This window comes from Clavelina lepadiformis, chromosome 1 (genome assembly GCF_947623445.1).
Source record: "Clavelina lepadiformis chromosome 1, kaClaLepa1.1, whole genome shotgun sequence".
Taxonomy (NCBI): domain Eukaryota; kingdom Metazoa; phylum Chordata; class Ascidiacea; order Aplousobranchia; family Clavelinidae; genus Clavelina; species Clavelina lepadiformis.
Genome location: NC_135240.1, coordinates 1444320 through 1516408, shown reverse-complemented (window position 1 = coordinate 1516408; position 72089 = coordinate 1444320). Strand labels below are relative to the sequence as shown.

The following is a 72089-nucleotide window of genomic DNA, read 5'->3' as shown; positions in this document are numbered from 1 at the left end:
ATGTATTAGTGAAAAAAAAGAAATGAAGTGTATTCCTTTATATGCATAGGCTTTGTGGTGCAGTATTGTGTGAGATATGGCAACGAACTATGTGTATTTTATAGCAATTAAATGTCAATGTTTATCGAGATAGTATGTGTAAATAGGATTTATTCATGTAAATATTTTGTATTTCATGTAAATCATGTAAATTCAATCCCGAAGCGTGGATTTCCCACCTTGAACATAAATTTTCCCTTTATCAAATCACTTCAAAAACTAATCGTCACTTGTCAGCGGTAGAGGCAATTCCGGCGACAGACCTCGGGCTACTTTGTTTACCTTCTGCGTAGGCTCATACCTGTTACGACATAATAATTAATCAATGAAATCTTGAAAAACTTTGATAAACGTGAGGACTGAGGATCATTTAGAGTTTTTGTTGGTTTATCTGACACTTCATGTTCTATCTTCCAAAGATTTAATGCGCGAATTAATGAGTGCAGTAGGTCAAGAGAATCTTACTCCAACAGTTAATTAACGAATTCGTGCTAAATTTCTTAAGTGGTCACCACCAGACGTCGCACTTTCTTACCCACTACAGCCACAAATACAACAAATTCAAGTGTCTAAACCACCTCATTACCCACGATCTAACGCTAACAATGGAACAAAGAGTTCCGGACAAACAAATACTAATTTCACAAATCATAAATTCACCAAACCAACGCGATTAATTTAACTAAACATGGCAACAACGATCACCACACACAAACATTGGCCAGTTTCACAAATAATACAGCAAGTGGTAATTTATGACACAGTGATAATTTATCATATTCATCACCCACCTTTCAGAAACCAGGCCATCAACGCAGCAATTACCCTTGCGCAAAATCATTCGCGGGCAACAAAAAACATTCGCCGATCTACGCTAGATTAACCCGGTTAGCCCCGTCGATAGCACCTACTTCCAAAAGAGACTGTCCCTTGTTAACTGTTTATGATCACGCCAATTGAATTCTTTTTTATGTAGATAGCGCTGCAGCAACTTCTCTTTCATCGGCTAGTTTAGCTCACATATCAAACCGCAAACCGCAAATGATTGTTTATGCTTCAGTTAAGTCATTGTATAAAATCACATTTATCATGAGTTTTATTTGATGAGTTCAATAGTTGTGAGAAATGTAAATAATGAGAACGATGGTTTGATTTATTGCTTTTGATTGAGTGAGGTCATACCCAGCTTTTGTTTCGTTAAAGCACTTGGAAATTTCCATCCAATTTAATTTCTCGAATTCGTTTCAAGGACCCTGACTCTCTGTGGGAAGCCTTTCCGCTTGACTAAATAGCTCTCAATGTTCCAAAGTTTATTAGTTTATAATTATAATTAATTATAATAGGCCTACCATTTGTCCTCTTTTAGGAGGAATTGATCTTTTTTAGTTAGTTATTTCGAGTTAGTTGTTTATACTTTCGACAAAACTTATAGCAGAGAAGTTGTATTTATTTCCAAATAATTTATAAACTTCTTGATTGATGCACGCATTGGACACGTAAAGCATGTGGAGTGACAGGAAATAATATCATTAAAACCATAGTTTCACTGTGAAGTCGTAATTAAATTTTAACTTACCGGCAGCTTCGAAGCACCTGCCACATTAGAGATGTCGATCTATAAACCAAAAAATGCAAAATTACCACGATTGATTTTAAGAGATTTTTCAGAGAATTTACCTGCTGCAGAACAACACGAGGCTCAACTATTTTATCCCGGACCGCATTTTGTTGGCCACCGTCTTTGTTTCGGCGAATTTGTAATGACTCGTCTTCTTCAGCAAAGGTGCTTCTTTCAGCTGACAAACTTTCTTCTGATGAAACGTCAGCAGCTGGTTCTACTCGTTCAGAATATGGGCTTCTATCATCTGACAAACCTTTTTCTATAAATGAAACCTCAACAGCTGATGCGATTCTTTCAGCAGACGGGCTTCTTTGAGCTGATGCGCCTTTTGTTTCGGTGCGACCAGCCAAACTGCACGACTGCGAATAAAAAACATAATTCAATTTTTTACTGACAACCATTTGCCGGAAGGAAGCGTGTGTTCACAACAAACTTGCCATCGACAAGAAATTGTTTCGCTGCCAAGAATAGAATTTATTCGCGAGTCAGACTTGTAATGCACACAAAAAGCTTAAAACTTTTATACTTATTGCGAGGAATCCAACAGAATTCTTTAAACCATTTAAGTTGATTTGAACAACTTACACTTATTTCTTTCATAACTTCATAGGCTTCTTCAGCCTTCAGCTTCTTCAGGTTAGGTGTAATTTAGTTGCAGTTACGTTTGCACAACTACGTTAATCACAATCACAATCATGTTCGTATCCAGCAGAAACATTTGCTGCCGTTTTGTTTGATTGAAATTGATAGATAGAGCTCAAAGACATGTAGAGTATAATGCTTTTCCCTTATACGATAACACTTTTCATTCCGACGAAATGACTGGGCGTGACAAGTTTGGGACATATTCATTTGTTTCTTACATGATAATAGGTTCTATTACATGTCATTACGTCACATAGAGGTCGGGTTTACTTTAGAAAAATGCTTATTGTTGCGGGAAAGCTAAAACAACGACAAGTACCAAGTAAGAAATGCAAGTCTTGTGCAAACGCAGGTTGACCATCCAGGGCATCCGGCAATGGGCGCCATTGCCTAACTTGGTGCAGTTGAGACGAAAGTTTATTTGCAAATATTATCGCAAATGTAAACAGGGGTTGGTGAAGCCGAAGCCGCAACGCGTCGCTTTGGACTGCAGACCAGACTGCAGACCACGTCATAACATCTTGTTAGACATACCGCCATAATTGTGGGAACCGTAGTCTGACAACAATGAATGAAAACCTGGTCAGCTGGCTATCCAACACCTGCCCTACAATATGATGTATTTTGCTCACTCTCTCAAGAAATCATCTACTCGACACGAAGAAGAAGAAGAACAAAGAAAGGAGCAAAGTTGAGCGAAAAGTTTATTCATAATGGGGTACAGGAAAACGTACTGATCTAAAACGTTATCAACTTTAAGGTGGTGAGTTTAGAACTGAAGAAATTCGATAAATACCCTTGCTAAATTTGCCATTTGCTAAATAGGGTTAACATATTGCTACTGAGTTTAACCTTTTTCTAAATAGGGTTAGCAAATGGCTGCTGATTGTAACCATTTGCTAAATAGGGTTAACAAATGCCTACTGAGTGCAACCATTTTATAAATGAGGTTAGGGTTAGTTATAATTAGCACGGGTACAAACGTAAAAACATGTCGTTCCAAATGTTTTATCTGACTGTACCTTATCAGCTTGTGGTGTGAGTCAATATGCCACAACGCTAGCGGTGATCTTACACTAGAATATACACACGTCGTTGTATACATTTTACTTTTCGCCGTTCCACTCCAGTGGGATCAACCTTTTTCACAGATTTTCTCAAACGACCACGTTGCACACAAACACCTTGACTCTTTAAGGCCGTATAAGTTATAACCTTTGTGATCAGAAAGGTATAGTGCTCCGATGAGAACAGAAATCAAGTACACACATGTAATAAACATAAAACAATTTACAGCATATAGCATAGTTGCAGTGAAAACTTACCAACTCAAGTTTTAAAATAACTGAAAAGCAACTTCACGGCTTGCCGCAAAATAACCCTACGAAAAAGCATGTGAATAACCAAAGATAACTTCATAACTCGAAAAAATTTAATCGGTTTGTAATAAATATATCGATTAATGTAACATAAAATTGTGTACTACATAGAATTCTCATCTATGGAATCAGTGAATCATAACAATGCGTGACGTAATCAACTGCTTCCGCTGTGCGTGCATTTTGATTTATTCAGTCTTTTTGGCTTTTACGTTCAACGCCACAACATTTTTTTGTGCTGTTGCTGTCACAATGTTCTATCTTGATGTATTCGTTCCAAGAGGCTTCAAATATAATCACATTATACAGTAGTCATTCCTGTGTCATTATTGATGTAGTCTATCAAAGTTCACTGTTAAGATATACACAAGTAAACAGACTTTTTAAGGAAGTGGGCAAACCTTACAGGTTAAGTTTTGCAGTCAGACTAGCCTATACTACAACCCTGCACTCTTGCAATTGTTAATTACTTTCCATTCAGGTCTTGAATTCTGACTGCAAACTGAAATAAAACCTCATTTCTATTCACAATCCATTGCATACGGAATGGGTGATTGATTCACCGTGCATATCAAAACATGGAAAGAGACATGGATGTAATGGCCGCAAAACTGCTCGGCGCAGCTGGTATGTTTTATAACATAAGAGGTAGTAACAGTAACAATAAACAGCCAAAATCATACATAAAAAACTTAATCAGTGATATCACAAAAACCCTAATCTCAAACAACTTCTGTAATTAAAAAGGTTACTTTCTAGAAGTAAAACTCTTCTAAAAAATCGAGCAAATTTAACCACAAAATATGTAGCTTACAATATAGGCTCTTGAGTCTTGACAAGCAGCATGCTATTATTAAAAATCAAAGCGTGCCTTAGTCTATTCTAGACACCGTATATTAAGTTTTAAAATAAATTGGGGTGTCTATTATGTGCTAAAGAAGTGATAACATTTTATTGCCTAAAAATCGGTTTTCTGAAAATGACATGCTGATTTTTTACATTCTGAGAATGGACTATTTCACTGTAATTTTTTCAACTTCATTGATTCATGTGAAAAACATTATTCAACAAACATATTATATTAAAGTTTAACAAAACAACCATTAACCTACATGCAGATAAGTTAGCTATAAAAGTTAGGCTGCAAAACCTGAATATTTTTGGCGAACGTGGTTTTTCTTCCATTGTTAAAATATTAACAACAAAATATGTGTACTTAAAATAATTTTTTTATGTATTCATAATATATTATTATACCAGTTATACCTGCAACTTTCAAATAAAATAAATACCATATACTATTCACCCGAAACTTTGGGTGCTCAACCAGTTCCATTATTTTTGTCAGAAGAGTGATTGTTCTTGAAACTAGGCCTAATGGACGAACAGAGTGAAGTACAATTTTCTGGATGAAACAACAACTTTCTCCTCGTCATCTCAAAGCTGTCCGTCCTAGTCACAACAACTAGTCGTTTGTGAAAGATTTTATTGGACACAAAATAATAGATTCGAAAAGTTTGAAAAGGAAAATATTTGAAAGAAGCATGTACAATGACGTCACAGGAGGTCTCGGGGCAGTCGGTTGCTTGAGGATAGATTTCTATGGAAGCAAAGACATTTCATTGCGTAAGCCGCGTTTTGGCTCACAGCTGTGTTAGACATCATTAAAAGCTTAAAACGGACAAGGGTCCCCAGGACTTAGCAGGGCAGACTTAGCAGGGCAAGCTGGTGACTGGAACAAACTTTCTGATAAGACCTGAATTTATCCTTGAGCATTACGGCGCTTCGATTCTGGAATCGATATTGGTCGCGAATCATCGCCCAACATCCCTTGCCGTACCTTCGGACTCCTTTGATCAAGTTCTCCTCTTCCCAGTCCGTCCAGGGCTGAACAAAATTTTGAGAAAATTTTATTTCTATGCTGCTTCGTTTAAGATTATAAAATTTCCACAAAAAAACTTATTGCTCACTTTCCTCGTGCGAGTCTTCGACCGGCTCGAAGCGAACAGAGGAGTCGGCTCTTCTTCGTCCCACTTCAGGACTTCCCCAGATCCATCCCATATTCGTCGTTTTCTCACTTAAAACATAGGTGGTTAATAATTCCAATTGTTGATTCATTGCATGTCATTTTACTTTAGGGGCACTGGCAGCGATTCAATATTCGTACCGAGCTTCACCAGTGGTCCAGGACCCATGGGCTGGATATGTATTCTACTAACACTGGTCATGTGCGAAATAAATGTAATTGTTTATTCGCTCGACTGGCTACCACATGCTAGGACTTACCCTTCTTCCCCAATTTGACAGGACTTAAAGTTTTTCCCCTATTTACCGGACTCATGTCAGCTTCATTGTCAACGAGCACGGTCTCCTTGGGGTCGGAATTATTTGGCAAACTGTTGCCACTTTCACCAAGATCTTGAAACATTTTTTTGACCAACTCAAACTTTGAGTTATTCTCAGCACAATATCTCAGTTACATTGACACTAACAAATGGCAATTCCTTACCGGGTCGATTGTCTTCATTTACGCTTGTATTTTCCTCTAGAAATTTGTCGTTCCTGGGCAATAGACATCTTACATCACATCTTTTTTCTTATTAATGCATTTAATTAGATACGCACTTTACTGAAAAATGTCAATTTGTCAATTTTATAGGAAATAGATAGAACAAGAAATCGACATACTTGTTGATATCCTTCAAGCAAATTACGGGAGTGCCTAAATAACAATTAGAGAACATTGTGATTCAAGTAAATTGACAAGTTTTGAAAAGAAATCTGACTCACTTGACGTAGAAGAAAAGGCATCAGTGCCGCGGGATAAAGTGATTGATGAGCTGGATTGTTCCAATCTATCGTCAAAATAGATGGAAATAACATCGCATTAATGGGGTTAAGAAAATAATTTTTACCGAAACTTATGAATACGCAAAAAATGGATAAATAAAAACTTGAGTTTAATTTAGAATTAATGTCATAGCTCACACATCATAACCTGCACCTTTCAGATGAATTTGACTGCTTTCCTGCACAGAAAGGAACACATGACACAGAATATACTGTATAACGATTAGGCAGGAAAATACTTCACTGGCAATAACATATTCATTGGTTCCAGGCCGATTCAACCCAAAAAATTATTAAACTAAGAATGAATTTAGGACGACCTAACCAACGACCGTGGGTTGAAATGTCCTAATCATCACCAAACATACCTGATACTGCTAATTTGTTGTTATTTGTTATTCTTACTTGACTTGACTCGAGTCTGGTTGAAATTCAAGACGGCAAAAAATTTTACTTTCAATATTTTACATTTGTAGGTAAAAAATATTTTGTTACATATTTAGGTAGCAAAATATCTAAATAAGTTTAGGTAACAAATAAGTAATCAGATATTTTTCTAAGAAATTACTCTTTTCCAAAAAAGTATCAACCAGATTAATTTCGAAACAGCCATGACGCTTTGATAACCGGTTTAACGTAAGGAATAGTATGACGTCAGGAAAATCTTCAAGTCTTGAGTCACAACTTGATTAGACTCGATGACATTCAAGTCGTAAAAAAGACTTGGTCACAGTACACTTCCACATCAGTTACACGCGTGATAATAATAATAATTATTATAATCATTGTATTGAGTGAATTGATGTCAAGCAAAAGCCACATCAACACCAAATTAAAAAAGTGCCAACTGGTAATGACAACCAAATAAACACAGAAAATTATTAACCAACCGGGAAGTGCAATAAGTGTGACCTGTCTTTGAGATGAGCTGGTTTCCGATACGGCGGGAAGTCGAGATGATCGAATATCTTCTTCCATTTGCTTTGACCGAACCTCTTTACTCCATTGATGAGTTTTGCATCCGATGTTGGAGAAAACACCTGAACGAGAGCAAATTAACGATAAGAAGAAGGTTGGTCACGTCCGTGTGCTTTGTCTCCTCAACTCACATGTTTTTTTCTTTTCTTTGCAATGACGTAAAATTTTGGACTCGACTTATCAGCAGGTCTGTATGAGAAATAGTTGAATAACGTCACGATAACGAGTAGTAGATAAAAACTCACTACAAGCAAATTACTTCTCGTTCGTGTCACTGTCTATATTCTCAGCGTCATCTTTCGACTCAGCGATTTCGTTTTCCTTGTAAGGTGAATCAGCATCTTCATCTCGTGCTTTGTTTGATGATGTCACAACAGTTTGGTGATCTCTGTGATTAAACAAAAAATGCTTCATTACGAAACTCTAACAGAAAATCAATCTGTACAAGCGAGTAGCACGTGGGGTGAATACTTTGTTATTTCTTTGTTGGAATCCTCAAGCACCGATGCGTGGCGATTGGTTGACTCTGCTTCTGACCGGACAGGACTGGGACTGCAAAAATCGGGGATATTTTTTTCTGTGGCCAAAGAGAATTCAAACATAAAAGGCAGCACCCAGTGACTGGGGTTGCTCTGCATCCTCACGTCTCTTCCACTTGCTGCGAAGGCGGCACACAGACCGGGGAAGTCGGACTGATAGAAGATTGCTCTTCATCACTGATTGACTCGTTCCTCGTCGCTCGAGTAGCTTCCAATTCTGATGCAACATTTTTCATGATCTCTATGTTATCTTGATATTAACAACCGAAGCATTTTGAACAAACGATAAGATTTGGTATTTTGGATACCTTTCACTTCGATTCTTCTTTCATAATCTTCAACAATCTGAATTCAAATATACACCTTAACATGCAGTGCAGCGATATGGTGGAATTTATAACTAACGTAAGAAACAACATTAATAACTCTCGATATTAATAATTAAAATGATATTAATAATAAAAAATGCAATTCAAAATTTTGATGGTAAAAGGAAATAATAATTACTATGTAGCATAGAGCTTTACACAAGTCTACATCAATTTTGTAGAAGCACAGTAGACCTAAACGATGTTTTGAGGTAACTTCTGAGCGCTGATTCCAAAAACGCTGTTATTTTTTGTCCATCACCTTGCGTTTAGCTACAATCTCACGATCTTTGATCAGCTAATTTTTATTTTGCATAGTTACTATGGGCGTCCGCTGGGGGTACAAATAGATCAAGTAGATGGAAATCGCCTATATCGACTTTGGCAATCTTCTTTTTACTCCAAGACGTAATTCCGCTTATCATTTAACAACTTCACCGCACTTATGAGAAAGAGAGAGAGAGAAGGTCGTGCGCAGCTGGGAGAAATATTTTACAGAAGTAGAAAAAATAAAACTGACGCGTTGCAAGATGCTTAATAATTAAATGCAAATATTTTGAGCACAACTGGCTAATATGTGGTGACTTGAAAGTTTTGGATATGTTACTTGGCTAACAAGGTGGCTACACTAAGTATCAATGCTTTTTATGTCTATGGGATAGTAGAGCTAAATCGAAACATTGGGAACAAGACCAATGGCCTGAGAGAAAAGAATTTACTCCTGGAGGAAAAAACATCCTTAACCACGCATTAGTAGATCCAAGCAAAGTATTACTACCATCTCTTCACATTAAGCTGGGGCTAATGAAGCAATATGTGAAAAGCCTGGATAAACATGGGGCATGTTTTGGGTATATTTGCCAAACATTTCCTGCCTTGAGCAATGAAAAGTTGAAAGCAGGAATATTTGATGGGCCAAAAATAAGACAGCTAATTAAAGATAAGAAATTTATCGAAGCCATGAATCAAGATGAAAAAGAAGGTTGGGTGGCTTTTAGCCAGGTTGTGAGCAACTTTCTGGGTAATACCAAATCGCCTGATTTCAAAGAAATTGTCAACCGCTTGCTTTACTCGTTTCAAAAACTTGTCTGCAACATGAGTGTAAAAGTGCACTTTCTGCATAGTCATTTGGACTACTTTCCAGAAAATTTAGGATCTACCAGTGAAGAACAAGGTGAACGTTTCCACCACGATATCAAAATCATGGAAAAAAGATATCAAGGTCGGTGGAATGTTAGTATGATGGTCGATTGCTGTTGGTGTTTTATGAGAGATGAGGAAACATATAAACATTCTCGAAAGTCAAAAAGGGGAAAGCTTCTTCCATAAAATAATATTAATTTCAGTGTTGCGAGTTGTGACCTTTATGCAGAAATGTGCTGTTATTAATTTTTTTTGCTTTTTACGCCTTATTTACATATTTACAATTTTACATATTTACATACATATATTTACATACATACAACGGCATATTTACATATTGCGAATAATGGTATTTTTTGCTCATACTGTCAAAGTATTGAATTGCGTTTTGTGAAAAAATTGGCGCGATAGAAAAAATCTGATGTTATTTTTGGAATCAGGGCCGCCAAATTAACCAAAAACACCTGTTACTTGTAACTCAGCAAAATTGATGCAGACTTGTGAGTTCATCGTTCTTTCTTGGTCGAGCATCTTGGTTGGCATCCGTCAGGTATAAGTAAAAATATACCTTGTCTTCTCTCTCTCTTCTCTTCTCTTCTCCATACTACATTTTTTTCATATAGTGAGTTACCCATTCAACGAGAAATAAAATAATGTAAAAAATATAAAACAACTGTAACTGTCATTTACGTTTTGTGGTCAGCGCAGTATTACGAAAAAGTAGATTTGTCATAACTTTGTTCAAATCTGCCGGGTCCAACGCATTTCTGCGATCCCTCTCCTTAATAACTCGCCTCCTAGAAAACGCAACACTTTAGGTAATAAAGAGTGGTTAACAAAGCATATTTATTAACATGGAAGTTTTAATTGCTAACACCATTATGTCATTAGTTTGGCTTTTATTTTCTTTTACACTTAAAAATCAAACACAGCATTGATAAGCTGAAAATATTTTAAATTACTTTCATTTTTGTGGACAAGTTTACTTCGTTTTACTTTTTACGTTTTTAATGGAATCAAATTGAACGGGCATACTCGTAAGAGTTAGTAGTCACAACCTGTAGAATATGAAAAAAAATACTTATGTCGAAAGTCGTCTATTACTGTAACGAAAGTTACTGTAACACTAAACAGCCAAAATCATACATAAAAATCTTAATCAGTGATATCACAAAAACCTCTAATCTCAAACAACTTCTGTAATTAAAAAGGTTACTTTCTAGAAGTAAAACTCTTCTCAAAAATTGAGCAAATTTAACCACAAAATATGTACAATATAGGCTGTTGACAAGCAGCATGCTATTATTAAAAATCAAAGCGTGCCTTGGATTCATAATATATTGCTTAACCTTAGTATATTTTAGACACTGTAAATTAAGCTGTAAAATAAATTGTAGTATCTACAGTATTATGTGCTAAAGAAGTGACAACATTCACTCAACATTTTATGGCCTAAAAATCGATTTTCTGGAAATTGACATGCTTATTTTTTTCATTCTAAGAATGGATTATTTCACTGTAATGTTTTCCATATTACCACGTATATTATACCATATTTCACATATTAAATACCATACGATATCATACCATATTTCACATATTATACCAAAGTTTAACAAAACAACCATTAAAATATCAACAACAAAAGATGTAGACTTAAAATATTTCCTTTATGTATTCATAATATATTATTATACGAGTTATACCTGCAACTTTCTAATAAAATAAAACCATATACAATTGCAATAAAGGTATAAAAATACAAAATAAATATTTTATATTTAAAACATTTGGTTCAAATTCAATGTCGTTAATTTGTTTACTGATATCACCTGTAGAAAGTAACTCATACATTTACTTTAGCATCTTTTTAGCGAATTGGGAAACATTATACTATACTCTAACTGTTTTTGAGCTCTATCTGATCAACGACCATGGCTAAATTAAAAATGTTTAAAAAACTGTAAAACTTTCGGTCCAAGCCACGTGTCTTGCTTCAGCTGCCTGGTAAACTGAACAGCTGTACATGGTTCTTGTGGTAAAAAGTGATGCCTTATGTAGCCAGTAAGCCAGTTCCCATTTGACAATAAACTGCGGGGAAAAAATGACGACCAATGAACGAATGTCTAGAAATAAGTTACTCGGTTTGATAAACCATAAATTTTACAAAATAAATGAGACAAATAGGGCGTAAAATTAATTTACCATGGGATACTGACCTAACGATCAAAAACGTTATCAATTATACCATGGTGAGTTTAGAACTGAAGAAAAAAAGATATGCCTACAAAGTTAATAATGCAAAATTTTATGCAACTGACGCAGCAGGAAAGCTTACCTTACACAAAAAAACTGTACAAAAATAACGCGTTGTATGATTTATTAAACCCTTAAGGGGTCACTTCCCAATAGAAAGACAATTTTGAGCCGGCAACTCTTTGATTATTTCGTGTTCGGACTCAATGCGTCATATTAAAAAAAGTAAGATATTTTCCTGTCCAATGCGCATGTGACGTAGTTACAGGATGAATATCAGGGCCGATAGAAATGGATTCGTAAATTGCGACAGTGCGAGGAGTAACGTTTGTTTTGCGGCATGCGCGAATGTGTCTGCGACGTAGGATCCGTTGATCATAGTTTCATCAGTTGTAGTAAGACTTGTTATGACATGTCGCATTTTCTCCTTGAGAAGATTGGCTTCAGACATAGAGCTGAGCAGTGATTGAAGATCAGTAAACGAGTCAGAGTCAGGTAGCTCGTAGAGAATTTTCTCGCAATCGGGAGCGTTGTAGTTGATGTGTATAGTCGACAAAGGTAAGTTGAGTTGGTGCACCTGCACATGTTCCTGCGATAAGGTGTAGTTGTGATAAAGGACAGTGTGTCCCAGAACTCGGAAGACAAAACTTCCTACTGGTCGATACGATTCTAGCAAATGTACTCCAGGTAAAACAATGTTGTCTGAAATGAGTTGGCCGTATTGACTGTGGCCGTTTTGATCGCGATATAGGATGAGAGGACGTTGGCTAAATGCCAAGGTTGCTTTCACGTTGGCCTGTCGAGTGGTTGATGTTAGGCGTGAGTTTCTGGCCCCTCTGAAATGAGATATCTTTTAAAGCTTTTGTTGTGCCACTTGCATTAGGAGGTTCCAGCTGCTCTTTTGCAGGAGAATGTGTGAAACCGGGCCGAGTTTAGTTCTTTGTCTTCAATTTATGTTTGCTAATTGTGTTTGGCACCAACCTGCAAATTGATCGTGCGAAAAACATCACTGCTGTAATTTTAATTTTGCGGCACTGAGTGCATTTCCGAGTATTAAATGCCTAATTGTCTTTTGCGTGCTGTAGTTGGGTTCAATGTCGCCAACAAGAAACTAGTAAAGAAAAACTCAGTAATCCCTAAAGACATACGTTAAGCTGGTTGTAAATATGTCTCAGTCGCCAAACCGACGGATTTTTATATTTTAGAGCCAGAACCCGTGAAAAATTCCCTTCCGAACACGTTGTAGATAGAACGTTGTAATAGGGTTTGTAGCATACAAGTATTTTTTTATTTATGAGATACTTTGAAGCGAATTAAAAATGTATTACTGTACTATCTGCAAGTTGCAACACAAAATTCCTAACCATTACATCACCCCGAAAGTTAAATTTGCCACAAAATGTTTAATTGTTGACATAATGACGTAATAATTGATACAAAGCGTGATTGTTGTGCCTGCAATGTCGGTGGAATTTTTTGTTTCGATAGATTTTAACATGAAATAAACGAATCATTGCAGTATTTGTTGGCCATGGTTTCATTTCGATAAACCATAAGTTTCTCATATAGCAGACCTTGAGATGCCAAACGTATACGAAATTTTTAGAAGTAGACATTTAGGTACTAGAGTTATTGCAATCGAATGGTTTTTACATAAATATTAAACCCAATTAAAAACCTTAAAAAGAGTTAGATTCTCACAATTTTATCCACGTCAATTCCAATCATTAATCATTAAAGTCGAAGTCAATGAAATACGACTTATTTTTTGGTACAGCCACAGCGGTAAAATTTTCATTCCCCAGAGAAAATTAGAAATTCTAAATCACCGCGAGATCTGATTAGGCGTAACCGCGAGATCGATCGATCGCGAGATCTTGGGCGTAACTTTTTTCCCATACAGCTGCATGACGCAACATAATGTTATAAATTGGATGAAATGGAATCAATAATGTTCAATACAGTCATCTCCCGGTTAAGTACGCACCCGTTTAAGTTCGCCTCCCAGATAAGTAAGCAAAAATTCTTCACAAATTCTGGGTCCAACTTTTTCAACAATTTATTTATTTTAAACAGCAACCACATTAACTGGATGTCAGGAAAAGTTAAACGTCAACTTAACAATAGTTCACCGCTTAAACATTTCGTGCAAAGTCATCTGATGCATATTTTGCATTCTTTTTTGCTTGGCTTCCAACGTCACCTGGTTCAGTTTTCGCTGAAAGCATTCAAAAGTGCTTTTGAGATTATCGTAAGCACCTCCTGCTTGATCTTGTAAGGCAGGACACAGCAACTGATCCTCAACTTCAAGCACTTTGTTGTAAAGTTGTTCAAGGCCATGAAAAACGATGCTGTTTTCGGCAGGTGCACACTCGTTGCTTGGGCCAGCCTCATCGTCAGTGTCATCATTTTCAGTCTGCATCGTTTCCAACACCTCATTCACGTCACCTAAAATCGCCTGTGAATACTCTTCATTATTCTCGTCATCAACATGCATAAATCCTTCTAGCTCGTCTTTGTCAATCGAAATATCCATAGACTTAAAACAGCGCAAAATTTCAGACATGTCAGACATGAAGTTTGCTTCCTCAACGTCACCATCCAACGGAGTTATTAGTTGAGCCTTGTTAAACGAGTTTCTTACCGACGCATCCGATATTAACTCCCATGCTTGCTTTACATAGTGAGCAGCATCCAGCAAATGAGCAGGGTTCCCATAAGCAACACCTGAATCGGCTAAGCCACTGCCACGACGCTTGAAAATCATCTTCCGATATCGATAATTGTTGAGCGATTTGTTTTGCTTTTGCAATGACCAGTGAGGGGGAACAGGAAGACTTGCACGGTGCATGCTATCAATCCAAAGATATAGAATATCTTCCAGCTCAGAAAACCGACCAACGGATGCTCGACAGGTTTTTGTCTTAGTCTCCTCAGACATCAAAGCAAAACGCTTTCGAATAACTTCCCGTCTTTTCGAAATCTTTCGGATAGCAGCTTCACTCACGCCATACTTTCTTGCGAGACTTCTTTTACTCGGAGCGGACGGCACACACAACTTGGCGATGACTTCCAATCTTTGGGATTCAATTAAACGCTTACCTTTACCTTACATCATGCGAACGAGAAAATTGTACCCAACAAATTACTTGTGCTGTACTGTACACTAGCAGAACTTCGGCAACGCATCGTCAATGACGTAATAAATTCAAAACATGAACATGGGCAACGCATCGTCAATGACGTAATAAATGCAAAACTTGTGCATTGGGTTTTCCCTTGACCACACTTTTTAGTGACCCCAATAATTTTATTGACGTTTTGGTGACCATAACCTTTGCAACTGTTTCGATTTTCGACTGTAAGCAACCAAGACACCATATAACTTAGTCTTCTATTCATATGTTGACGTAAACAAACTAAACATCAACGCGCCCACGGCCTGTGCGGTAAAAATGGACAAAACTCTTTCTCAATTAAATTAAATATTTCTTACGCTAGGTGGTGCAAAGAGTCTTAACCCATTTCAAATTTAGCCCAAAGTTTTAGTGATGACGATGGAATCGTCGTAACCAAAAGATGGTTCTTGTGCACCACTATGTACATGATGTGTTTTGGTAGTTTCATAGCCGAAATAATCCTCTTAAATGCTATGATGCTTTTGTGTCAAAGTGATTCATGTTGGGATATTCATAAACAACGTTGTCGAAAGCAAACCTTTGTGCTTCAAACAGTGTTTGAGTTTTATCCAGGTTGAAGAATCAGCAGTTAATGTCATCACTGGACAAACGACTCTCGTTCAACGTTTTAACGGACTGTAGGCCCATTCGAAGCCCCATCTAAAACAATTCAAAGTACCATATTTCAATTTGAATTTGCTTCTAAACAAGCTCGGTCACCTGGCTGCGTTTTTGTATCCGCCGAGATGTAGGACAAGAGGTCTTAACGCAGTAATTTAAGCAAATTCCCGAATCTGGAATTCTCACACCAAATGCTTCAACTTTTTAACCACTGTTTTCCTTTTACTTTTCCAAAACATCAGCCAAAAAGCCTTAACTATGAACCAACACAAAACGCTACACTCCGCACCCGCCATAACAACAGCAAACGTTCACAGTTTGAGGTAGCGTGTGCACTGGACCGGAACAATTTATATAATTTTTCTATAGTGACGTCTTCGTCACAATCGCCGGGTTGCCGTTTTAAAACTGTTGAAAATAGTACAGGCCCTTCAAAGGCAATATGTCAAGTTGACTTGGCTATCACGTTCAACTAGTTTTAGCTTTAAAACAATTCTAACGAATTACAATTAACGCTAATAACGTAGTACGTTCGTAAGATTCTGTATCTCCTTCTGAGCGTCAGAAGCGTTACCCGCGCAGAAGTTTGAGCTTATAACAGCGTGGAGCGATGTGAACGGAATAATTCGACACAAAATGCACGAACATTTCACAACGTGCGAACGATAAACACAAAGCTTTAGCAATGGGAATTACATTCAGTTAAAACTAGGATGTTATGAAATCACCTGGTAACGTACTAAACGGCGTTTTCACAAAAAGTTATTTAGAGCAAGTTTTTAAATATTAAATGTAAATTGCAGTTTTATCAATAAACAATAATCCAAAAAGTAGAAGGCGAATACGTTCCCACGAATGAAATAATGGTATTAAAAACGCCTACCAGGCAACTACAGATGCAATGGCCGCGAAACTTCTCGGCTCAGCTGACCCCATGCTAGGCTGCCTACAAAGTGACCATAGGTTGCAATCTGTTGTGATTTGGCAAGGAATCACATGTCGGAAGCAAGTGTCTAGTCTTAATAACTAATTTATACGTGTAGAAAATAATTTCAAAAATACCCAAAAAATCCCCAAATCATCAAAATCCTTAAACTTGTCCCTGAAGGGGGTGTAGTACGATTTTCAGTAGTTTTAAAACGGCAACCCGGCAATGGTTACGAAGGTCGCATCCAAGACGTCACTATAGAAAAAGTATCAATGGTTCCGGTCCAGTGCGCATGTGACCTTAATCTGTGGAGGTTTGCTGTTGTTATGGCGTTTGCGCAGTGTAGGTTCAGGCTAAAGTTAACGTTTTGTGTTGGTTCAAACTTAAGGCTTTTTGGCTGATTTTTTTGGGAAATGTAAGGGAAAAAGTTGTTAAAAAGTTGAAGCATTTGGTGCGGGAATTCTAGATACGAGAATTTTCTCAAAATACCGCATTAAGTCTTTTTGACCTACATCTCGGCGTATACAAAAACTCAGCAAGGTGACCGGGCTTGTTTAGAAGCAAATTCAAATTGAAAAATTGTACTTTGCATTGTTTTAGATAGGGCTTCAGATGGACCTACATCCCCTAAAAAAGAGCTCAAGATTCCAATTTGAAACTAAATCCCTAAAATTAAGAACGCTGGCTTTTTTTTAAATAAGAGTATGTAATTGACCAAATATAATCCATCATCATCATTGTCCCAAATTGCTTATAAACTAATGAACTTTGAACTTGAACTTGAACTAATGAACTTGAATGAATGAACAATGAACTTGAATGAATGAACTAATAAACTTGAACTAATGAACACATTCTGAGCTCTTTAGTCAAGCGGAAAAGCTTCCCACAGAGAGTCAGGGTCTTTGAAACGAATTCGAGAAATTAAATTGAATGGAAATGTCCAAGTGCTTTAACGAAACAAAAGCTGGGTTTGACCTCACTCAGTCAAAAGCAATAAATCAAACCATCGTTCTCATTTCTCACAACTATTGATCAACAAATAAAAATCATGACAAATGTAATTTTATACAATGACTTAACTGGAGCATAAACAAATCCATTATGTACATGTCTGCGCTTTTCAAAGATTTATGTTCAACTTGCCTAAAGAAGTAAAGTTTAAAAAAAATTTTGTAATATAAAACAACCAAAACTACTTCCTACCCACAAGAAAACGCGCGTCAAAAAACGCCCTCTAGTATAGACTTCCTTGTTAATACTTAAATTAAGGTGAAAGGGTTTAAAACGGGAAGAACTAACGTATTTGATTAATTATAAATTTCGCAATATAAACCCTGTCATAACATTTTCACTAGTCGTTCAATCGCTCAACACGACATATAAAAAATTTATATTGCCGGTTACTCTATTAAAAATCTTAATCTACAAAACTTAATCTGTGAAACTCCGATGAAAAAAAGCAAATCGCAAATGTAACGTAGCAAAGTTTTCTTATTCAAGTGTGTTATTTTATTAGGTAAAACAACAAACTATCCGGCGTGGAATACAAATCCCACGTTGGAATTCCTTGGAAAACCGCAAAGTATTTACCTTTGGACTGATTGTTCTTCAACCCTCAACACTGAAGCTCGTTTTATCGAAATATTCTTTTGTTTGTTAATTCCAATGATACCTCTTTATTTGATTTAAAATTAGTTTGGTGGCACCTAATCACGCAACGCTTAATACGACCCAACGTAGCCTACGTAGAGTAATTGTAAAAATTTCAGACAAATTTTGGTATTGCAACCGTGCATGTGTTTTTTTCCTCACTTCTGGAATGAATAGTAAATTCGTTGTTACTTTTTTGTTGAAAGGTCGTTTGATATAGTGAGTAAGTTTTACAGGGGGCTGGGGAATCCGCAAATTAACGCTTTGTTACAGACGCTTAACGTCCTGCCAGTTGAAACCGCCGGTAATTGCTGATTCCTTCCCAGAAAGCGTGAGCAAAAGAAGATAAAGAAAGAGAAAAGCGTTTTATTGGCATATTTTCAAAGTAAGCACGCCAGCTAAACGGTGGAATAATTTAACTCGATGAAAAAAAACTGTGAGGCTACAACAGAAAAGAAAATGTTTATACAGCCGGTAAGAAAATATAATTACCGAGCTAGTAAGACACATTTTGTGAAAAACTTTATTCTGCGGCCTTGTATATTTCTACTGAGTGACCGCGAAAATGTTAATGCTTTGTAACTGAGGAGTCATGGCCTAAACGCTAAACTATAGTCAAATGTGTCGAAAAATACAACAGAAAATGGTAGTAACAATACAAAATAACATTTTACGCAAAATCATGCTTTGACTTAAGAGTTGAAAGAGAAAGAGGAGAAAGTAGATTTATGAGAAGATTTTGGAAATGCAGTACTGTACATACACTTGACGCTTGGACACGGGAGAGTATTCACACAAACCAAACATAGACTTTTTCTGTTTAAAGTCGGCTGAACGAAAGAAAACGTTGCAAACAAAAACATATCAAAACGAACGAAGCGGCAATTCTGTTCGAAAAAATATCATATCTAAACATTGTATTTCACTCGAGCAGGCGCTCGCGCACACAAACAAACAAATGAAAAATTTTCTAACAAGTAAATAGTCTTTTCACAGGAGCATGCATGAGGTTTTCAGTTTCACGGCTCGGTACCGAAGCTGATGCACCCTTATCCCCAAAGCTGGGAACATAGCAGCAGAACATAGTATTGGGAACAGAACATAGTAGAACAGAACATAAGCAGAACATAGTATTGGGTGGCTCTTAAAATGTACGAACAAATTATCTATAACGATGTAACGAAAAATACAAATACAGAAAAAAAAACTGAAAAAAATACAGTATCTGTAAAACGAATGCCGCGATTTGGGTAGAAACGCATTTAAGACCGACGCACAGACGAAGGACTTTCTCAAACGACGTTCAGAATAGAGCCGTATCAGGGTTTTATCGTAACTGTAAAACGGAAATTCGTTTTGAATGGACACACGATTTATATATACAAAAGGGATAACATTTCGGGACTGGTTAGCAATTTATTTCAAAACAACCACGCAGTGTAGCGGACTGTAAACTGACGGTTCGCCATAAGCTAGAATCATGGAATGTACATGACTGACCAAGAATATAAAAAAGAACCTCGAGACGAGTATGCGAAACACTATTAAACCAATATTGTTGAACAAAACGGAAAAAGTAAAATAATTGAAATCGCAAACTGAAAATAACCGTGTCAGGGTTGTCTTATTAACTAAATCAAGCAAAAATTCAGAGGCGAAAAAACGAAATGTGCTCAAAAAAGGAAGAAAATAGATATAGATATATTTATAACCATAAAACGTTTGATGGACGTATACCGTGTAAGTGTCGCTTACATCTAAAACCTCACATTTCAGGTTGAATGGTCCGCGGGTTGAATCGTCTGTGAGTTGAATCGTCCGGGGTTGAGTCGTCTGTGGGTTGAATCGTCTGTGGGTTGAATCGTCGGAGGTTTAGTCGTCTGTGGGTTGAATCGACCTGGAACCAGTACTAACTTATTTGATGAAAGTGCTATTTCAGTCAACACAAACTACTACTGTTACTACAAACTACTACTACACAAACTACAACTACAACTACTACTACTGATAAACAATGAGCTGTAGCTACCAACTCAGATCATAGCACGTGTTACATTGCTTTTAAATTGCGCTAATTACGTGAGGATTTAAAGCAATGTTGTGTCGATTTAATTGCGGTGAAACCTCCATTCTTGCTTTTTAGCACCCTCGTATACCTTTACAATTATTAACTAGAGCTTTGGGGTATGGTCGATTAAAAAAGTTTATTGCATTTCGTGAAGTTGTTTAAGTTTTCTCTTTTTCTTTCTTTTTGCTTTTTACAGAGCGGCTTACAACACATTAAATTTTTCATTTTGCACCGGATGCAATATGTAAGTTATTGTTTCAATTCAAAAGTTTTCCTTACATGTTGGCATGCAATGTCGCAGCAGAGCACCCTACTTGATGACGTGGCCTTATGGCCATAACTCACTTACATTCATGTATTGCATACCGGGTTCATTAGAATCGAGCAGGAGGTAGAAACCACTAAGTGCCAGCTGTACTCACTTCCGGTTCCACTGAAAAGTCCCGGAGACGGATTTTCCATGTTTGTAAAGGACGGGGTAGAGGCTGGGTAGCAACTGAACGACGGGGGACAATTGTACGGTGATGGAACAACGTGGGCCACTGTATTCAGCCAGACCATGCTTCCCACGCCCCCATTTCCGCTGTTCGGCGTCCCTTGTGGGGAATATCCCCCATTGCTGGGTGAAACGCCTTTACCTCTTGAATAACCTGTAAAGTTCACTCAATGCTGATATGCCAGTTATTTTTGAATGTCAACTCAAATAGATCCATGATGGCTTTTGCAAAACGACTGTGCCCAGGAACAAAACAATATTAAGCTTATTATTAGCAATATCAACAAATGTTAGCAACTGTTAAAGTTAATAAACTAGTATTTCGCGATATGCAACAAGCTTATTGTAGATCTAAAAATTTACAAGTCTTAACAAACATATCCAACCTGAATCGCTTGCATCGTAGCGATCGGAATTTCCCCCAAACTGAGTCGCGTAACCGTTCATAGCAACGGCTGCCACGGCGGCTGAGTGAGGCACGAAGCTGCCCGTACCTCCCGGATGCGTAGTCAAGTGAGAAGGGGGCGTAGAAACGCCTCCTGGAGGAGCAATTTGAGAATGAGCGTTGTACTGCTGTTGAACGCCTCCATGACGTCTGTCGCTCTCTTAAAAGGACTTACGTGAGCATTTAAAGCAATGTTTTTTCGATTTAATTGCGGTGATTTACCCATTCTTGCTTTTTTAACACCCTCGTATACCTTTACGATTATTAACTAGAGCTTTGGGGTATGGTCGAGTAAAAAAGTTTATTGCATTTCGTGAAGTTGTTTAAGTTTTTTCTTTTCCTTTCTTTTTGCTTTTTACGGAGCGGCTTACAACACATTAAATTTTTCATTTTGCACCGGATGCAATATGTAAGTTATTGTTTCAATTTAAAAGTTTTCCTTTCATGTTGGCATGCCATGTCGTAGCATAGCACCCTACTCGATGACGTGTCCTTATGGCCCTAACTCACTCACATTCATGTACTGCATACCGGGTTAATTAGCATCGAGCAGGAGGTAGAAACCACTAAGTGCCAGCTGTACTCACTTCCGGTTCCACTGAACAGTCCCGGAGACGGATTTTCCATGTTTGTAAAGGAGGGGGTAGAAGCTGGGTAGCAACTGAACGACGGGGGACAATTGTACGGAGATGGCACAACGGGGGCCACTGTAGTCGGCCAGACCATGCTTCCCACGCCCCCATTTCCGCTGTTCGGCGTCCTTTGTGGGGAATATCCCCCATTGCTGGGTGAAACGCCTTTACCTCTTGTATAACCTGTAAAGTTCACTCAATGCTGATATGCCGCTTATTTTTGAATGTCAACTCAAATAGATCCATGATGGCTTTTGCAAAACGACTGTGCCCAAGAACAAAACAATATTAAGTTTATTATTAGCAATATCAGAAATATCAACAAATGTTAGCAACTATTAAAGTTAATGAATTAGTATTTCGCGATACGCAACAAGCTTATTGTAGATCTAAAAATTTACAAGTCTTAACAAACATATCCAACCTGAATCGCTTGCATCGTAGCGATCGGAATTTTCCCCAAACTGAGTCGCGTAACCGTTTATAGCAACGGCTGCTACGGTGGCTGAGTGAGGCACGAAGCTGCCCGTACCTCCCGAAAGCGTAGTCAAGTGAGAAGGGTGCGGAGCAACGCCTCCTGGAGGGGCAATTTGAGAATGAGCGTTGTACGCCTCCATGACGTTTGCCGCTCTCTTATAGACAACTTCCTGTCGGAGAAGCGTTTTGGTTGTTTTTGCTTGTTTTGATTTCGGAAAACTATATCAAAAGTCGGTAACTTACTTTTGATAGGCGATCGGGGTCACCCTCGTTCCTCGGTACCGTCTTTAACAAACGTTGAAATCCAGGATCCAATGTTGCATCATTGAGAGCTAAAAAAACAATAAGATATAACCAGAAGCTTATAAATAGGCTGCCAGGTGAAATTTATTTCACAATAGGAAGGGCTTGGATAATTACTTGAAACTTACCATTTCAAGTAGCATTCAACATTTACATTTAAAGTAGCCTTTTAAAAAAGGAACCAACGCCGCGTAACGATTTGTAATATCCGAGCCGCACTGTATTAACATTTGGAGACCAATTCAAACCGTGACAAATTTTATTGTATGGGACAAAATGCAAAACTCTAGACTCAAAATGTCGTTTTGCCTTCGGTCTGTTCGGTCCGGTCCCGTCTGTGACGCCCATATAGCTGAGTTTGTGTTAATTGTCATAAAGATATGTAAGGTTAAAAAATCTGCAAGCTTGTACGAATACTGGCTTGGTTCAATTTTGGTGATAATCAACCCCATTGGGCACATTTAGATAATTTATAGACGTCGATCGCGGTGGAAGGTCGATTGGGGTCGTATTGGTGCAGTAGGTTTCACCAATATGCGGAAAGAACAAAACTGAGTACAAAAATAGGTTATATTTTCTTCTAAAAGGCGTCAGTGGAAATTATTAAGGCACATTTAAGAATTCGAAGTAATAATAAAATCTGCCAAATCAAAATTTAATTCTTTTCCAATTTAAAGATCTCTCGATTTCGTCATTTTCAAGAACCGCTCTTTAGTCATCGTTTAACTTTAAAAGTAATTCATCAAGTTTACAGGGGGGGGGGGAGGGCAACCAAAAATAATTGTTTTGCTATAACTAGACCGCTTTGCAGAAACCTATCAGCGCAATATTATTTTCAAGTTTCTAGGACAATAGCAATGAGAAGGCACTCATCGATTTGAAACGAACTGAAATAACTTTGAATGACACGCGCATGTGGAAATGATAATCTGGTAAAATTATCGGTCGGCTTGATGACCGGGGTTTGCTTGATTGCCTTGATTAACCGCTTTGATGACCTGACCTTTTGATGACCTGACCTTTTGATGACCTGGTTCCTGACAGCAACTGTTGGTCTTTGGAAAGCTAAATATTTTTTAACAAAAAAAAAAAAACATTTTTCACGCAAAAGCGTAACTTTTTTCCCTTCGGAACAAGTTTTCATACCAGCCTTTTAGCCTTTTCATACCGGTAATAAGACCCGGGTAGGCTTAAACTTAAATCTCTAAACTTATATCATATTTCATTCCGCTTGGGTACAATGCAGGCCCCTAGGTGCACGGATAGTATATGAATAATATTCAGAGCAAATAGTTGTTGAGGAATTCGATCCTGTTTTTAAAGCTCCTGTTTTTAATAACTTCGAAATTTATAGAAATCCCAAAAGTTTCTTTTCTGTGTTGGTTAAAAGCTGATCACACAGAGTATTTGGGCAATAAATTTAATTGACAGCAAGCCGCTTACAGCCACAGGGGTCATTTTTGCGGGATCTTCTACCATGCTTTGAATTATTATGGACGTACATGTTTTGTGACTTTCCCAACACCACCTGATTATCGACAAAAACCGTTGTGGAAACGACAACCTAAAATAAACAAAGAAAGCGGAATTGCAATCCTGTTGGCCATAGATCATCTATATAACCGGAGTTTTAAGAATTTACATACAGGAAAGAAAATATATGCGAATTGTAAAGTAAAGAAAACTCGGAAAGAAAATGATTGATTTAAAACTTACCCGAAAATTTCGCAAATACCTTGGCTTGCCAGCGTTTTTCATGCAACTTTGATTGCATTTCAAAAAAAACTTCAAGTAATACCTGAAAAACATTTTACTGATATCGGTGCGCTAAACTTCCACTTGCAAAGAGTGAGTAACTATTGGTTGCCGAAGACACAATACGTTAACAACATGACTCAGATTATATCAGGCAATTAATCGCAAATGACTGTGGCATGGTCAAACGTCAATATAGGTCATCATCTATGCAATAATAACAAGACCAATATAATGGCATGAGTCTGATCATGCAAGCTTGCATAAGTGAAGACATACAGCCTTTGAAGACACACATCCGCGATGCTACGAAGTATTGATTTTTGTAGGCTATAGCGACTTGCAGATTCCCGACAAAGTACGATCTGTGTTGTGCTGATTATAGTGTTCCGAGCAGATTTAATTAACATAAGGCTTGGTGAATGACAAAAACTTGCTAAAAAACGCAAGCTAAAACTGTAGCGAAAAAACGAAGAACAAAAACGCGAACAACTTGAACAAAAACGCGAAGCTAAACTGTAAAATATGGTAACCACCGTATTTAGCCAAAAATCAACAACTGCATTGAAATGAACAAATGCTTTTGCGAGGAAAAATCCGTTATCAACGCTTCTGAAGTGGCGCTTCTCTGTCACCGTAAACGTTGGTGATTTAAATTGCTGAAAAATATTTTTTAGCTTTTCATATAATTGAAAACAACCGCCAACTTCGTTAAAAAATATCAAAAAGCTGATCAGCGAAAACAAGCCGATTACTTTGTGTCAGAGCCTTTCAAAAATCGTGACAATAAAAAATGATTAATTTAGAAGGGTGAGCCGTTACTTTATACCTATAGCCTAATGTGTTTAAATTTGTCCAAAAACGCACAAGCAGACAACAGGCCATTATTTGTTACGCTCATTAACTTTATAGTTGGCAGATACCATGTGCTACTTTCGCTGCAGAAACCATCAGAGAAACATGCAAGGCGCTGTGTTCTTGGACTGTATATTGGAGATGCATTACTTTAAGGGCGCATTAAGACATTTTAAAGTAATTATTTCGCCTTCTGACTTCCTAACTTTCTCCACTTAAACTTGCTTTCAATTTCTCGTTTATTGCAGGATCCCAAAAGTACGGGCATCTTCGCTGAAATGCCATATCCTTTTTGTGTTAATGCAGATTGGAAATAACATGCGAGAGTTGCAATTTTTATAAGCAAGTCAATATTAATTATACATGCGACAATGTGTTTGTTTTTGCATTTGCTTAATATATAAACCATACTTGACAAACCTCTCAAAAATGAAGGGGTCTGACGGCGTTTCGTTTCTGTTTCCGCAACGTTTCTTGTCGCAGCACCGACTGTAAATTAATTTTAATTTATTAAACTTTTAGTTTTAATCTTTACATATTTTTACATATCTCCATACGTAACTGAAAAATCGTGTGTAAATAAGGATTGAGTCAAATAATTTAATAACCAAAAGTTTCACCTGCACAAGATTTCGTGGGTTAGTAAAACTCTTCGCATTTCGGGGTTCTTGTCTTGGCCTTCGTATGGAATAGCCTAAACGAAAAAATATTTTCAAAAGTATCAACTATACAAGAGTCTCAGAAAATTAAACTCAGAGTCCATCACAGTTATTTCCACTTTACCTTCTCATCGGCGGCATCTACGAGGCGAATGTAAATACTCTGTTCCATTCGTATACCTAAAACATACTGTCATTGTTCTAATTACTCTTGCGGTTCTTATTATTTCTACATAGACATATGTAAGTTTTAAGCCTAGGGTAAGGCGAGCAAGGCGGTTGCCGTTCAGAAAGCGAATTAGAAAGTGAAAAACTGGGAAGAAACGCACGGGGTAAATTGTTTTTTGAAATAAAAGTGTGCATGTTAGAATGCGCGTAAAGTCAATTTTTTTGGGGCGCCATACCCCCAGAACCCGTAGGAAAGATTGCATCATTACATCTCCCGTAATTTTGGGGCCACAAAATCAAGTCGCGCCATACCTCGCTTCTCCTTCACTGTATATAAGCTCCTGGAGCGACTTGACTCCTTGAGCAACCACTGTATATAAGCGCATATGTACATAATTATTAATTAGTTCTTCGTGGGCATTTCTCCATAGCATTTATATTACAAATAATATTTCAATATTTTAATCTTAAATCCAAACGAAAAGATAATAATTCCAGGAGCAGAGGACAAGCGGTTGCAGAGAAGAGCAGCTAAAGATTTGAATAAAGCATGGCCGCCAAAAACGTTTACAGAGTGAAACAAAACTTACATTACAGTATCATGCTGCTTAACTGCACATTCTGTTCATGCCAGAGATTAATAAGCTATTAGCAGCGAAATTGATCAAAATTTGTGCGTACGATTATCACTTTACATATTTCTCGGAAATTCAGAGACTGTCAAGAAAGTGTTATCACGTATTGGCAGCGTACGGTGTGCAGAGAGCAAGTGTGAAGACTTATGTCGAGTAATCTTGAGAAAAGAGTCAGAGGAGGTCTCGCGATCGATAGGTGGGCGACATCAGTAATTTTAGGTGGCATCCAATCAAGACATGGATCGCACTTGCTCGAAAGGGGACTTTCGTTACTTCTGGGACCTTGTTTCGATTCCTAAACTTGTTATTTAGGACAACATAGCAAATTGGCAATAAATGATTCTTAATGAATTTATTATCTCCTGTCGTTGATCGCGGGTCAAAATTTGGAATAGATGTTTCGAGAGAGACACGCGTTAATTGGAACCCGTAGAAATGCGAGTATAGCGCATTGTTTACTAATTGCGGCCGCAAACCAATGCAATAATGAACAAATAATCAAATATCTCACCGTTCTGATATACAAGTTGTAATTTGTAATGCACTCCATTGTTTTTTTTCTGGCCGGAAACTTCCTAAAAATATTGGAATACTGTAAAATACTTTAAGTAAAAAAAAACTACTTTAGCGAAATAGAAATACAGCAGAGGACGACGATCATAACCTTTTCTTTTAATCGTTCACTTGGTACACGCTGATATATATAAGCTAAGGAAGGAAGACTCAAAATTTTAACAGAAAACTAATAAAAATGATAAAGTAAAAATAACTGTACGTTTTTGAGTTGTTTTTCTTAAATTAAAAGTAATAAAAAAACTACCGTTTCATTTTCCACAAAACCAACAAATGCGCTATTTTCTATTTCCACAAGTTGCCCATTTAGATCAAGGAACGTCACGATGAAGTTAAAGAAGTTCCTTTTACGCAACTTACTAGGCGGCTTGTTTTTCGAAATGTGCTTCTCGAAGCCAGACCCTGCAAAAAGAAAAATATTTCAGAAAATCCCAAATTCAAAGCGAACAGAAATATAAGAAATACCGACATATATTTCTTGTCCATAAAACATTTTCGTCGTTAAAATTTTACAAGAACTTAAAAACGAATTCTTATTCTAAACTAGATTCAAAATTACCAGAATCACTGACTGCAAATACGGATAAAAATTCCAAAATTGGTGCAAAAGTTCACAAATTCAATCGCGCGACAGAAACGAGATTTCTTAAAAATAAATTACCAATTCGTTTGGTTGACAAATCATCAAAAGAAAATTGGAAAAACAAAAATCCACCCGCTGGCCTTACTCCGGTCTAGGGTTGGATTATCCGGATAGCGGTTAACCGGTTAACCGCAGGTTTTTTTTCTATCTGACATCCGGATATAAATCTGCCGGTTAAACGGTTAAAAGAGTATCGTTGCTAATGCGTTTTACACTTTTTAATAAGTTTGAACATTCTTTGTTACGTAGAGGCTGACTCCCGCTGAGCGCAATTAAACTTTTTTCACACTTCTATTGTCTTATACCAGGGGTGGGCAACCTTTTTGAACCCGAGAGCCGCTTTGGTTGTTAAATTTTTACTGACGAGCCAAGTCATAAGAACTTATGACGTCATAAATAGTTAATCGTTTAATTTTTCCATATCTGCATTCCTCAATCGAAAAATATCATTAAATTTGAATAATTAACAACTTGTCATGAATGCTGGCCTAAATAAGGAAAAGAAAAAGAGAGAAACGTTCATAAACGGTAGTCTTGGTAGCCTATACAATTTCTTTGAAATTTTACGATTCGACTAGAAGAGCCACAAAAAACATGCCGGAAAGCCGCAGTTTGTCCACCCTTGTCTTATACTTTCAACTACGGTGCTCGTAAAATGCACGAGTGAAATTTATTATCACGTCACAAAGAAAGCATAATAAATGATTGAATGATGCATTGTGCTTTATAAGGAGGGCGTTGCAGAAGCAGTGAACATTAAATTTGTGTGATTTTGTGTCGTACTGCGCGTGTGCGTAGATCTGCAATAAAACTGTGTAGTGATTTTACAATCCATTTTTCATGCAAACCTCGTGAAATCGATTGTTTAACTTAGCAGTTATCTAACCGGTTAACCGGTTAGATAAATTCCAAATATACGGATATATCCGTTATCCGGATAGTAAAAACTATTGATATCCGAACTAACCCTACTCCGGTCTAATCTTTACCAACCGATACCATAAGTGTAAAATAAATGTTTCTGAACCGAACCAACTGGTTATACCCTGGCATTTTATCCACCACACTGGTCTGAATCCAACCCCTGGCTGGTGAGGCAAGTTGTTCACCGGACATCGCGGCCGATGTCATTCTAGATGTTTATTCTCAGAGAACCTGAATCTTTCACAAGTATCTCAGTTACAGTCTGCGTGTATAACGTGGTATATTTGACTTGGTAATTTTGAAAAGATTATCGCATTAATTAAAATTAAATTAAATTGAATGAAATAATAAATATTATTAATAATAATAATCATATTTCCACAAACTTGGAAAAAAATACTGAATTGCTATACTATTATGAATATATATATAAATACTATATATATATATATATATATATAGTATAAATACTATACTATTACTAACAAAAAATATCTGGGACAAAATATTACAATGTGTGCAATTTATTAATTTACCAGAAATATATGTAACAAAGTGCACTGCACTATGGGTTACTTTGCTGTTGTAAAATTAAAAGAAAACTTCTGGTTTTAAAATAAAAATGTTAATGCAAGTTAATTACGAAATTGTTTTCACATTTGCCGTTAAGAGTGTATATGACCAAAAATAAATTAACTTGAAAAAGACACGGAAATAAAATAAATAAAGATAAAAAATGAAAAAAATAATGTCACTGAGATAAACGTCAAGGGTTTCATTATTTAAATATTTTCGATACTAAATACTAATAGTTAAATACTCCACACAAAAGAACAAACAAATTTTTCAATATTTGAATGGGCTGAAATAGCCTGCGCTAAACTCGTTCAGAAACTTCTGTAGCCTTTCGTTCCAGAGCTGCAAGTTTTCCTAATTCTAAATGTCATTTTCATTATTAAACTTTCATGTATTTCTACAGACCAACTCGAGAAATATATCTTAATCTAATCTATTTTTGTGTATTCCCGTTGCGGCCTTGCAAATTGCTCTCAAGATAGTGCCTGCACTTCGTATCGTCTCAAAACTACCGTACTGGGATTCAAGTGCAATCATGAAAGTTATTGCACCTAGCCGATGTAGCCTCGTTCTAACTGAGTCCGCTGAGAAATTGTGTATTGTTGACCTTGATGTGTCCTTCGAGAAACGCTACAGTTTTGAAACTACATGTCAATTGCCAACGAGGCCTTCACTTCTAATAGAAGGGTCGGGGGGAAAAAAGAGAAAAGCTATGAGGAAGGCTTATAGTGGCTGTGGGATGGCCAACTTGGTTCACGAACGTTTTATCTCTCTTTTTTGCTGTTCGTTCCGTCTGTTGCCAATTTTTAAGAAGTCCTGTGACTCATTCAGAGAATCTACTCCTCCTGTTTAGAAACGCTCACTAGTATACAGGGCAACATGATGCAACGTCAAATTTTAAATTACATTTGGTTGTTTACAAAATGACCGATTGGTTGAATTCACAATAATGGTGGGCTTAGTAGCATTCAAATGTGTACAAGTGAATGTAGATGGCGTTCAAGTATGTCCTTTTACATAAATCGAAATAGTTTTACAACTAAAGTGTTTGGATAATTTCAATTTGTGGAGCACAACGTCGACTACGATTGTACGATTATATGCTCGCTATTAATAAGGGTAAAATAATAACAATAATAACCTTTACGGTGATTCCATAACCTTTATGATAACGCTCTCATTGTCATTCACAATAAAGTGTCATCGTCATTATGAATACATAAAGGAAATATTTTAAGTCCACATCTTTTGTTGTTGATATTTTGAAAATGGAAGAAAAAACACGTTCGTCAAAAAAATTCAGGTTTTGCAGCCTAACTTTTATAGCTAACTTATCTGCATGTAGGTTATTGGTTGTTTTGTTAATCTTTGGTATAATATGTTTGTTGTATAATGTTTTTCACATGAATCAATGAAGTTGAAAAAATTACAGTGAAATAATCCGTTCTTAGACTGTAAAATACAAGCATATCAATTTTCAGAAAACCGATTTTAGGCCATTTTAATGTTGGGTAAATGTTGTCATTTCTTTACCACATAATACTGTAGATACCACAATTTATTTTACAGCATAATAAACAGTGTCTAGAATAGACTAAGGTTAAGCAATATATTATTAGTTATTATTAACATATATTAGTTATTTTGTGGTTGTCGATATTAATACCATGTGTAAAATGCTGTAGGCCTATTAATGTGAGTAGCCTATATATGAGTAGGCCTGCGCAATTTGATTCCATTGATTTAGACTTGGCTACTTTACCTGAAGTGTTATGTTGTATATATCTCGGCGGGTAAAATAACATACATGTGCTTAATGTAATGCTGCGGAAGTGATGCCTAAAAAAGCCATTTTTTTATTGATTTCTCTCATTTTAGTTCTGGTCTCATCTGTCAAGTTGTCAACTGCTGTTTATTTGGTGTGATGCTGCTCCAGCAGTTTATGATGGCCATTAAAGGATAGTAATCGACTGACACCGGTTCGACACGGTTGTTGAGAAAAAACACATGCACAGTTGCAATACCAAAATTTGCCTGAAATTTTTACAATTACTCTAGGTAGGCTACGATGGGTCGTATTAAGCGTCGCGTGATTAAGTGTCACCAAACTAATTTTAAATCAAATAAAGAGGTATCAATGGAATAATATACAAAACAATTTTTCGATAAAACGCGCTTTAGTGTTGAGGACTGAAGAACAATCAGTCCAAACGTAAATACTTTGATAGAGCGGTTTTCCAAGGAATTCCAACGTGGGATTTGTATTCTACGCCGGATAGTTTGTTGTTTTACCTAATAAAATAACACACTTGAATTAGAAAACTTTGCTACGTTACATTTGAATTTTGCTTAACATTTATAATTGCCCTTTTAGCTTTATCTGCCCCTGCTATCTATTCTTATTTTTTATCGGAATTTCACAGGTTAATTTTTGTCTATTATTATTAGAGTAACCGACGCCGACCCAAACCCACCGGGAATGTCTCTCGCAAGAACTGCTTGGGTTAAGCTCAACCACTTTCGCACCGGCGTCGGACGCTTTCGTTCAGACATGCACAAATGGGGACTGGTTACCTCACCAGGATGTGAGTGTGGTGCCACAGAGCAGACAGCAGACCATGTGATCAATGCCTGCCCAATCCATCGGCCCTCACGTGGTGTGCTTGGTGTGCCATATAATTTTTTTGTATATTGTGTGGAGCGATTGAACGACTAGTGAAAATGTTATGACAGTGTTTATATTGCGAAATGTGCAACAAAATACGTTAGTGCTTCCTGTTTTAAACCCTTTCACCTTAGTTTAAGTATTAACAAGGAAGTCTATATTAGAGGGCGTTTTTTGAAGCGCGTTTTTCTGTAGGTAGGAAGTAGCTTTGGTTGTTTTATATTACAAAACTTTTTTAAAATTTTGTTTCTTTAGGCAAGTTTATCAGAAATCTTTGAAAAGCGCAGACATGTTCATAATGGAATTTTTTAGGCTACAGTTAAGTCATTGTATAAAATCATATATATCATGATGAGTTTTATTTGTTGATCAATAGTTGTGAGAAATCAGAATAATGAGAAGCTTTTTTTCGGCTTTTGTTTCGTTATAACACTTGGACATTTCGATTTAATTTATTTCGACCAATTCGTTTTAAATGCCCTGAGGCCCTTGACTTACTCAGCTTAACCGTTTTAAATGAAACAGTAACAGCTTGCCAAATGCAAGACAGAATAATCCTTGGAAATCATAAAATAATACTACTGTCAAAATTCCACTTTAACAACAACACAATATAGTGTTAACGTATCAAAAAAACTAAAACAAGTGAGTAACGAAATTACACAACTAAAGCAAATGTGTTATGACAGTGTTGACTGTTGTAAAGTTGTTTGGATTTACCCTGAACGTTATAATGGACTTTAAAAACAAAATATCTCGTTAAACGTAAACATTATAAGCGGTTATACAGCAGCATTTCATGTGCATTTTAAGGTACAAGATTTACCTTGTTTAACATGTGGTGGCAGAACTGTTTTTTTATGCTTAAAATTTGCTTTGTTTACTTTCTAGTTTGGTGCACTCATAGAAATAAGGGACGAGTTGCAAAGGACGGCATTGATTCATGCAGCAATGAATGGACATTATCCTGTAATCACCTATCTTCTACATAAAGGTAAGAGGATGCCTTTAGGTTGTAAAGTTTTGCTATAATCATGTACTACATCTCACAGTGAAACTACAGTACCTTGTAATTTTGTATAACTTATCATTAATCTTATCAAATATTGCCTTTAGTCACGTTGATGATTTCAATTTCAGACACAGTTACGTTGTTTGGTTGTAGGTGCCGATCAAAATGTTGCCGATTCATCAAACAACTCAGCCATTCATTATGCAGCAGCTTATGGATGGTACCACTGTGTGCTGGTACTTCTACAAGCTTCTGCCAACCCCGATGTGTATAATGACAGAAAGGTTCGCCAAAATCACTTTGTTCGTATTCACAGAGTTAAATGGAATGCATGCTGTCATGCTTTATAGGCTGTGTTGGCTGTTTTGTTCATGTTACCACTCATTAACTGCTCCCAAAATTACACAACAAATTCCAGTCAGTAGTTGTGCGTTAAGAATTTTTTATAAACTGGCAAAAGTCTGGATATTCACAACAATAAGAACAATTTTTTATTGTTTTAGATGCCCCCAATAGGAGTGACCTTGTTGAAAGATCACAGAGAAACTGCCCACTTGTTGGCAGAACATCACGCCGATGCCTATTTCCGTGATGAGCGTGGCCGCACTATAGTAGCAAGACTACTTGCTGAAGAACCATTGACACGGGGCCTTTTTGATCGGGTGACTTATTTGATCGAAACTTGATAAGTTGATACTCGATAATATGACATTTAAGAAGGAAGTCAGCCTAAAAATTGCAGCACCTAGAGTCTAGACTTTCCAAACCACCATGTTTTTATTAAAGACAAAGAAGCTTGAAGACCAGGCCTGTCCTTTGCTTGAAGCTTTGGTTATGGCATCTAAGTCTGACGTGAGTACGATTGTTGGAAAAACTCGTCGAAATTATCGCAACCCAAATGATGAAGGAAAATCCGCCGCCCATTATCTCAGTAAATCAGCCATTGACAAGGTAAGTGCCTACAATCTATTTTTGTAATGTTAAAGGGTTATTTGGAAAATGGAACTGTGCATTTTCTGCCTGAGAAGTAAAGTTTTTAGCACCAACTTTAATAGATGAAAATTATTTGCTTTGAAAGGTATATGCTGTTAACAAAAGTAAATTTCTCAAAGGAATGCAAAGTCCTGGCATGTCTTCTTCGCCACAAGCCAAAGTTGGATCTATTGGATAGCCAAGGTGCTTCACCGTTAATCACGACGCTGTTGAATCGAAAAGGTCGCGCTGAACAGATGCTGTTGGATGCTGGCGCTCAGCCAAACTTTTGCTCAAACAACCCTAAGCACAAATATCCTATCGCTCCTTTAACTCTTGCTGTTGCCAGACATGGGTATGTTGTGCTGGTTGTGTAATGACCTGTTTTTACCGACTTACAAACAGTAGTATTGTACGAAATACTTCACAAATACTTCTTAATGTATTATATATTAATTACGGCTCGGGTTCCAAATAGCGACTGTCAATAGAGCGACCACACGACAGCGACCTCACTTCTTTTATTAAATCCAAGGCTTAGGCGCACACGCACTCTTTCACCCCCTCCACATATACCTTCCATCCCCCACACCTCTCTACACACGTATGCACGCACAAACAGGCAAACACTGCGTAGTGAAAGATTGAAACCAAAAGGAACTTTAAAACAACCAAAAGTCTTGCAATAAAAATCAAGCCACGTTTATTTCTAAATTGTGAGCAAGGGCTCGAAGGAACTGCCGCAGATCATACTGGCCTCGATTTTGCTGTACAACAGTGATTCGTGTGTTCATTGTCACCTATCTTTTCATTTGCTGAGTCAGGTCTCTGCCTTGTAGTAGCTGGGTTCGGTTTGCCCCTTGAAGGGCTTCCTCCCGTCTTAAAGCTTCGATGAATCGAAAGATGGAAGGATGATGAGTTTCCGTTGATCCCTGAAACACATTGTGCCAACTCTCTAGCTGGTTGTTGGTTCGTGGCAGTCCCGCATCTTGTCTGGCTTTCACACTCCGCATATGTACGGGAAACAATGGCTGTCGTCTGTCTCCCCGTCTGTTTCTTCGGCCCACGTAGTGGTCTTCGAAGTAATTTACGAGAGGCATTACTTCTGCTTTCCTTTTCCGTCTGATGGTTTGACGCAGATTTGTGGAAGAGCCAACAGCTGCTGCAACTTCTTCATTAACTTCGGTCAATGCATCCTGCACGATTCTTCGTGGTGGATCCCGTGCTCTTACTGCAGCTGTTTTTACACTGTTTTCAACTCTCCTGGCTGCCACTTCCGTAGGGTTTGGTGGATGCGTGTGGACGCCACTGCTCACTGGGGGCTGTTGTTGCTCACGATACTGAAGGCTTGTCGTTAGGCGACCTTTACAACCTGTTTTAGCACATCTCCAATTGATTGTATTTAACTTTGTTTTGTCTTTCCTGTACAAAAAGCCTTCATAACTTATCATGTCACTTCCTTTTCTTGAAATTATAAAATCCATTGGGGCAAATTTTTCAAACGACCTTAAAATTAATGTGACACGTCAAAATGTTGCCTTCCATTTATAAATGCCTCATTCGACTCAGTGAACACGAGTTAAGTCTAGGCTTACCATACGTCCCGTTTTAGCCGGGACAGTCCCGCTTTTAAAGGCTTTGTCCCGGCGTCTCGATCAGTCAACTAAAAGTCCCGCTTTGGCATTTACTGAGCCAGCATTGCCCCACACTACACGAATATTAGCATGATGTGATTGGTCTGTTTAGCTAACTTCCTGAAGAGTGATGCGTGTTCTCGTTTCGTTGTGTTAAATGTGAAAGTAATTGTTACATCATTGTAGCGGGTAATTGGTCCAGTGGTGAGTTGATTGTTAGCGCATTCGCTTGTTCACTGTTCAGTAATAGTAGGCTAGGAGGAGGAGATGATCCTTTTGCAGTTGGGTTATTGAAAGAACTTATTTCGTACGGTTCCGGTACTTGTTTGCATTTTCTTCTGCAAAAACCATTTGAATGTGAAAGCCCTTATCACCTGCAAAATTAAAACTGACTTTTCCTGCTGTGGTTTTTATGAGAAAATAAAGTTGAATATAGACTTCTGGAAGAAAGTATTGTCTACAGAAAAGTATGATTGGACGATTATGTAAATTTACAAATGCTTGAACATTGTTTTGTTTCCTAGCAAAATCCATTATTTTAGTTTTTCTTGGTGTCTTACTACTTTAGCTGTCCCTGACGATAGGAATCCAAAATAGTCTCATACTTCTAGTAAAATGTAAACCACATTTATCTGATAGGGCTTGTTGTTCTGAAGCGTCCCGCTTTTCAATGAAAAAAATATGGTAAGCCTAGTTAAGTCGCTATCATAACAGTCCTGTTTTAATGCGGTCGGCATTTATACCATCGCTGTTTGGAATGTCGCTCACTTGATTACGTCGCTATTATGAAGTCGCCATTATGACAGTCGCTGTTTTGACAGTGGCTATCCGGCCTGGATGCCATTAATTACGCAGTACATGGATGTATGTGTTTTTCTAACATTTCAGTCCTGGCGATCGCAGCCTGCTTCCGGCTATCCGAGCTCTTCTTCAAACAATATCAGACATCAAACTCGTGCCACCCGATCCCAGGAATGGAAGAACTGCGCTCATGTTTGCGGTTGAAAAGGGAGAAGGTGGTTAAACTGATGTAAACCTAAGCATGGGCAATGAGCATAAATCCCTAATCCTGTAACTGCCTGAGATTGTGGAATATAAAACCCAAATTCAGGACCATAATTATTCTGTTCCATCTTTCTGTTCCAGTCAATAGCCACTTTTACATACGATAAAAGCATTATTGTACAAAGGCTTCGACAAAGTTTTCTTTTATAGAAATTGACCTGGTGAATGCCTTGCTTGAGAAGCAAGCGTCATTGAAAGAATGTGATGCCCAGTGCAGGACACCTCTTCATCTTGCTGTCAATGCAAGTGGCCCATCATCTGCCCTCTTTGACATTCCTGATCTGCTGATAGAGAAAGGCGCCAGTCTCACAGTTGCTGATAAATTTGGACGGGTTCCTCTTCATTACGCTTACGTGAAGATTGGCAATTAAGTTTAGCTTCTTAGACACTTGCATTATCTCATTTTATTTTCATGAGCAATAAATTTGTACAGGTCCGGTTGATAATGATATGATGAAATCATATGTATAATGCATTAATGCTATTGCTAAACATGAGAGTTATGCATTCAAATACATCTCCATTGTGTAACATTAAATGAAGCAACAAGAGAAACTATTGTATTACGGTTGATAACAACGCATGTATTTACAGCAATGAGCATCTATGCCATTGAGCTTATTATTTCTCAGAGAATTGGTTACTTCGGAGAAAGGGTGTGATCCCATTGAACTCACGACACTGCTCACTTCAGGAATGTCCGGTGAGGAGGTGGACACCGCTGACGCTTCAGGTCGAACTCCTCTTCACGAAGCTGCTCGTCAAGGTGCGATGATATGCTGCATGCATCTCGTCGAGAGAGGGGCAAACATCAACAGACAAGATTCGGATTGCAACTCTCCAATGAGCCTCGCTGTCAAAGCCGGCCATAACAGGTGAGGTTAAGTTCTTAAGCACTGGTCTTTTTCTATGAAGTCTATTGAAAACGTGATATTTTAAAGTAATTGTGCCATGTTGTGGAAAATTATTTGGTTGTCAGTTGTCGCATCATTCACTTTGCTGTTTTGCATTCACCGCTTAACTGGGTGTCTTGTTTTAAGCGAAATGTACTTCATGCGTATCTGATCAAAGTATTGTGAACTCTATGAACTCATGTTTAGATTTGCTTTTAAATCGAGGAAATGGTTGTTGTTTGTCTGTAAAAGCTGATGAGCACTAAAAGAATTCTTTGACATATTTTTCCAGTTGTGTGATGATGTTGATCCGGAAAGGTACTAACGTCAACACAAACGTAATCACAATCCCACGTCCACTAAGTGGAGCTGATACCCAGGAAGAAACTTCCCACAGGAAATGGAGACTGAAGTCTGCTATTGCCCCGCCACCCAAGCCCACTTGTGAACCGGCTTTCAAGGTGAAACTACTTAATAAAACATTGCACCAAATTTTTGGAAAAATAACAACTGTAGAAGTGTTCATGTTGTATTGGACACTAACATGTATAAGGTCCTTTCCCAGAGTATAAGATTACTAGACGTACAACGCGCAGAATATAGTGTTAATGTTCAATACAGTATGAAGATTTTTGCGCTTACTGTCTTTTTTGCCAAAATTTGCCCCATTCAATTCTCCCAAAGTTATACTTAATACATGTTAAGCTACAGGGGAGCTCTCAGCCATGCACATTCCAACCTTGTGTTTGTTACAGGTTGTTGTGGAGAAAGGCTGGCAAGGTGTTACTTATGTTATGCTGGATAGGCTTGAAGCTTGTGGAGTGAAGTATGCGTCAGCAGTAGAAGTGAGCACCAATTTACCATTAATGTTTAAATAATAGTTTTATTTTTTAGTCTTTAATGTCTCATTAAATGTTACTTTTAAACTTCTGTTTTTATTTTGCATTGAATACCAACCACATCTGTCCACGACTTTGCGCCATTGTTTACATTTTCTTTGCAGTCGGCGATGCGAGCTCGAAAATACCAGGTCGTTTTATCTCTACTTCGCAAACAGAGAGATTCTAGCAAGCTGTGTGAAAAGAATGACCTGAAGCAGAACCTTCTCCACGTTCTTGCAATAAATCGACCAACCAACACTGATGTTCAGATCAAGGTAGAAATGATTTTTAGATTTCCATTGCTCACCCTGCATCGGAGATGAAGAAAGTTGTCATGTTGAATTTAATTCCATGATAACTGATACAAATCTCCAATAGCAAATGTGACATATTAGAACAAGGGCTATGGTGTAAGAAAACTTATAACCACTACTCTTATGTCAACAAGCATATGTTGGGCGTAATAACCTTTGTTTCCTCTTAAGCATGGTTTCCTCTTAAGCATCGGTTCACACTAGTGTTCTTCAGGTGGCAAAAGTCTTAATTGAATGCGGTGTGCCAAGTTACACAACTGATGAGCGTGGATGCACACCATTTCATTATGCTGCTTTTACGAAGAACCTTACACTCATCAAGGTTTTCATTGGTATGCAGTGTTAGTTACCGTGATGCCCTGTATTTTAAAGATAGCTAACCTTCACGGTCTCTCATTTATTTGTTTTGCAGAGCGAAATCCTTCTTCGTTCCGAGGCATGATCGCACTCACTGATTTGGCAGGTAGAAATGCTTTTGCCGCTCTGCTGTGGAACTCTGCAATTAATGATGACACAACTGCTAACATATTGAAGTAAGTCTTAAATTAAAATTGTAGAAAATTTAGTATTTTGTAGAAACTTTATTTCAAATTAAACTGTGCATGTATAACAGCTCGTAAATCAAAACATGCCATTTTAAACTTGTGTTTCTATGGACATTTCAAAGCAAAATTTACCCGGTTCTCTTAGACTCTTCCTGGAGCATGATCGTGGAAGTGGAGCGATAAATTGAACTTGTCGATTCCCGATCCCACTCATCGAGGTTTCTTCTCCTGACTGCGATCCGGCTATTGTCGTGAACGATTACTTCAGCGGCGAAATCGAGAGCATCGTCATCAACCCACTGACAAGAGCCATTCAACTGAAAGCTCATCGGGTGAGGCGTCTTAGTGTCTGAAATGAAAACATTAACTTTTCATTTTTATTCCTATTTTTCTTATTTGTTTTAGTATTTATTTAACCATCTCATATGTTATTGCAACAAAGTTTTTTCTGCCCATGTATTATGCGCTTCATGGTCAGTATTGGTTTTTTGTTTGCCGTTGCACACCTTCTTAACAATATGTTACATTGTTACTATCATGGTAATTTACTGTACAGGTGATTGACCTCCTGTTGGATTACAACGTTGACATCAATATTCAAGTCGATGGAATCAAGAATCAAACACCACTCATGCTGGCTGTACAACATGTGGGATTAGCTTACAGAATCTGATTATTGTCAATAATAAACATCTGTGGATGTATTTATCGACCAAGCATTGCTTTCTCAGTATTTTTTTTTTCGATTTATGTAGTCAATGCAACAGTTAAATGTTGTTGATTGTTGTTAATTTTAGAATGATGAAGTTGTCGTTAAAAAGTTGCTTAACCACAAAACGCCAGTCTTGCTGTCAGCATTGGACAGTGACGACCGAACGGTCCTTCACCACGCTGCTAAACCAGTTGCTTACGGCTGCTGGGAAAACATAACCAATTAACCATACTGAAGTAAGTCAGTAAGTGTGCTTGCTCAGGTCAAGGCTTCACCTTGATTCACCTTGCTTCAATTTATTAAAATTGCTGTTTCTCAGACGAAATAGCTTTTTCATTGCTTTCTCAGGCTTCTCGTTGATCAAGGGGTGATCAAGGGATCCCCCAAGTTGGCAGATTCGGAGGCACCGCACTCTCGTATGCTCTTGAAGGAGGATCTGGAAGAATGTCTGACGAATTACAAGCTGTCATGAACATCGATCGTGAAAAATGGGTCAGTTGCTCTTTTAGAATTGTTTGTCAGCCATTAATTTTCTATAATTTTGTGTAATTCCACATTTTCAAAGAACTTTTTGCCAAAATAGCACAGAAAATTTTTTTCTCCCATCATTCAGGTAAAGCCAAGCTGCATCACAGCAGAGGTGTCTGACAACATCATCTGGAGCACTTCAACTCCTAATTTTGAGGAAGATGCTGTCACCATCCTTAAGAGGTTTAGGAAAGATGAAATGAAGAATGATTCAGAGCAACCCACACCACATCCAGATCTTCTATCCGGTTTGAGAGAAGCAGGGTCAGTTGGTCAAACTTTGATCGGGGAGCGGGGTAATTGGCAGGCTTCCCTATTTAACACCCCCTCTAATGCCATCAAGGAATTTGCAAAGTACTTTAAACTGAAGACGATGGAGAGAGATCATGGCGAGAGAGAGATGGAGAGATGGAGAGAGATGGCACACAATTGCAAATCTTAAAATATTGCTATGTGTAGGTAGCAGCCTTGTTCTAGCAGCTAACTAACTGAAAAATGACGAATTATCTTGTCATTAAGGTGGAGCAATATCTCTTGGAGAAAAAGTTAAAAATACAGATTTAACCGGTGTCACCAATACTTACAACGAGTATGTCGTTTACAGCCCTGAACAGGTAACTATCTACATTATGCTTGCTGCAGTGTATTAAGCTTAGTAGCAATTTATTGCGATTTACACTACCACATCGATTCATTTACATGATGCTGTGATTGAGTCAATTTTCATCCAAGTTTACATCCGATACTTGGTCAGATTCGATGTTGAAGATGATGAGAAGCAATCTTCATCCAGGAATGATCCATTTCCTGCACAAATCAGCTCTTCTAAGTCCACAAAATAGGCTTGCAATCTTGCTGCAGCGCCGTTTGGTATCGCATTTGGAATTTTGATTTTTATTTCTAATTTCTATTTCTAATTTTGACGTTTTATTCCCAGTTTATGTACATAAGTTTTGTAGCGTTTTAACGAAACCTTCATGTGCTATAGTGATGTATCATTCACACCAGAAACGGTTGAATGTTGAATCGGTCGGAACCAAATACAATCTCTCTCTCACTTCCAGGTGCTCAACTTGCACGGGAATGGTCTAGGCAAGTTGAAGGGAATCAACACGTTGTCGCAGTTGAAACGCTTGATTGTCAGTTTTAACGAGCTGAACAGACTGGACGACATTGCTTAGATGCCGCAACTGGAGCAGGTTGATGCCAGTTTCAACAAAATCAACTCTTGTCAACTCTTGCTGACATTGTACTTCAGTTCGGTGCATACATAATTGCTTATATAAGTTATGAGATTTTAATTGGGTCAATTCACTCACTGTGATGGGTAATTGGATGAATAACTGCCACTTGGGGCGGGGAAGCATCGTAAGCAGCATATTGCGTTCCTTGCCCTGTGAAAGATGAAATAAATGCAAGTATTTAATATAGATAATTAAAAGTCACATCTTTTTGTAATATGTTGGACATGGGGTCATTCCATGTCAAATCACCCAATGAGTTTAACCCCTACAGTCTTAGCATAATTAGCACAAATCTAAAATATTAGCTCAATCGGACCAGTGGTTTTGGAGATATAGGCCTTCGAATTTTCGAATTTTTGCAAAAACGGACGTGGCCGCCAAATTTTCGGCCCTGATATTTTGGTAACCGGTTGACCAATTTTGATGAAACTAGTGTCATTGGAAAGGTGATTTCACAAGGAATCCAAATCTGTCTTCTTTTCCTGATAAGAGCAAGTTAAATGCGTATGACCTTGTGGATCACGTGACCTTGAAATTAAATTAAGTGCAAATTATACCCCAAGAGCCAAGATGTTACCTACAACATATAAAAAATCCCGAGATGTAATATTTTTGGTTTAATAATAAAATACATTTTAGTGGGCAATGGGCATGCCTGACCATAAAAGGACCATTTTGAACCTTCTAAATCTAATGCATTAATGCTGCTGCTATCCATCCATCTGCTGCTGCTACTAATTCTATGGATATGGCAGTTTTGTGTCGGATAGCGGGGATTCCGGTTGTTCGGGGTACGGATTAACGAGGTCCCACTGTATACGGTCTTTGAAATATTACTGGTAACCAACTATGAAATTTTAATGCAGCCGAAATTCGCTAAACGCTAGATGACGCAGCAGAGTTATTTTCATATACAGTACTGACAAATCTTGGCAGAGCTGTGAGAACGATAACTTGCGTTTAAAATGTCTATTATATAGAATAGATTGTTGCTAAAAATTTAGATTCTGACATTTCATATACGTAAACTCAAACGAATCTTGACATTTTCCAAAAATGTTTGAATATCTATAATTATAATTATGAACAATAATCATATTCATATAACGCACCATCACCACGCACCGCACCACTTATGCTACTTGATGAATACTATACGGTGGATTTTGAATAATATTATTTATATTTGTGCTTTAAAATCTAATGTGCTGCAACACTTTATTTTTCTGATAGTTAAGTTATAAACAGAATAATGGTTCCAACCTTTATGTTAAACTTCTGAGCAAGATTAGCATAGCGTACTAATATGTGTCTTGCATGCTCAAAAAATGGGTTCCAAATCATTTTCGTGGTACATGAGTCCGGCTTATTTTCAATATAAGTGCTGTCGGCATTTTGTGCGTAAAAGCTAAGTTTTTGCCCATTTTCAAAATTTGGAGCTGAAAAAGTATTAACTGCAGTTGAATAGTTGAGTCACGTAATAAAGCATGTAATTATAACATATAATTATAGTTGTATAACTATACATTATCATTATCATATATAATCACAACTTAACTTCGTGAGAAGGTATCTTTGTTTTATTTCTTGTTATCGCTTATTAGCAATTTAATTGTTGTCGTAACTCGTAACTGTATGCTACGCCTACACATCGCGACATTTGTGCTTAGTCATTAAAAGTGACCTTGACGTTTGCAGCGATGATTTATCCGAATCGTGGAGAATTTCACTTCAGTTTTGCACAAAATCGAAAATGAAAAAGTGAAACCTATATTATACAAGTACTGTACTGTACGGAACGTAAGTACTGTATTCCTATTAAGCTTACAAGTAGTTCTTATCAAGGTGTTAAGTAATACAGTGCTTAGCATCAGTTCTTACTTGGGATTTTGAAATACGATATAAACCACTGTAAGCTACGTTACACATTCTAATAGTGGAACCAAACTGCAGATTTACACAGATTTTAAAACATTTAATATTTGGTAACGAAATTTTTGCTGGATATTTCCTCCCGAACTTGTAATATTTAGCATTTGTTAAAAAGCGTTTGTTTTCTTTCTCCAGCCGCGGATGATTTTATCAAGAAGAACGGCCGACTGCTTACAGTAAACAGCGAATTTTATATGGCAAAATTGTGGACCGAATCCGGCGTATCGAAATAATCATATGAAGCAGTTGTTCGCACTGTCAGTGGTCATATTAGATGGATTCTACGTAACAGTAGTTTAAATAACAGATTTAGAAATGTCTGACTAAGCTGCAGCCGCTACTGTTAAAATGAAATCTGAAATGAACCCACAACAGTCAAACCTCAAAATTTAAAAAAAAAACCTTACATTCAAAAAGGGCGCACAAAAAATATACTTCAACAAGCAAGGAATGGTGCATTTGAAAAAAATTCAATGAAAACAGTTTGCGGCCGGTAATCTACAAATCTACACACTTTGCAAGTGATGTGGACGCAATGCCATTACCATGATTGGATGTTCCAGTCGACAATTATGCATAAAGCTATTTGCACAGAGTTTTCTTGAGACAAATTTTCTTATTCTGCAGTCAGTAGGAGTCCTTAAATTCAAGTATAAGAGCAATATAGCAACAACGGTGCGTTATGAAGTGGAGTGAAAACCATTACCATATCACTGTTATTTTAGTATGTTATTTAGTATTATTTCGATTTTATTGACAACAAATACCTGATTGTTTCATCACAAAAGCTCATTGTTTGAGCAGATAATATTCAAGAACAAACGCGCGATTGTGAGGAGGAGGTCCAGATCCTGCTCAGATACGGACAACATTCCAACATCGTCGCTCTCGAGGTGAGTCCGGTGGGGTCTTCACTCTTCACTCATGTAGTCATCATCTACACCAGGGCTTCTCAAACTATGGGTCGCGTAATGAAATTTTAGGGTCGTAATTTTAGTCTAGTGCCGGTAGGTTGTAGTCTTGCCATGATGTCAATCTGAAGTGGCCAAGTTTTTCAAAAAATCACATGGAAATGACTGCATTTTAGGGCCGTTATGTAAGCGGTCCTTGATGACTTTACAACCAGCCCGGCCTGTGCACATGGAAAAGGGCTATTAAATATTTTTATTGTCATGTTAATAGGCTAATGTATTGGAAGAAGAAGTCAGAAGAACTTCCCACACTTTCTACTTTAGCCAAGGATTATTTGGGACTAACAGCAACATCAGCCCCGTCAGAAAGAATATTTTAAATTGCGGGTAACTTTTATACAGCAAGAAGAAATTTACTGGGGCCAGAAACTTTTCGCACCCTAATGTTCATCAAATGCAATCCAACAGTTTTTGAGCAAGTGAAAATGTAAATGCGAACCAAAATTTTTGTAATTTGTAGTTCTCAGTAGCTTCTTTCCTTTTGCATTTATTTTAATTTTACACACCTTATCGCTGACGCCTTACCGCTATCAGCTTTGTTTATTCGTTTGATTACGTTTCATTGCCTGTCTTAATTGTAGCCTATTCGTTGTTAGTCTTTGCCAGTCGCTCAAACTTTTGGTTGTTAACAGTCGCTTAAAATTTTTTTCTGTGTTTGTATTTTTCAGTACTCATGATTAGGAATAGCTGAAATATTCGAAACAGAAGCTGTAGTTGTTTACGGAGGTCTGACTTTATGATATGTGCAACTCCTTGAATTTTTCTGTCTCAATCATTTAAAGATGACCTTGATAAATTTAGGATAACTCGGTACGCCTCATAGGCAGCGTGATATGCTTGCATTAGCTATCCGCCCTAAATCGATCTAACGTATCATGCCTTTTGTTGGCCTGTGTAATTAGTCTATCTTGTATTGTGGACGACGGAAAATGACGGCAGGAGAAATGGTGGTACTGACAAGTTACGGAAATCAGTGTTTCCTTCCCAAACTGTAAAATATATGAATTTAAAACCCAAATCTTCTACTGTTTTTTTTTTGAAAACGAATTGTTCTTTTGATTACGATCCTGCCTCTCTAAACGATTAACCAAATACTACCTGACGTCACCAACAGCAGGATGGTATACTGATAGACAACCACGTGACGTGAGGGGTTGTGACCATGTGCAGGGTGCTCGCAACCATGTGACATCACGGATAGCAGGTTGCTCATGAACACCAGCAGGCTGCCATTGGTGACGTCACAATCAGCATGTGCTCAGTTCTTAGAACTCCTAGTGAGATTATACCTATCTCAAGGCATAACTGTTTTCATTAAACAAAGGACATCACGTAGGCTTTTGACCTATACAGGATATGTTTAGGCCAAGCGCCTTACCCTCACCTTATGTAATATAACACTATTTATTATAGAATCCATAGATGCTCAGAAGTCACTGCAAATTTGCGTATGTCCTACCGCATGTTTTCTATACAAATTCTACCAACATACCACGTGACAAAAGGGATTACTCATTCGAACACGATTAGTCTTATAGCAATTTATAACTCGATACTAACTATAAACTTAATATTTTAGACTGTAAACCATTCCCATTAAACTGAAGTACTGTATATCAAAAAGACATCAATGTAATGATTCACGAAATTATCACACGATTGTATGACGTCACACTCACAAAGTAACACACGATCTGTAGGTATTCTCACTGACATTTCTGTGTCATCTTAAGCTCTATAAATCATTGCTCGAAACGATATCAACGAGAAGAAGCAAACAAAATAATTGTGAGGAGGATTTATGCCACTTCAGGCAAGCATGCCCTACAGACATATTACGACCTGTAAGTACGCATAGATTTTTCAATTTCAGCTCTGCATATCGGACACTTTCTGAGATATTTTTCGCACCCGGTACAGCTACAGAGGTGCCTGCATGGTATAAACAGTACCTCAGCTGGTTGATCGAGGCAAATCTTGCATCTCTTCTCTTCCTGCAATTCGCGAAGACATGCTTCCATTGATGGGGTTACGTCTATAAAGAAAAATTTAAAAGTTCCGTGAAAGATTTATTTAAAGATCTACGAAAAATTTGACTTTCCGTCCATTATCTAAATTCTAAAGCCTTGTCATGTCAACTTTAACTTAACACACATCTATCACCTTCTGGCAGTATCTTGCTGCTATCATGAGATAGATGTGGATGAAGATGAAAAATGAATTACTTGTTTATAATCAGTAATAACAGGATTTTCAAGTAGATATCAGAACAATAGTAACAAGTTGTGTTTGATTTTTAAACGTTGCGCAGTTGTTTGATCTAGTTATGGTTGCGATCTGTGCGAATAAATTATTTCCAGTGGTGTTTGGCGATCATTGCAAAACAAAGTAATTCAGTGTTCCTAAATCAGTTATTCTCATCTTTCGACGGCAGGTCAACTATGAACCCTGTGCACTAAACATCGTTTGAATTGAATCAATACAATTAGATACCAGAGAAAATATAATATAAGCCATGTACACATATAATATATACGTTCTGCGTGAAAGAATTGTTTATATTGCTGTTGGCAATCATATCACGTGTTTAATGAAGTGTTTGAGCGGTAAGGATTTCGTTGAAGTTACCTGGTCTCTTGACATTAGTTGGCACAAGAGATATTGCCACAGTTGTGCCGCTATTTTCCTCACTATCACTATCAGATGATCCTGTGAGATCTATGATTATGTTTTCAACTGAACCATACATCTCGTTTCCACTTTGAAGTCGTCGTCTGGAGAATTGTGGAAAAAAGGAAAATAAAACAATACAACGAATACATGAATTGCAAATTCTAACACATTTATGCAGGTCAGGTCGTGCACACAATATAGCTATCTATTTATAATCAGCAATAAACACAATATTGTGCACCTTTTTCCGAGACCGTTAATCTCTCTGCGTTCAAATCCCATTCCCGATCCCATCGCTTCATTGGGCCGACTTCGTACGCGTTGCATTTCCACCTGGTTTATGAAATAAAGACAACAGTGCACCAACGAAACATTTCTTCGAAGGCTTTTTTTACAAATGCAAATCATACACAAATTGTTTGTAGAATAACAAATGATTTTTAACGGCAACAACATGAGCAACTACTGCACAGTCATTTTGTACTGTATGTATTTACCAAAACTTACGATTGGGACATTTTTACGGCGGCGGTCCATAGAACCGGCCATCTCCTTTGCCTTGGCTTGATCAGCGTGAACCTTGCCGCGTAGGTGTCTCACGAGGCCATTCCAAGAAGTCAGCCTCTTTTTGCAAAGTTTGCATGCAAAATCACCTTCCCCATTATTTTTTTTCTCGTGCACGAGTTTGCAATGGCGCGAGATACTCGAATTCATGACACCACAGTATCTAGGACAATTATTAACACCATCATCTCATTATTCTTAGACATGTTTCACTTTTCTTCTCTTTTACACATAAAAACAAAAAACGGAATTGAAAAGCTGAGATTATTTTAAATTCTCTTCCATTCATATACTTGAAAGCTAGGCCGAAATTATAGTACAACTTACGGACACTTTTTCTTCGGTCTAATCCGTTTCTTTTTCTCCGGTTTTACATTGTCTTCTTCTTCATCACCTTCCAATGTGTTATCCTGCAGAAATACGTCACAAACGTATGTTGCCTAAATGCAACAATTATGCAATGGATTTTTTATGCTTGTCAAGGGTAAAGCACACCGTGAAAAGCCAAAACGTCCCGTCGAAATAAACAAACTTTTGCAAATATATCGGCAAATACAAATCACTGGCCCTAATTCAGATTTCTTACCCACAGCAAGGTCGGAGAAAATATTAATATATGACTTACGGTGTTTTAAGAACAGTCACAAACACTGGATTTATAGGTGTAATTTAGTTACAGTTACGTTTGTACAATTATGGTAATCACAATCACGGGTTCGTATCCTGCAGAAACATTTGCTGCCGTTTTGTTTGATTGAAATTGAGGTATGTTATTTAACACGCTGAGATCTATACAACAAATTACTTCAGGTCAAGTTGCAAGTCTAAACCTATGGAATCAGTTTGGTGGGCCTGCTCGTAAGAATTAGTGGTAACAACCTGAATAATATCAAAATAAATACTTATCTCTGAAGCCGTCTTACTTCAGAAGATCCGAAAGTAAAGTTATTTGACTCCGCTGGTCCATTGCCCGTGCCCACGACGCTGTTATCGTCGTAGTATTCTTCCTTTTTATTTCCATCACCTTCTTGTTCTTGCTGCAGAGATAAGATTAAACCGTTACAATTCATTTTTGTCAGTAAAATTGACATTGTCTTTATTATTTTATCGATAAATGCAACCAACATGATGTTTCCTCAAACGTAGGCCAGACTGCTTTGGGTCCTCTTCTTTACGATTTTTTCCAGCGCAATTCTCTTCCCCTAGAAATGATTTTCAAATTATTTAACACATGTACCTGGTTACATAAGTGCGCACTTGGTTACACAAGCTAGTGTACTATACCTGATGTCACAAAGTCGACCATCTCAATGTCAGTCATTTGGTTCATATTCAGTGTCGTTGATTTGTTTACTGATATCACCTGTACAAATTAACTTATACATTTACTTTGGCTTCTTTTTAGGTAATTGGGAAACATTATACTGTACTTTAACTGTTTTTGAGCTCTATCTGATCAAGGACTTTGTCTAAATTGAAAATAGTTAAAAAACGATAAAACTTTCGGTCCAAGCAACGTGTGTTCATTCAGCTGCCTAGCAGGCTGATTTAAAATATCATCTTACTTGCCAATGGCCTCCCAAAAGAGACTGTCCCTTGTTAACTGTTTATGATCACGCCAATTGCATTCATTTTTATGTAGATAATGCTGCAGCAACTTCTTTTTTGTCGGCTAGTTTAGCTGATAAATCAAACACCAAACTCCGCTTATCCTCAAAAAGCGCAAACATGTACACAATGGGGTTGTTTATGCTCTGGTTAAGTCATTGCATAAAATTACATTTATTATGATTTTTATTTGATGATCTATAGTTGTGAGAAATGAAAATAATCAGAACGATGGTTTGATTTATTGCTTTTGACTGTGGGAGGTCTTAACCAGCTTTTGTTTCGTTTTAGCATTTGGACATTTCGACTCAATTTAAATCCTCATATTCATTTCAAAGGGCCGGACTGTCTGTGACCTTTCCGCTTGACTAAAGAGATCACAATATTGCAAAGTTCATTAGTTCATAATTATAATTAATTATAATAGGCCTACCATTAGTCTTTTTTTTCATAAAATTAAATGGTCCTCCGAGCACGCTCATCAATAACGAAATGTCGACTTTTTCCGCATTTCGAGTTAGTTGTTTATACTTTCGACAAAACGTATAGGTGAGACGTTGTATTTATTTCCAAAACATTACCGAATTTAAGAAACTTACTGAAATTCCGAATTAAAAAGGGTTTTTCAACCAATTGCCCATCCAGCCCTACATACCTTTTTGATCGCCGACCACGCGTTTATTCAACGCCGTTCGATCCAGCCCTAGGCGGTTTTACATGCCCGCATTCCTCGCATGTTGAGTGAAATTCGAAGTTGGGGTCTGTTAAGTTCAAACGTGCACCAGAAAGATTGCAACTGAACCGCACATGTAAAAAGGCTAATTATTAAAGCAAAGGTGCGAGTTTTGTAGGCCTAGCCTTCTATTAGTGTTACTTAGGGCCTCTTTTCTAAAAAAATGAATTGTACTCGAAAGATACTGAAAAATGTCCAAATGTCCTCTTTAGTTTGCGTTTTCTTGCTAATATTTTCAACACAATTATACTTTTATGACACTTTTCGGCATAAGGCCTAACTCAAGAGACATTTCGGTGACAGCATGAGGTCTATCACATAAACTTTTAAAACATCAGCATCAGCATAAGCATCCTTTAAACGTAAAACTCTATTTACATTGTACTAGCTGGCGAAATTGTATCGTTTTGATATGCACACAATGTTTTCAACGAAAAGTCTGCTTTGACACTCGAATGCAAACTTCTGTCGGAATCGCACCGCTACGGTTCTTTCTTGCAAACTTTATTTGTTATGCTGTCGCCAATGTCTATAAGGAAGTTGCTTCCAAAAATTTTTTTTTTGGTTTCTCAAGCGCTTCCGTAGTGTCCCTGTAAAACGACAATAAATTAGTTGTTTTTTGCGCCCAGTAGCGACAACTACGGTAGCCTGTAAAGGCCACAACAATTATAATTTGGGTTCCGCAAAATATTTATGATCACCACAAAAATATTTCACGTTAGCGCAAAATATTTATGATCACCACAAAATATATATTTTTTCTCAGCAAAATATTTTAGAAATTCACAATATATATTTTGTCTCCCTCTAAAATTATTTTGTGCGTTGAAAAAATATTGCGACTTCGAAATATTTTGCAAAGTCGTAATATTTTGCGAAGTCGAAATATATTTCGCTGTGAAACTTCCACTACCGCAACAAATATAAATTCATCGCACAATATTTCAGAATCGCATCGCAACATTTCAAAATGTGTGCTTACCGTATGGCAGGCGTAGTTGATGAGGTGTTCGGGAAAGGAATAAGGTTACCAGTCACAGCCACAAATAGTGAGAGATAGTAAGCTTTTGCAAGCCTTAGCAAGCTTAGGTGTAGGCTACACGTTGAACATTGTAAGGTCTTTTGCAAGTTCAGTATGCAAACAAATTGTCTAGGGCTTGGCTGTATAGGTTAGGCCTACCGAATGTAAGGTGTGGGGCTATAGGCTATGTTGTTTTTTTGTCGCGAAAACATTACAATAATTTTTTCTTGTTCACTATAGGACAGGCCAAAGCTGTTCATAACAGCAAAAATTTCAACTAACTTTTTAAGAAATTTGTTTTATAAAATGAAGTGTACCTTCTTAGTGTGAAAGCTGATCTTCATTGCAATGAATTGTGTTGAGTGCCATAATGAAATACCTGACATTTTTATGATATGTTCACACTGTGGTCACCTCGAAACTCAAGGTCACTAAAAAGTTGCGCCACCAACAGGCACGAAACCTGGAGAATATTGACCACCAGCTTTCTATCCGCTGATTTCGGGGTGATGGTACATAACGATGCGAGTTAATTTTATCTCGAAAAAAGCACTGCGCTGCTGCCAACAATCCATTTTCTGTACCCAAATCTGATACTACTTCAATCGGACAGCCTTGGAAGTGAGTGACAGCTTTAATATACATATTAGCGACAACATGTGGACATTTTTTTGATCGTGTAACATTAAGCCACAGCACTTCTCGACTAAATCCATCAATTGCACCATGTATAGAAAATCCGAATGGTTTCAGCTTGTCGTGTACCATCTGTGTGCCATGCATAGTTTGGGCCAGGGTTGTGATACTCTCTTCGCCTTAAACGGTGAGCTCTTCGAGCCTCACACCCATTCGGATCAATATTACGTAGTACATCAGCTACATACAACCTTGTTACTCTTAAACCTTCCATTTGTAATGTGTGCCAAACTGACCGATATCCACGAAAAGAAGACGGTCCATCTAAAAACGCCTCGATACGTCTTCGTCTTTCTTCGATACGTCTCCTCTTCGTCTTCGAGCCTCACACCCATTCGGATCAATATTACGTAATACATCAGATCAAGCCATCAGATCAGATCAGTATGTTAAAAAATATGTTAGTCTACAGCCAAATTTTCATTAAAATATTTATATCTTCACTTGAAAGGTACGCTACTCACCGTGACCACAGTGTGAACATATCATAAAAATGTCAGGTATTTCATTATGGCACTCAACACAATTCATTGCAATGAAGAGCAGCTTTCACACTAAGAAGGTACACTTCATTTTATAAAACAAATTTCTGAAAAAGTTAGTTGAAATTTTTGCTGTTATGAACAGCTTTGGCCTGTCCTATAGTGAACAAGAAAAAATTATTGTAATGTTTTCGCGACAAAAAAACAACATAGCCTATAGCCCCACACCTTACATTCGGTAGGCCTAACCTATACAGCCAAGCCCTAGACAATTTGTTTGCATACTGAACTTGCAAAAGACCTTACAATGTTTAACGTGTAGCCTACACCTAAGCTTGCTAAGGCTTGCAAAAGCTTACTATCTCTCACTATTTGTGGCTGTGACTGGTAACCTTATTCCTTTCCCGAACACCTCATCAACTACGCCTACCATACGGTAAGCACACATTTTGAAATGTTGCGATGCGATTCTGAAATATTATGCGATGAATTTATATTTGTTGCGGTAGTGGAAGTTTCACAGCGAAATATATTTCGACTTCGCAAAATATTTCGACTTTGCAAAATATTTCGAAGTCGCAATATTTTTTCAACGCACAAAATAATTTTAGAGGGAGACAAAATATATATTGTGAATTTCTAAAATATTTTGCTGAGAAAAAATATATATTTTGTGGTGATCATAAAAATTTTGCGCTAACGTGAAATATTTTTGTGGTGATCATAAATATTTTGCGGAACCCAAATTATAATTGTTGTGGCTTTTACAGGCTACCGTAGTTGTCGCTACTGGGCGCAAAAAAACAACTAATTTATTGTCGTTTTACAGGGACACTACGGAAGCGCTTGAAAAACCAAAAAAAAAATTTTTGGAAGCAACTTCCTTATAGACATTGGCGACAGCATAACAAATAAAGTTTGCAAGAAAGAACCGTAGCGGTGCGATTCCGACAGAAGTTTGCATTCGAGTGTCAAAGCAGACTTTTCGTTGAAAACATTGTGTGCATATCAAAACGATACAATTTCGCCAGCTAGTACAATGTAAATAGAGTTTTACGTTTAAAGGATGCTTATGCTGATGCTGATGTTTTAAAAGTTTATGTGATAGACCTCATGCTGTCACCGAAAAGTCTCTTGAGTTAGGCCTTATGCCGAAAAGTGTCATAAAAGTATAATTGTGTTGAAAATATTAGCAGGAAAACGCAAACTAAAGAGGACATTTGGACATTTTTCAGTATCTTTCGAGTACAATTCATTTTTTTAGAAAAGAGGCCCTAAGTAACACTAATAGAAGGCTAGGCCTACAAAACTCGCACCTTTGCTTTAATAATTAGCCTTTTTACATATTGTGATCTCTTTAGTCAAGCGGAAAGGCCACAGACAGTCCGGCCCTTTGAAATGAATTGGAGGATTTAAATTGAGTCGAAATGTCCAAATGCTAAGAAACAAAAGCTGGTTAAGACATCCCACAGTCAAAAGCAATAAATCAAACCATCGTTCTGATTAGTTTCATTTCTCACAACTAATGATCATCAAATAAAAGTCATAATAAATGTAATTTTATGCAATGACTTAACCGGAGTATAAACAACCCCATTGTGTACATGTTTGCGCTTTTTGAGGATAAGCGGAGTTTGGTGTTTGATATATCAGCTAAACTAGCCGACAAAAGAGAAGTTGCTGCAGCATTATCTACATAAAAATGAATGCAATTGGCGTGATCATAAACAGTTAACAAGGGACAGTCTCTTTTGGAAGTAGGTGCGATTGACCGGGCTAACCGGGTTATTGTAGCTTTGATCGCCAAATGTTTTTTGTTGTCCGCAAATGATTTTCCCACAGGGAGCATGATTGATGACAGTGGCGCCCATCCCTTCCAAAGCGAGTGTGGTAATATTATAAGTTATTAGAAGCTTTAGACGCGCAAAGGTAATTGCTGCGTTGATAGTCTGGTTTCTGAAAGGTGGGTGATGAATATGAGAAATTATCATTGCGTTTGTTAGGAATTGAAGAAATCTGTGGTCGGCGATTATCTCGACTAAAATCGATCGTTGTTGCCATTTTTAGTTAAATTAATTGCGTTGGTTTGGTGACTTATGAAATTATTATTTCTTTGTCCGGAACTTTTTGTTGCATTGTTAGCGTTAGATCGTGTGTAATGAGGTGGTTTAGAAATTCTAATTTGTTGTATTTGTGGCTGTAGTGGGTGAGAAATGTCATGCGTATTAGTGATAGCAACAAAAAGATTCCCTGGAGGAGTTTTTCGTTGTTTAAGGTAATAATAATTCGCGTGCTTTGTTTGCAAGATTTTGAATATTATCAAGTTCCACGCTGGCTAACGCAATTGCGACGTCTGGTGGTAACGCCTTAAGAAATTTAGCACGAATTAGTTTAACAACTGGCGGAGTAAGATTTTCTTGACCTACTGCACTCATTAATTTACGCATTACATGTTTGGGAGATTAATCATAAAGTGTCAGATCGGCCAATGAAAAATCTAACTGATCGTCACGTTTATCAAAGTTTTTCAAGATTTCATTGATTCTTATGTCGTAACAGTTATGAGAAGGAAAACGAAGTAGCCCCAGGTCTGTAGCAGGAATTGCCTCTACCGCTAACAAGTAACGATTAGTTTTTGAAGTGATTTGATAAAGGGAAAATTTATGTTTAAGGTGGGAAATCCACACTTCGGGATTGAGTTTCCAAAAGGTAAGAAGTTTAACGTGTAAAAACAAATATTTTCGCAAAGTCATTGTCATGTGGGTGATCACTTGTCGTTCGGTAACTGATAATTAGCACTCTGACCAGAGTTTCCAGCATTGCCATTATCGGGAGAATCTGCTGATTGCTCTCTGTTTTCGTTTGACATAGGTGTATTAATAATTGATTCGTCGGAACGCTTGGTTGATCGTGTGCTAACGTGGTACCGTTGTAGTGGCTTGGGAGCCACATCCAATACCACTATATGAATTGTGGAAACATGCGCCATTTAGTTACTGAAACATTGTTCATAATAAAACTGCAACTAGCATTTCTGCAAGCTGCAATCTAGCTGCAGTTGCAACTTGATGAAACCACAATTATTGTCGTTTAATATTTTAACTGATATTTTCCTAGTTTTAACTGAATGTAATTTCCATTGCCGACGCTTTACCTTTATCGTTCACACATTCTGAAATGTTCGTGTATATTGTGTTGAATATTTCCGTTCACATCGCTTCGCTTTATAAACTCGTGCTGATACGCGAGTAGCGCGCAGACAGAGAGATATCGAACCGTACGAACATATTACGTCAGTCGTGTTAAAATGTAATTCGTTAGACTTGTTTTAATTGGTGAGTATAATATAAGCAGTACCTCCGCATTTTGATGACCACCGACGTTGACCCGACGTGTTTCAATGAAGCTGACACTGTTAACTTTATTCTTGTAAATAAGCTGATTAACAACAACTACAGCAATGGCTCCAGATCAAAGTAGTTCAGTTTCTGACGGAGATGACGAAGACGACGATGATGACGACGCTACAACCTCTTCTGCCACATTCAAGACTTCTTGGACTGGTTGGAAAATCCTTCCACCGAAACGTTTCTCTGATTACAAACACAACATGTTCATTTGTTTGCTGCTTACATGTTTCGCTTACATTTCCGAAGCTCTCACTACGTTCAGCGAAGACAACAAGTTCCTACATTGTCAACTCACGAAGCTGATTGACACGCTCTACAAAGCAGTTGGGAAGATTTTCCCTACTGAGATACTGTCTTCTACTCTTGGACAACAAGCCTTGGGTTCCAACCTTGGAGATTTTATGTCCAGAGCAACATGTCGCTCTATCAACGGTACCGTCTTACCGTCACTTGCGTACCGCAACGCGTTCAGTCAACGCCCTCTCATCCTCTATCGCGATCAAAACGGCCACAGTCAGTACGGCCAACTCATCTCCGACAACATTGTCTTACCGGGAGTTCATCTGCTGGAATCGTATCGACCAGCTAGAAGTTTTGTCTTCCGAGTTCATGGGGACACTGTCCTTTATCACAACTACACCTTATCGCACGAACATGTCCAGGTGCACCAACTCAACTTACCTTTGTCGACTATACACCTCAGCTACAACGCTCCTGACTACGAGAAGATTCTCAACGAGCTACCTGACTCCGACTCGTTCACTGACTTTCAATCGCTGCTCAGCTCTATGTCTGAAGCCAACCTGCTTAAGGAGAAAATGCGACATGTCATAACAAGTCTTACTACTACTGATGAAACTATGATCAACGGATCCTACGTCGCAGACACGTTCGCGCACGACGTGAAACAAACGTTGCTGCTTGCATTGTCACAGATTACGAATCCATTTCTCTCAGCCCTCATCTTCGTCCTCCAGCTACTTGCCATGATGTGGGCCATCTGCCATACCATCGGGTTTATCCGATCATCTCCGCAGCATTTGCGTTATGCCAGATCCCTTGTATCCCGTATTCGCGCTGGACGCAGCCATCGAGATGCACTTCCACAACAAACTCATCCGTCGCCCTTGCTTCGACATTCTCGTGACCAACCGTCGTCTTCTCGACCTTCCGATGACGCGCCGCCCGCTGCGTCGTCCCGTGATGAATTCGCGGACACAAACACACTTTAAGTTTTATTACCTGTATAAACGTTTTTTTCGGGGCCCCGAATGTCGTATGCATGTAACCTTTTGCCATTTCCCTTTTGTCGTTGTCGACCGACAATTTTTAGTGTTTATCTTGCGTATCGCATGCCTCCTAATTACTAACCTTTTCCTTAATACGTCGCCATGTCTTGCAATTGTAGCTTTACCAATTTTTGTCGCATATAGCATGCTCTCCTTCCTACGCATGACCTGAGTTGTTCAAAGAATTACCCTTAACCTTCTGGTTTCTATACAGATTTGCCATTCTTTGCCGTTGCTGACAAACAATTCCAACATGTTGGAACCCCCGGAACCAAGATCTGACGTACAAATGGACAGTGAAACGTCGGATGCGCTGGTTTCTCCTTGGCCGGCGCGTGCGTTTATCAACCTCGCAATGCCAGACCCACCGATTCCTGATTCACCAGACTCACCGGATGAACAGCCAGCTCCCGCTCCACAACCGTCGATCATCAGACCGGGAGAACAAGGCTCGGATTACCCCCTGCTCAGGCGGCGGGAGATGGCGTTTTTGAAACAAACAGTACTTCATCCGATTTACAAATATTATGAGATATTGGCACTAGACATTTCACAATTAACCGACATTTCAACAAAGGTCCTAGCATTTTCATCACCACCAACCACTTCTCCGACCGACCTGGAGATATGGTTCCAGCGACTTGAAGCAATGTTCGACCTCGTTCCACAGATTAGTTGTGAGACCAAAATCTTCACAATGATAGGAGCCACAGCGGCTGTCCTGGCAACCGACTTGCTGCGGTTTTTCCTCCGCCTGAGAAACTCAATGCCACTTGAAACCCAGGCTTACGAACGGTTCAAAGTTTATCTGAAACACCGATTGATGTGTGAGACACCCACCAACTGGTAGCAGAGGGTGGTTGCAAAACTGTAATTACTCTGTTATCTGTAATCTTAATCATTGTGTTGTTTTTATGCTACCCACGTAATCAGGATGTTACTTTTTAATTGCCAATTTTTTTTTTCCTTCCGTAGCGGGGGAGGAATGTAGTGGCTTGGGAGCCACATCCAATACCACTATATGAATTGTGGAAACATGCGCCATTTAGTTACTGAAACATTGTTCATAATAAAACTGCAACTAGCATTTCTGCAAGCTGCAATCTAGCTGCAGTTGCAACTTGATGAAACCACAATTATTGTCGTTTAATATTTGGAAACTGCCCTAAATAACTTTATGTGAAAACGCTGTTTAGTGCGTTACCAGGTGATTTCATAACATCCTAGTTTTAACTGAATATAATTCCCATTGCCAACGCTTTACCTTTATCGGTCACACATTCTGAAATGTTCGTGTATATTGTGTTGAATATTTCCGTTCACATCGCTTCGCTTTATAAACTCGTGCTGATTCGCGAGTAGCGCGCAGACAGAGAGATATCGAATCGTACGAACATATTACGTCAGTCGTGTTAAAAAGTGCAAACGTCAAGGTCACTTTTAATGACTAAGCACAAATGTCGCGATGTGTAGGCGTAGCATACAGTTACGAGTTACGACAACAATTAAATTGCTAATAAGCGATAACAAGAAATAAAACAAAGATACCTTCTCACGAAGTTAAGTTGTGATTATATATGATAATGATAATGTATAGTTATACAACTATAATTATATGTTATAATTACATGCTTTATTACGTGACTCAACTATTCAACTGCAGTTAATACTTTTTCAGCTCCAAATTTTGAAAATGGGCAAAAACTTAGCTTTTACGCACAAAATGCCGACAGCACTTATATTGAAAATAAGCCGGACTCATGTACCACGAAAATGATTTGGAACCCATTTTTTGAGCATGCAAGACACATATTAGTACGCTATGCTAATCTTGCTCAGAAGTTTAACATAAAGGTTGGAACCATTATTCTGTTTATAACTTAACTATCAGAAAAATAAAGTGTTGCAGCACATTAGATTTTAAAGCACAAATATAAATAATATTATTCAAAATCCACCGTATAGTATTCATCAAGTAGCATAAGTGGTGCGGTGCGTGGTGATGGTGCGTTATATGAATATGATTATTGTTCATAATTATAATTATAGATATTCAAACATTTTTGGAAAATGTCAAGATTCGTTTGAGTTTACGTATATGAAATGTCAGAATCTAAATTTTTAGCAACAATCTATTCTATATAATAGACATTTTAAACGCAAGTTATCGTTCTCACAGCTCTGCCAAGATTTGTCAGTACTGTATATGAAAATAACTCTGCTGCGTCATCTAGCGTTTAGCGAATTTCGGCTGCATTAAAATTTCATAGTTGGTTACCAGTAATATTTCAAAGACCGTATACAGTGGGACCTCGTTAATCCGTACCCCGAACAACCGGAATCCCCGCTATCCGACACAAAACTGCCATATCCATAGAATTAGTAGCAGCAGCAGATGGATGGATAGCAGCAGCATTAATGTTAATGCATTAGATTTAGAAGGTTCAAAATGGTCCTTTTATGGTCAGGCATGCCCACTAAAATGTATTTTATTATTAAACAAAAAATCACTCAATGGAAATCTAAAAATCATTTCTACCTTGATCTGAACATCAGTGTTGGTTGGTCGATTTATTGCAAGAACGTGGAGAAGGTTCCGCTTCAGGTCATTCTTTTCACACAGCTTGCTAGAATCTCTCTGTTTGCGAAGTAGAGATAAAACGACCTGGTATTTTCGAGCTCGCATCGCCGACTGCAAAGAAAATGTAAACAATGGCGCAAAGTCGTGGACAGATGTGGTTGGTATTCAATGCAAAATAAAAACAGAAGTTTAAAAGTAACATTTAATGAGACATTAAAGACTAAAAAATAAAACTATTATTTAAACATTAATGGTAAATTGGTGCTCACTTCTACTGCTGACGCATACTTCACTCCACAAGCTTCAAGCCTATCCAGCATAACATAAGTAACACCTTGCCAGCCTTTCTCCACAACAACCTGTAACAAACACAAGGTTGGAATGTGCATGGCTGAGAGCTCCCCTGTAGCTTAACATGTATTAAGTATAACTTTGGGAGAATTGAATGGGGCAAATTTTGGCAAAAAAGACAGTAAGCGCAAAAATCTTCATACTGTATTGAACATTAACACTATATTCTGCGCGTTGTACGTCTAGTAATCTTATACTCTGGGAAAGGACCTTATACATGTTAGTGTCCAATACAACATGAACACTTCTACAGTTGTTATTTTTCCAAAAATTTGGTGCAATGTTTTATTAAGTAGTTTCACCTTGAAAGCCGGTTCACAAGTGGGCTTGGGTGGCGGGGCAATAGCAGACTTCAGTCTCCATTTCCTGTGGGAAGTTTCTTCCTGGGTATCAGCTCCACTTAGTGGACGTGGGATTGTGATTACGTTTGTGTTGACGTTAGTACCTTTCCGGATCAACATCATCACACAACTGGAAAAATATGTCAAAGAATTCTTTTAGTGCTCATCAGCTTTTACAGACAAACAACAACCATTTCCTCGATTTAAAAGCAAATCTAAACATGAGTTCATAGAGTTCACAATACTTTGATCAGATACGCATGAAGTACATTTCGCTTAAAACAAGACACCCAGTTAAGCGGTGAATGCAAAACAGCAAAGTGAATGATGCGACAACTGACAACCAAATAATTTTCCACAACATGGCACAATTACTTTAAAATATCACGTTTTCAATAGACTTCATAGAAAAAGACCAGTGCTTAAGAACTTAACCTCACCTGTTATGGCCGGCTTTGACAGCGAGGCTCATTGGAGAGTTGCAATCCGAATCTTGTCTGTTGATGTTTGCCCCTCTCTCGACGAGATGCATGCAGCATATCATCGCACCTTGACGAGCAGCTTCGTGAAGAGGAGTTCGACCTGAAGCGTCAGCGGTGTCCACCTCCTCACCGGACATTCCTGAAGTGAGCAGTGTCGTGAGTTCAATGGGATCACACCCTTTCTCCGAAGTAACCAATTCTCTGAGAAATAATAAGCTCAATGGCATAGATGCTCATTGCTGTAAATACATGCGTTGTTATCAACCGTAATACAATAGTTTCTCTTGTTGCTTCATTTAATGTTACACAATGGAGATGTATTTGAATGCATAACTCTCATGTTTAGCAATAGCATTAATGCATTATACATATGATTTCATCATATCATTATCAACCGGACCTGTACAAATTTATTGCTCATGAAAATAAAATGAGATAATGCAAGTGTCTAAGAAGCTAAACTTAATTGCCAATCTTCACGTAAGCGTAATGAAGAGGAACCCGTCCAAATTTATCAGCAACTGTGAGACTGGCGCCTTTCTCTATCAGCAGATCAGGAATGTCAAAGAGGGCAGATGATGGGCCACTTGCATTGACAGCAAGATGAAGAGGTGTCCTGCACTGGGCATCACATTCTTTCAATGACGCTTGCTTCTCAAGCAAGGCATTCACCAGGTCAATTTCTATAAAAGAAAACTTTGTCGAAGCCTTTGTACAATAATGCTTTTATCGTATGTAAAAGTGGCTATTGACTGGAACAGAAAGATGGAACAGAATAATTATGGTCCTGAATTTGGGTTTTATATTCCACAATCTCAGGCAGTTACAGGATTAGGGATTTATGCTCATTGCCCATGCTTAGGTTTACATCAGTTTAACCACCTTCTCCCTTTTCAACCGCAAACATGAGCGCAGTTCTTCCATTCCTGGGATCGGGTGGCACGAGTTTGATGTCTGATATTGTTTGAAGAAGAGCTCGGATAGCCGGAAGCAGGCTGCGATCGCCAGGACTGAAATGTTAGAAAAACACATACATCCATGTACTGCGTAATTAATGGCATCCAGGCCGGATAGCCACTGTCAAAACAGCGACTGTCATAATGGCGACTTCATAATAGCGACGTAATCAAGTGAGCGACATTCCAAACAGCGATGGTATAAATGCCGACCGCATTAAAACAGGACTGTTATGATAGCGACTTAACTAGGCTTACCATATTTTTTTCATTGAAAAGCGGGACGCTTCAGAACAACAAGCCCTATCAGATAAATGTGGTTTACATTTTACTAGAAGTATGAGACTATTTTGGATTCCTATCGTCAGGGACAGCTAAAGTAGTAAGACACCAAGAAAAACTAAAATAATGGATTTTGCTAGGAAACAAAACAATGTTCAAGCATTTGTAAATTTACATAATCGTCCAATCATACTTTTCTGTAGACAATACTTTCTTCCAGAAGTCTATATTCAACTTTATTTTCTCATAAAAACCACAGCAGGAAAAGTCAGTTTTAATTTTGCAGGTGATAAGGGCTTTCACATTCAAATGGTTTTTGCAGAAGAAAATGCAAACAAGTACCGGAACCGTACGAAATAAGTTCTTTCAATAACCCAACTGCAAAAGGATCATCTCCTCCTCCTAGCCTACTATTACTGAACAGTGAACAAGCGAATGCGCTAACAATCAACTCACCACTGGACCAATTACCCGCTACAATGATGTAACAATTACTTTCACATTTAACACAACGAAACGAGAACACGCATCACTCTTCAGGAAGTTAGCTAAACAGACCAATCACATCATGCTAATATTCGTGTAGTGTGGGGCAATGCTGGCTCAGTAAATGCCAAAGCGGGACTTTTAGTTGACTGATCGAGACGCCGGGACAAAGCCTTTAAAAGCGGGACTGTCCCGGCTAAAACGGGACGTATGGTAAGCCTAGACTTAACTCGTGTTCACTGAGTCGAATGAGGCATTTATAAATGGAAGGCAACACTATGACGTGTCACATTAATTTTAAGGTCGTTTGAAAAATTTGCCCCAATGGATTTTATAATTTCAAGAAAAGGAAGTGACATGATAAGTTATGAAGGCTTTTTGTACAGGAAAGACAAAACAAAGTTAAATACAATCAATTGGAGATGTGCTAAAACAGGTTGTAAAGGTCGCCTAACGACAAGCCTTCAGTATCGTGAGCAACAACAGCCCCCAGTGAGCAGTGGCGTCCACACGCATCCACCAAACCCTACGGAAGTGGCAGCCAGGAGAGTTGAAAACAGTGTAAAAACAGCTGCAGTAAGAGCACGGGTACCACCACGAAGAATCGTGCAGGATGCATTGACCGAAGTTAATGAAGAAGTTGCAGCAGCTGTTGGCTCTTCCACAAATCTGCGTCAAACCATCAGACGGAAAAGGAAAGCAGAAGTAATGCCTCTCGTAAATTACTTCGAAGACCACTACGTGGGCCGAAGAAACAGACGGGGAGACAGACGACAGCCATTGTTTCCCGTACATATGCGGAGTGTGAAAGCCAGACAAGATGCGGGACTGCCACGAACCAACAACCAGCTAGAGAGTTGGCACAATGTGTTTCAGGGATCAACGGAAACTCATCATCCTTCCATCTTTCGATTCATCGAAGCTTTAAGACGGGAGGAAGCCCTTCAAGGGGCAAACCGAACCCAGCTACTACAAGGCAGAGACCTGACTCAGCGAATGAAAAGATAGGTGACAATGAACACACGAATCACTGTTGTACAGCAAAATCGAGGCCAGTATGATCTGCGGCAGTTCCTTCGAGCCCTTGCTCACAATTTAGAAATAAACGTGGCTTGATTTTTATTGCAAGACTTTTGGTTGTTTTAAAGTCCCTTTTGGTTTCAATCTTTCACTACGCAGTGTTTGCCTGTTTGTGCGTGCATACGTGTGTAGAGAGGTGTGGGGGATGGAAGGTATATGTGGAGGGGGTGAAAGAGTGCGTGTGCGCCTAAGCCTTGGATTTAATAAAAGAAGTGAGGTCGCTTTCGTGTGGTCGCTCTATTGACAGTCGCTATTTGGAACCCGAGCCGTAATTAATATATAATACATTAAGAAGTATTTGTGAAGTATTTCGTACAATACTACTGTTTGTAAGTCGGTAAAAACAGGTCATTACACAACCAGCACAACATACCCATGTCTGGCAACAGCAAGAGTTAAAGGAGCGATAGGATATTTGTGCTTAGGGTTGTTTGAGCAAAAGTTTGGCTGAGCGCCAGCATCCAACAGCATCTGTTCAGCGCGACCTTTTCGATTCAACAGCGTCGTGATTAACGGTGAAGCACCTTGGCTATCCAATAGATCCAACTTTGGCTTGTGGCGAAGAAGACATGCCAGGACTTTGCATTCCTTTGAGAAATTTACTTTTGTTAACAGCAAATACCTTTCAAAGCAAATAATTTTCATCTATTAAAGTTGGTGCTAAAAACTTTACTTCTCAGGCAGAAAATGCACAGTTCCATTTTCCAAATAACCCTTTAACATTACAAAAATAGATTGTAGGCACTTACCTTGTCAATGGCTGATTTACTGGTTGAAGACGCTTGCATTAGAACATACCAACTTAAAGTCCAACGTGCGCGAAAGATTGGTCACCTTCCTCCAAGAGAGCTCAAACGTTTATCAAATAGAGCAAATTTACACTAACCGCTAGGTAGAGATTAGAGCACAGACATCCTTAATTGGTTAAAAGACATCAATTAAGGTTAAAATTCTGGACCAGCCACAAGTAATTTAGTCCCATTGAAAATCTATGCGTTGTGTACGACACGGCGAAACGCAGGAAGCCTGGAACAAGATTATAATTCAACAATACGCTAGCAGGATCTGGCAAAAAGGCGATTTTATGTGTTGCCAGATTATCTTAGGAGCGCTTGCAGGAAAGTTGTAGGAAGACGACGTCTAGCAGTAATATAGACAAGACACACCTACTGATAACATAAAAACTGCGATCGTATTTATTTCCGTTTTGTAAATCAACATGGAGCGCGACCTAGGGGAGAAGCTTGCCAAAGATTTGCAAGGGATGGCTTGGTCGTTAACGTTCTCACAACTGACAACGATTTAAAGGTATTTAACGGCTTTTCCAAGCAAATGCAATCAACTCAAGAACAACCAGTAACACGTGAGACAAGCTGTGTCCATACCTTTCAATTCCTTGGTCGGCGTTTTCGAAAGCTTTGCATAGGTAAGTTCTTTACAAAAGAAGACACTAGCAGCGCGATGAAAGCACGTTCGCGCAAAACGTTTGCCATCCATTTCCAGTCGAGGTTGTTTGCTCAGTACGAAGCCTGCATCGAAAATCACTTGAAAAGGATCTTCAAACTGTGACAAGTCTGCTAAACAACGCAACAGAAGCTGTTTTAGCCGGCCTGCAAGATGATCACAGCGAATGAATGTCGACGGTTTTCTTTCGTTCGCCGTGGTAAATCGCGACCACTGTTATGGAACAACAACAAAATACGTCTTGTACTAAATGACAAATCATAATTGCTTTGCAAACAGACCGTTGCCAAATACTTCAATCAATGAATTTTGGGTGTAATATGTTGAGGTAAAAACACCAAACAATGCAAGTGTAAACGATACATTTTCGAAAACGCTACCGACAGGCAGCCATTTTGAAAACACAATACCTGGTCGATTGCAGCTTGCAGCTTTATGTCGAAACAATGGTTTTGGTAGCGCCATCAGCAGTACCAATGACTTGCGATGCATAGGGCTTTCGTTTACAGTCAGGCTTCCCAGCAACAAAATGGATGCAGTCGCTCGTCGAAGACGGTAATTCTGAAAAGGGCCATTTAAATAGCATGATTTAGGCGGAACAGTAGTAGAAACTTACAAAAATAACCATAGCAACTATTGTAGTACCTAATGCTCTCAAAGCCTGTAAAGGCAATTTTTAAAACATCATGGCCAAAACAGTATTGATGATGGTTGCATCACTAACTTGAAATGTTCACGTCGGCTGGCTCTAAAATGAAGCGATATGGATCGACGCAAAGCCGGAAATGACTTACTTGCAAATCACATGCAAGCGGTAAAATTGATTTATGTACTACTAGCATATATGTCAGTCAATGATCGCCCAGCCCCTGGCCGTCAAAGTTGATGCTACCATTCCGTTATCGGTCATTGTGCTAATCCAGAGAGACAAGACTCGTTAGAAGCCAGCCGAACAATGTCCTTTGTTAAATTTTCTATCAGCTTTTTCATCGTTTGTCTGCGTACATTTTAATGAAATATTAGTGCTTTATGCTTTTATTAACTTAAAACGCATCCATTCTTTCATAAAAATACGTACACTTCATTATAGCACGAAAACAATAACTGTTCTACCAGTTTTGCAAATAAAAAGAATAAACAAAGAAAAACGCCGTTGAATACAAAAAAGCCAGCCAAAAGTATTTCTGGAAAGAGTGCAATCAAATTTTAGTTAATAGCCTAGCCCAAAGACAAGCTAGCAAGTTAAGTAAGCCTAAAAACTGAGTTTTACATTCATAATAAAATTTTGGCTTAAGGGGTCAATACCCATTTGAAAGAGATAGGCTTTTCAATGCAAAGTACATTAAATCAAGACGCTACTGTCGCAAATCCACATCATAAACCTACCCTGAATTTTGGCTTGCAACGAGATCTAGTTTATGACTTTCTGCAGTCTTAATTTGGACAAAATCCATGTACTCAGTTTTCTATAACAGCTACCTAAACTTTACAGCAAGTTTTGAACTTAAAAATTTTGCACAAATTCTCCAAAAAAGCAAAAACTCAAACCCACAAAAAATGTACAACTTAGCCTAAACCTGGAACCAGCTGTCGCCAAAACAACAACAAAACTAGTTCACATCGACGTCACATGCGCATTGGACCGGAAAATTTCTTACTTTTTTTAATATGACGCATTCAGTACGAACACGTAATAATCACTGTGTTGCCTGCTCAAAATTGTCTTTACATTGGGAAGTGAGCCCTTAAATAAAAATTAACATTTTACCTTAATGCGCATGCTAATAAATTTGTGACAAACCTGCTACTTCTTGTGACTGACTGCACCTGTTTAAAAAGGGAGTATTTAAACCATTTAATATTTAGAAATATTACACCTATTATTCATTTCACCATCTCTGTGAGATCTCTACCTATTTGACAATCGCTTTCGTCAGTCACGTTGAGAACTGGCTCAACAAAAGACAAAACTGAACAAAAAAAATTAACATTTATCTTAATGCGCATGCTAATAAATTTGTGACAAACCTGCTACTGCTACGACAAAACCAAAAGACCAATAACTGGATTGTTTTACAACCATGCTTTTTCAGTCCAATAAAGTAATAATGAATCACAAAAGCGAAAAAATCATCAAAGCACACACGCGGCGCTCTTAAAGGTGATTTGCCCACAAATATAAATTTGTTAGTCAGGGGACTTACCTATCATAGATTAAAAAGTAACCTATGCTCAAACTTTCACCAGTGTTGGCGATTGACGGAAACCTTGTTACACGTTCCCATGGTTCGGTCGTCGTTGCCGTGACGTCAATTAGTAAAAAGTGGAGTAGCTGTTTGCGTTGTTTTGACGTTTTGAAGATTCAAAGCGTGTGCAATTGTGCATCCTGTCAGTTGCTTACATGACGTCAGAGACTTTTTAAGTAAATGGTGCTTATAGCTTTAAAAGATTTAGAACTCTCTCTCACACGTCAGGAAAATAGAACATTGGATGCATTTCATGGCAGAAATTGAATTGACACGTTTTGCGTATGGCTTAATTAAACTGGATATTGTTTTTCCCTTTTAACATGCAAATAAAACAAACGAGGTATCTTAAACTCTTTCATGTTTGACGTTCAAAAAAATAACTTGTATCCAATTTTATGCATTGACTCGTTTGTATACAGAGGGCTACAAAATCTTCTTCGGACTTATGTTGGCGCGCTAGCTACGATCTCCCACGAGCCGACGTTGGGCCTACCAACAACCACTAACGCACAGTGTTTTTATGCATTTGAGCAAAAGTTTATTTTTTCAATCTTGAAATAGCAAACACAACATTTTACTGCAAAGCATCGCTATCATCACTTGACACAGATGAGTCGAAATTCATAAAATAGACTTGTCTGTCTTCGTATTTCCGTTCTTTATCTAAAACATTTTTGTAATCAAAATTATTGCAATATGTTTCTTTACTATCTACAAAATTAAATATGCAAAAATTTAACGCTCTGCAATACATGATATGAACATTAAGCACGTATGCCACACAGCTTACCAAACTTACTCTCATTCTTTTTCGACTTTCCCCTTTCCTGTGAATAGCGTTTTTAATCATTTCATGACCTCGCATATACTCTCTGCTTCTTTGATACCAGAATTTTCGGCAGCATCTAAAGTATAATGACATAAAAACTAAACATTGGAATACACATCTTCTACAGATAATACTAAATAACACTGACAATACATCTTAAAACAATGAAGCAGTAAGCAACCTAAAATTCCAAACAGGACAAACAGTAATTTTGACTTATTCACCTAAAACAGCTTTTGCGAGTTGTGATGAATGCATTCCTCTCTTGTGACCCTTTTCCATCCAATTAGGACTGGTCGCTAGTTCAGATGTCAACAATTTGCTCCGAAGCATGCTGATAACAACTTTCACTGTTATGCCACTTATTGTGCTAGATAGGAAATCAAAATACATCCTGATAAGAATCAGTTGTTTGGTGGCATTGTGTTACTGGTTACAAAGGCATAGTTTATTGTGACCATTCAAGTAATTACTGTTTGGTAACCGTGCTTCTACAATCTACATGGAAGCATTATCAAAGTTGTAAGTGAAAAAAGGTCAAGGTAGTCCCCCATTGCAATTAGATTATAGAGATGAAAATATTTGATATTCGTATTATTATCAGTAACTTGAATATTAACTAACATTTTTCACTTACAGGAACGCCCGCTTGTGATTTTTCTGCCAGCAGTCATTCCACCCTGTCAAAATCCTCAAATGAATCTATCGGCTAGTTCAGGGGTCGGCAACCTGCGGCTCCGGAGCCGCATGTGGCTCTTTCATCGTTCTGATGCGGCTCTTATTAATTTTATTACTACAATAGAAACAAACAGATTACTTGCAAAATCATATCACAAGGTAAAAATGTATATTTCCAAATTGATTATATATATCCTAAGCTGGCCTTGCAACATCATAAAACCACTTTTCCTTTCTCTACAACACTCATGGCAACGAAAATATTCACGCCCTCTATGACACAACCTATTGGCCGGAAGAATTATACAGTTGCTTTTGCGATTGAAATAAACAATTGACATCACAACAAACAAACCTTGAAGCAGATTCAGATGTTTTACGTTCAACGAGAAAGTAACTTGTGTCAAGTTTGTTTGCTTTAACATTCGAGCTTTCATCCATTGAGTGGACCTGTGACATAAAACAAACAGATTGGGTTAAGATTTGAACGCAATTTATATCTTAAATATCATTTACTTTCATTACTTTCATTGATTATTTAAATGACATAGACCTCCCATGCGCTAGTGATCAAGGTACTATGACACCTTATCGAAAGACACTTTATCGAAAGACACTTTATCGAACGACACCTGATCGAAACGACAGATGATCGAAAGACACTTTATCGAACGACAGTTAATCGAGCCGACAGTTGATCGAACGACACTTTATCGAACCGACAGCTGATCGAACGACACTTTATCGAACCGCCAGTTGATCAAAACGACAGTTGATCGAACGACATTTTATCGAACCGACAGTTCAAGCAAGATTTTTGCGTGTTTCTCAAACATTGAAACAATGAGCCATTGTGATGTGCGGTCTTTGTAATGGTGTGCATTAATGAATTGTGATGTATATATCATAAAGTTGACGATTTATATTTTATATCTATATTTTATATTTGTATCATAAAGTGTACGATTTCGCATGGCGGCCGGCCCGCCCACATATTAATAAGATATCACAAGAATACGCACGAGAATTACTAAGTTCGAGAGTAACCTAGAAACCTATGCGTCGTAGACTGATGAAATTATTACAGGTTAGTAGAAACATCATCTGGCTTCCTGTATACATCATAATTGTAAAACTAAAGAAAGTGAATTTAGTGTAAATTAGGTATTTCTAAAAGTGACACATTTCTATAAATTCTTCTTGTTACGCCGCGCCCCCGCTGTGAAAAGAGAACGAAAAAGAATAGTTAGTCAAGTTATTGGTGCGTAAATGAGTAATACGCTTCAATGCGGAGAGAGAGCAAAATTATATAAATATTACAATATCTCAAAAATTACAAAATCCAACTTTATCAAACAAACATGGACAGATAGCTGAACAGTTTTTATGAAAAGTCACCAAATTTTAATTTTCTATAGCAAACAATGCAACTGTACGCCACGTTTTGCTATGACTGTGTGCGGGAGAAGCAACAGTCGATTCGATCAACTGTCGCTTTGATCAGCTGTCGGTTCGATAAAGTGTCGTTTGATCAACTGTCGGTTCGATAAAGTGTCGTTCGATCAACTGTCGTTTCGATCAGGTGTCGTTTCGATCAGCTGTCGTTCGATTAAGTGTCTTTCGATAAACTGTCGTTCGATTAAGTGTCGTTCGATAAAGTGTCTTTCGATCAGGTGTCGCGTCACGAGTGATCAACCATGTCAGGGTACCTCTGTTAACAGTTAGCACCACTCGGTGGTGTGGTACAATATTACAGCAGTATTTCAAGAATGAAAACTGCAAGTCTCTCCATTTTATGACCAAAATGGTATTTCATTGAGAAAACCAAGTAGAAAATTTCATAAAGTTTCTTCAAAATAGCATTTCCAATAAAGATACTAAGACTGCTTAAGCTACAAACTAAAGATTAACAATAAAAACTACAATGAACTCACATGAAGGTTAGGCTGGGATGGTCACCCTCCACTTCTGAGATCTCTTGAAGAGTTCAAATCTGCGTAAGAAGACCGTCTATCAGCCAATGCTGAGACATAATTATGACACAAATAATAAACACAATTCTGTCACAAAATATTAAACGTGGACTAACTGGTTCATATAATACAACTCCATAACGAGCACAACAAATCATATAAATGAAATTTATTCCTATTGTAAATTGCTGGTGTTTAGCTTAGTGCATTCAACGAGTTGTGCACATTTCCACGTAAAAGCAAATATTCTTAGTTTAGTTTTACTTTAGAAAACTGTGAAATTATATTTGGTTATATAATGATTGTATTGATGAAAAATGTTGTGATTGAGCATAAGTTTACAAGTGCAACCCATCAGCAGTATGAAATATGTCACATACCGTGACGCGACACCTGATCGAAAGACACTTTATCGAACGACACTTAATCGAACGACAGTTGATCGAAACGACAGTTTATCGAACTACACTTTATCGAGCCGACAGTTGATCGAATCGACTGTTGCTTCTCCCCGTGACGCGACACCTGATCGAAAGACACTTTATCGAACGACACTTAATCGAACGACAGTTTATCGAAAGACACTTAATCGAACGACAGTTGATCGAATCGACTGTTGCTTCTCCCGCACACAGTCATAGCAAAACGTGGTGTACCGTTGCATTGTTTGCTGTAGAAAATTAAAATTTGGTGACTTTTCATAAAAAATGTTCAGCTATATGTCCATGTTTGTTTGATAAAGTTGGATTTTGTAATTTTTGAGATATTGTGATATTTATGTAATTTTGCTCTCTCTCCGCATTGAAGCGTATTACTCATTTACGCACCAATAAATTGACTAACTATTCTTTTTCGTTCTCTTTTCACAGCGGGGGCGCGGCGTAACAAGAAGAATTTATAGATTCGTGTCACTTTTAGAAATATCTAATTTACACTAAATTCACTTTCTTTAGTTTTACAATTATGATGTATACAGGAAGCCAGATGATGTTTCTACTAACCTGTAATAATCTCATCGTTTACGACGCATAGGTTTCTAGTAATTAACGATTGCAAATGTGTGTGCGGGGTTGGCCACACCTAGT

The 72089-nt window shown here is 37.9% G+C and overlaps 3 protein-coding genes, 2 long non-coding RNA genes and 1 pseudogene across 6 annotated transcripts; 1 reads left to right on the top strand and 5 right to left on the bottom strand.

The window, feature by feature from the left end:
* Window positions 1-30357: 30357 nt before the first annotated feature.
* On the top strand, window positions 30358-45422 carry LOC143450370 (uncharacterized; annotated as a pseudogene). Its single transcript, XR_013114690.1, has 27 exons — window positions 30358-30411; window positions 32965-33067; window positions 33239-33369; window positions 33589-33747; window positions 33872-34036; window positions 34198-34412; window positions 36580-36707; window positions 36907-37123; window positions 37389-37631; window positions 37942-38110; window positions 38405-38494; window positions 38653-38805; window positions 39059-39176; window positions 39257-39377; window positions 39535-39721; window positions 39946-40038; window positions 40187-40322; window positions 40399-40411; window positions 40467-40593; window positions 40715-41084; window positions 41149-41243; window positions 41384-41499; window positions 41694-42043; window positions 43572-43673; window positions 43941-44480; window positions 44610-44698; window positions 44988-45422. The product of XR_013114690.1 is annotated as an uncharacterized LOC143450370 (transcript).
* A 1076-nt stretch (window positions 45423-46498) lies between these two features.
* Window positions 46499-48170, bottom strand: LOC143466009 (baculoviral IAP repeat-containing protein 7-like). Its single transcript, XM_076964590.1, has 4 exons — window positions 47957-48170; window positions 47691-47782; window positions 47405-47550; window positions 46499-46811 (listed from the first exon to the last, which is right to left on the bottom strand). Exons 1-4 carry the CDS (start codon window positions 48161-48163, stop codon window positions 46612-46614), a joined length of 645 nt encoding a protein of 214 aa, XP_076820705.1. The 5' UTR covers window positions 48164-48170; the 3' UTR covers window positions 46499-46611.
* Window positions 48171-48356: 186 nt separating this feature from the next.
* LOC143466091 (uncharacterized) lies at window positions 48357-49211 on the bottom strand. The gene is made up of 3 exons (XR_013118698.1): window positions 49139-49211; window positions 48937-49050; window positions 48357-48423 (listed from the first exon to the last, which is right to left on the bottom strand). It is a non-coding gene; the product is annotated as an uncharacterized LOC143466091 (long non-coding RNA).
* Window positions 49212-59696: 10485 nt separating this feature from the next.
* LOC143450288 (uncharacterized) lies at window positions 59697-61471 on the bottom strand. The gene is made up of 5 exons (XM_076950802.1): window positions 60966-61471; window positions 60487-60655; window positions 60103-60192; window positions 59792-59944; window positions 59697-59729 (listed from the first exon to the last, which is right to left on the bottom strand). The coding sequence occupies exons 1-5, from the start codon at window positions 61232-61234 to the stop codon at window positions 59697-59699; spliced, it is 714 nt and encodes a 237-aa protein (XP_076806917.1). The 5' UTR covers window positions 61235-61471.
* Window positions 61074-64599, bottom strand: LOC143449476 (uncharacterized). Its single transcript, XM_076949731.1, has 5 exons — window positions 64561-64599; window positions 64185-64399; window positions 61890-62017; window positions 61470-61690; window positions 61074-61208 (listed from the first exon to the last, which is right to left on the bottom strand). Exons 1-4 carry the CDS (start codon window positions 64597-64599, stop codon window positions 61470-61472), a joined length of 603 nt encoding a protein of 200 aa, XP_076805846.1. The 3' UTR covers window positions 61074-61208.
* A 703-nt stretch (window positions 64600-65302) lies between these two features.
* LOC143466068 (uncharacterized) lies at window positions 65303-66301 on the bottom strand. The gene is made up of 3 exons (XR_013118693.1): window positions 65921-66301; window positions 65686-65836; window positions 65303-65488 (listed from the first exon to the last, which is right to left on the bottom strand). It is a non-coding gene; the product is annotated as an uncharacterized LOC143466068 (long non-coding RNA).
* Between the last annotated feature and the right edge of the window lie 5788 nt (window positions 66302-72089).

What these genes read in the sequence shown, in the direction of transcription:
- LOC143466009 (XM_076964590.1), bottom strand. Translation starts at nt 48,163, where the DNA reads ATGAATTCGAGTATCTCGCGCCATTGCAAACTCGTGCACGAGAAAAAA. An exon ending in GCCGTAAAAATGTCCCAATC is followed by an intron (nt 47,783 to 47,956) that starts GTAAGTTTTGGT and finishes TTCATAAACCAG; the next exon opens with GTGGAAATGCAACGCGTACG. An exon ending in AACTAATGTCAAGAGACCAG is followed by an intron (nt 46,812 to 47,404) that starts GTAACTTCAACG and finishes TTTTCTTTATAG; the next exon opens with ACGTAACCCCATCAATGGAA.
- LOC143450288 (XM_076950802.1), bottom strand. Translation starts at nt 61,234, where the DNA reads ATGCCATTGAGCTTATTATTTCTCAGAGAATTGGTTACTTCGGAGAAA. An exon ending in CTTGTGAACCGGCTTTCAAG is followed by an intron (nt 60,193 to 60,486) that starts GTGAAACTACTT and finishes TGTTTGTTACAG; the next exon opens with GTTGTTGTGGAGAAAGGCTG. An exon ending in AGTATGCGTCAGCAGTAGAA is followed by an intron (nt 59,945 to 60,102) that starts GTGAGCACCAAT and finishes TTTTCTTTGCAG; the next exon opens with TCGGCGATGCGAGCTCGAAA.
- LOC143449476 (XM_076949731.1), bottom strand. Translation starts at nt 64,599, where the DNA reads ATGCAAGCGTCTTCAACCAGTAAATCAGCCATTGACAAG. An exon ending in CTTGCTGTTGCCAGACATGG is followed by an intron (nt 62,018 to 64,184) that starts GTATGTTGTGCT and finishes CTAACATTTCAG; the next exon opens with TCCTGGCGATCGCAGCCTGC. An exon ending in TGCGGTTGAAAAGGGAGAAG is followed by an intron (nt 61,691 to 61,889) that starts GTGGTTAAACTG and finishes TTTCTTTTATAG; the next exon opens with AAATTGACCTGGTGAATGCC.